The 72,089-nt window shown below is 36.1% G+C and overlaps 2 protein-coding genes and 1 long non-coding RNA gene across 4 annotated transcripts in view; 1 reads left to right on the top strand and 2 right to left on the bottom strand.

Moving 5' to 3' along the window:
• Positions 1-13,566, top strand: part of POU1F1 (POU class 1 homeobox 1) — an 18,901-nt gene extending 5,335 nt beyond the window's left edge. Inside the window, exons 3-7 of one of the 2 annotated variants that reach the window (XM_034656974.1) lie at positions 2,536-2,745; positions 7,251-7,475; positions 9,753-9,917; positions 10,640-10,700; positions 11,563-13,566. In XM_034656974.1, coding sequence (XP_034512865.1) covers positions 2,536-2,745; positions 7,251-7,475; positions 9,753-9,917; positions 10,640-10,700; positions 11,563-11,773 — 872 coding nt within the window. In that variant the 3' untranslated portion in view covers positions 11,774-13,566. The remainder of the gene's footprint in view (positions 1-2,535; positions 2,746-7,250; positions 7,476-9,752; positions 9,918-10,639; positions 10,701-11,562) is intronic. The other variant, XM_019802253.2, reaches the window with a different exon arrangement.
• Positions 13,567-15,830: 2,264 nt separating this feature from the next.
• On the bottom strand, positions 15,831-46,194 carry CHMP2B (charged multivesicular body protein 2B). The gene is made up of 6 exons (XM_002921699.4): positions 45,941-46,194; positions 30,237-30,328; positions 25,521-25,715; positions 21,172-21,274; positions 17,682-17,788; positions 15,831-17,502 (listed from the first exon to the last, which is right to left on the bottom strand). The coding sequence occupies exons 1-6, from the start codon at positions 45,972-45,974 to the stop codon at positions 17,392-17,394; spliced, it is 642 nt and encodes a 213-aa protein (XP_002921745.1). The 5' UTR covers positions 45,975-46,194; the 3' UTR covers positions 15,831-17,391.
• On the bottom strand, positions 21,283-25,175 carry LOC117801591. The gene is made up of 3 exons (XR_004624301.1): positions 24,372-25,175; positions 24,141-24,302; positions 21,283-24,052 (listed from the first exon to the last, which is right to left on the bottom strand). It is a non-coding gene; the product is annotated as an uncharacterized LOC117801591 (long non-coding RNA).
• Positions 46,195-72,089: the final 25,895 nt, after the last annotated feature.

Here is a 72,089-nt window from a genome sequence, read left to right as displayed (position 1 = left end):
ACTGCAGTTGAAAAGGAGAGGCCCCCAGAAGGGCCCTTTAAACGGATCCAAAGCCTGGGTTAGTACCATGAGGAGCAAAAATGGTTATCTTAAGATTTGAATGTATCACCATAGTCTTAAAAGTAAATATATGTTGTCACTGAAAGAAAAATTCACTATGGCAAGTGTAGAGATTATATTTGAATAGTTTTTGAGAGTGGTATGCTTTATTATTTGTTAGAATGTCACTATTTTGACATGTTTAGTGTGAGCATTTGCATCATAGCAGATTAAACCTCAGAGAATCTGAACTCTCCTGTCTTTATCCCCAGAGAAGCTACACAAATTGAGCCGTAAAACACAGGAATTCAAATATAAGAAAGCAAAGGTATAAAATACACAAGAGAAACCTGGTTAATGTCTTTAGAATTTTCTGAGAAGTCCCAAGGCGTTCACAGAGAATCACAGATCTCACACAATTCACAGAAGCATCTTATCATTTACAGCAAAGACAGGTTCATTGCCTCACATGCCATATGAAAGGAAAGCTAGAGAAAGACCTACATTTCAAAGCATATGAAATTACTTTATTTTAATGTGGTAATCTTATAACCCATACTCTGATGCTTATGTTTAGTTTGAGCATTTCATTAAATGAATAACCCAGTGGAAGGGAAGAGCTGTAGCTAACGTTTTGTTAAGGTTGATAGAGAGGACTTTGCAATTATCAGATGAATCCACTGTGCCTTATAGTCCAGGTGTGGGCACAGCAAAAAGAATGACTAATTGGGAGCAATGAATTAGCTGCACCATGAACTAATTACAAACGTTGTTCAAGTCACTTAACCTCTCTGAGTTTTGGTCTCTCTCTCTTTTTTTTTTCAGATGTACACCCTGTGCTTCACTTTCTTTTTATTTTTTATTTTTATTTTATTTTACTTTATTATTAACATATACCGTATTATTTGTTGCAGGGGTACAGGTCTGTGGCTCATCAGTCTTACACAATACACAGCGCTCACCACAGCACATACCCTCCCCAGTGTCCATCAGCCAGCCACCCTATCCCCCACACCCCTCCCCTCCAGCAACCTCTGTTTGTTTCCAGAGATTAAGAGTCTCTTATGGTTTGTCTCCCTCTCTGGTTTTGTTTTGTTTCATTTTTTCCTCTCTTCCCCTATGATCCTCAGTATTGTTTCTTAAAGTCCACATATCAGTGAGATCATATGATAATTGTCTTTCTCTGATTGAATTAATTCGCTCAGCATAATACCCTCTAGTTCCATCCACGTCGTTGTCAATGGTTTCAGTCTCTTCATATGTGAGCTGTGGTGAGTGCCACCACTCCGCTGAAGTTGAATTGTGGCAGATTTGTACCAACTCGACCCGTTTTCCTATGATCTTCTCTTTAGATACATTTGCAACTAAATGCCTTCTGTGCCTTCACTCCTGAGAATTTAGAGAATTCAACAGCCTACAGTGAATTAAAGGTGCTCTTCAAAATCTCTTCTAGATAAACACAACATAAAAGAACAACCACAACAAAAACCCCCAAAACTAATTCTTGGGTTGAAATTGTTTCTGTTCCCTGGTTTCTGAAGCTGGGTGAAGCTAGCAAGCATTCTCAGCGGGCTGTACACCCTGTCCGCCCTCCTGTGGAAACAGTGTCTCAGCCACACAGGGATGACTGTGACCCAGCCAGGTCAGAGCATATAACGGCCAAACCAAGGTGCCGTGTGGGAGTCCTTGTTCAAAAATTAATTTTAAGAGAAAAGCAAACTAGCAGAGGTTTGGGAATTAACCACGAAGATGGATGTCCATTTTTTGTTGTTTTATTTTTTAATGGGAAGTGGTTAACAAGAGAAAAGATAATTATGACTGAAAGCACCCTCTCCACTGTTCTTATGCACAAAGCAACAGAAATCAGTTTGATGGCTGACATGGAGATATAGTCAACTTTGGAGCCCATTTCTTATTCTTAAATTATTTTCTTTCTTCTTCTCCTTCTTTTTCTCTTCATTCCTGTGTTCCTCTTCCTCCTTTCTCTTCATCCTTCTTTCACTTCCTCCCTCCTTTTTCTTCTTTCTTCTTCTTTCTCCTTTTTTATCCTCCTCCTCTTCCATTTTCTTTCTCCCTAACTTGTTCTGGTTGTGTTGACTCTGAGGGAAGAAGTAATTCTGAAGATTTTTTACCTCCGAATCAGAAAAGGCAGTTCAGTAGCAGTAACATGAGGTATTTTCCCTAAGTTTTCATAGTCTCTCAACTACTCAGTTCCATCACTAGTGCAGGAAAGCAGCCATAGGCGATGTGCAAACAAAGGCGTGTGGCCGTGTCCCAAGTAAATTACACCAGGCAGAGGATCCCTGTTGTATATGGATAGGATTTACCAAGGCACAAAAGAAAAAAGATCGCAATTCACATTTATGCTTTGCTTTGCATTGTCTTGTGTGATGAAAAAGAAATAAATGGAAATATTCAGATACACATTTCTTTGCATATCTCCGGCAAGACGGCATATTTTACCGTATCCCTCTGCTTTCCCTGTGTTCTTTTAAGGCTTCACGCCTGTAACCTCAGAGATGTTGTCAGTTAGCATCGGCAGGACCGCGTGCTCCAGAAGAGCAATTTGCGCCCTACCACAGTGTTTGAGCCAACACCTCTGCCTCCCCATTGCCTGCTTTAGAAGATGTACCCCTTCTCCCACTTCCGCCACACGGAACTGTATACACAGCAATTTAGAAGGGCTTTGCTGGATTAATCTACAAGGTGAAAATATACTTCGGGCTATAAATACCATGCAGACACTTCCAGACTCTTTAGCTGTGTGCTTCTCTAGGCTCGCAGGCAATTTTGCTTTATCAATGTTTTGGAAATTGTTAATGAGACCTTGGCTGTGCAGGACTCTCTGCTTTTTTTTATCTTCTTCCTATTTTTTTCTTGTTCAATAATCCACGCTTTAGAAAGATTTTTAAAATATCTTGCCATAGAAACCATACCAGTCACTCTCCACTCTCCCCCAGACACAGGATAGCAGATACTGCCGTTTGTTTGGCTTGTCTGTGACTGTCCTCGTGAATTTCTGTTTAAGGTTAGCGCCAGGAAAACCGCGTCTGTGTGGATAACTGTGCGTGTATTCACGGAATGAAAAGTACAAACGTATCACACATCGTGTTTTCCTCTTTGCTCTGAACATGGTATTTCCTGGGCTCTTTTCATGGACTCTAGATGTTGATTTTTTTCCCCCAGAGTATTTATAATGTATAAACTACCTTTAGGGGCGCCTGGGTAGCGCAGTCCTTAAGCGTCTGCCTTAGGCTCAGGGCGTGATCCCGGCGTTCTAGGATCGAGTCCCACATCNGTATAAACTACCTTTAGGGGCGCCTGGGTAGCGCAGTCCTTAAGCGTCTGCCTTAGGCTCAGGGCGTGATCCTGGCGTTCTAGGATCGAGTCCCACATCGGGGCTCCTCCGCTGGGAGCCTGCTTCTTCCTCTCCCTCTCCCCTGCTGTGTTCCCTCTCTCGCTGGCTGTCTCTCTGTCACATAAATAAATAAAATCTTAAAAAAAAAAACTACCTTTATAATTTTCCAGAAATAAGGGTGACTATCTTCTAAGATTTTAATGATTATTNCCTGCTGTGTTCCCTCTCTCGCTGGCTGTCTCTCTGTCACATAAATAAATAAAATCTTAAAAAAAAAAAACTACCTTTATAATTTTCCAGAAATAAGGGTGACTATCTTCTAAGATTTTAATGATTATAATATCTTTGTCTGAAAGCATCTGTTTAATGTAGCCAAATGTGTTTAAACTGCAGATGTCTTTAAGGAAAGTCATCGGGTTTACCTGAGGACAGACTGCTAGAAAAATGAACGAGGTGTTTGTTTTGATGTGGTTTATTTCGGTGTTCATTGGACTTCGGTTCTGGTTTCAACTGTATAGTTGATTCATTACGGCAGCCAAGGAAGGTTATTGCCTTTTACTTAAATTTTCTAAATTTTAAATTGTGAACAAAAAAAATATTCTAGCTCACTTACATAAGGCTAAGAAGATGACAAATGTGAAATGAACACAGCACAAAGTATCACATGGAAGATTTGTAGTGGTATGTGACTGTGGTCAGCAAGAAAAATTGAAAATAATGACCAAGACTGCTAACGAATTCAGAACTTATGGCTTATCCTATAAAATACATGTAGCAAATTACTTATGGAAAATAAAAATAATTTGATATAGGTTAAACGAGTTATCTAAAGTACCTTAAAATACATTACATGTGCAAAATCGAACAGCAGTCTGCACATATATATATACAGGGAGATATTACTCAGCCTTAAATAAAGAATGAGATGGGGGCGCCTGGGNAAACGAGTTATCTAAAGTACCTTAAAATACATTACATGTGCAAAATCGAACAGCAGTCTGCACATATATATACAGGGAGATATTACTCAGCCTTAAATAAAGAATGAGATGGGGGCGCCTGGGTGGCTCAGTTGGTTAAGCATCCAACTCTTGATTTCAACTTGGTTCCTGATCTCAGGGTTGAGTTCAAGCCCCACGTCTGGCTCCATGCTGGGCATGCAGCGTGCTTAAGATTCTCTTTCTCCCTCCCCCTTTGCCCCTCCTCCCCCTCTCTAAAACAAACAGAAAAAAAAAAGAGAGAGAGAGAGAGAGAGAGATGGCTATTTGTGAAAACATGGGTGGATCTAGAGGGTATTATGCTAAGTGAAATAAGTCAGGGAAAGGTAAATACCATATGAGTTCATTTGTATGTGAGATCTAAAAAACAAAACAAATGAACAAAGTAGAAAGAGACCCATAAATATAAAGAAAAAAGTGATGGTGCCAGAGGATAGTGGGTAGAGAAATGGGCAAAATGGGTGAAGGGGAGTGGGAGATACAGGCTTCCAGTCACGGGGTAAGTCACAGGGATGACAGGTACAGCCCAGGGACCTTAGTCAGTGATGCTGTAATGGCATCATCTGGTGATGGATGGTACCCATACTGCCAGCAGGCAGAATGTAACATATCGGGTTGTTCAATCACTGGGATGGACCCCTGAAACTAATGTAAATTGTGTGTCAATTATACTTCAATTAAAAAAAATAATATAGTAAGAAAGAGAAAAAACCCAGCAGCCTAATTTTTGCTCACTGCTTTTACTCTTTTTTTTTTTTTTTAAGATTTTATTTATTTATTTGACAGAGATAGAGACAGCCAGTGAGAGAGGGAACACAAGCAGGGGGAGTGGGAGAGGAAGAAGCAGGCTCATAGCAGAGGAGCCTGATGTGGGGCTCGATCCCACAACGCCGGGATCACGCCCTGAGCCAAAGGCAGACGCTTTAACCGCTGTGCCACCCAGGCGCCCCAACACTGCTTTTACTCTTTTTCAGAGTATTTCCTCATTGTCTTGAGTGACATGTGGTATTTTTGAATGATGAAAGAAGAGAAGATGTTTCATATATCTAACATCTAACTCTGAAAGCCTAATTGAAAACAAAGTCTTGAGATAAATATCAAGTAAATGCTAAAATAAATGTGATCAGTATTCTTTTAATGTAGGTTAGTCTTTCCTTTTACTTCAACTAGAAGAAATCCAAAACTAATAGAAAGCTAAAAATAAACTCCAAAATTAACAACCATTTTCAAAAATGGAACTCTGTACTAAATTAAAAATTGACAAAACTGCTTTTAAAAATGTTATCTGGTCTGATCAATATACTACCCACTAAAGCATAAAATGGATGATTAACTGACTTTAAAAAGTAAGACAATAATTTGGTTTATAAAAGTAGCATAGATTTTTTTAGACAAGAATACTTTCTTTCAAATATTTTTCACAGCAGCTAAATTTATTTTATGCTATTTTGTTTAACCCCTCACTTGTATATTAACTTTGCTTCAAGATAAAAATATAGTCTATTGGGGGTACCCTTTATAATTACATATTGTCATATAAATAATACAAGCCAACAATTTGCTGACTTACACTATTCTTTGGTCATTACATATTGATATGTTAATGTAAGATTTATATATTCTGGAAATCTACATTACTCATGTCTTTGGTTTGTGAATGTATATAGAGAGAAATAATAGGTAGCATAAACTTGATATATTTTTCCAGTGTTCTCAAGAATGATTATTTCATATATTCTATAGCAATTTATTTTTAGCTTAAATATTTATTTATAATCATAAGAAAAATGATTAATTACCAAATATTTAATTTATATCAAAATGTCTTCATTATACAAATGTCATTTAATGTAAATCGAAGTGAAATCTCTACCAATAAAAATGTGGTGTGTTGAGGAAAACAGAAATAAAATGTCTGGAAATTTGGCTTATGCTATCCTGTCACCCACTGAGAAACTCTTCTTTCCAAGTAAAGAATGAAATCAGGAGACAATTTTTTTAAAAATAGATCTTTTAGTGGGGTTTTTTTGGTGATTTATCATTTAACCCAATCAATTGATCTAACGCTTCATCGTCTATGGGAGAATGCCCATCATATCTAGAATTGCACCCTTCCCACCACTTATTTTTCTTCTTAAATAATAATCAAGAAATGATTCCACTATATTGTATACTTTTCAAGAAATCTTGATGCTGACTTTTTAAATAGAACTTTAAAAATTACCTTTTGTCTATTCACTTCTTGAATCTATTTAACCATATTAATGTATTTTATGTTCTCATAATTTTCTTTTTACCTGCCTTTGTTAAACTTTTAAAAAGACATGATGATTTCCCCCTTGAAATTAAGCATTATCTGATAAAACAGGGGAGCTTCTTAATATTGTAAAATCAGTTTTCGAATCCTAAGAAAACTTCCCAGCATAGCACTTAACTATATGCCTTGATTCCAATAAACATCACTGATTTTTTGTGTAATGAATTAAGAAAACAGAGATCAAAATATACATCCTGGTTTCAGTGGAACCTCAGATTTGCAGGAACCATATATCTTTTAAGAGAAAAATGAAATAATGAAAACATACATCTGAGAGAATTTGCTTATTTCTATTTTAATTATTTTTCCTTTGGCATTATTTTTGTTTTCACTGCCCTGAGGAAGGTGGAAAGGAAATAATCACCTTTTTACTAAGCTACTCTGACTTCTATTTCAGACGGCTGAATGTCAGTTAACCTTTGAGAATTTTGACGGCTGCAGGGGAATAATGGGTTCTAAGTGGCAAAACTTTTGCTTGTATAGAAATGGGGGATAATTACAAATGGCCCTTTTCTTTTCTTTCTTTGTTTCTTCACAGGTAGCTTAACCCCTTGTCTTTATAAGTTTCCTGACCATACCTTGAGTCATGGCTTTCCACCCATGCACCAGCCTCTCCTGGCGGAGGACCCCACAGTCACAGATTTCAAGCAGGAGCTCAGGCGGAAAAGTAAATTAGTCGAAGAGCCAATAGACATGGATTCTCCAGAAATCCGAGAACTTGAGAAGTTTGCCAATGAATTTAAAGTGAGAAGAATTAAGTTAGGTATGCACTTTTTAAGAGTAACGGGTATACAACTTGGTCTGCAAATCCTTACGATGTTACTTTTCAGTCTCATACTCTGCTCGGAAGTGCAAGATACTTCTCATTATCTGTGCTGTGGATTTAAGTTACTTCTAATTATGAAGATCGTACAAGAAAACCCTTTATTTCCTTGTTAATTCTTAATATCCTAAATACACAGATTTTTAAACTACTGGTATTTTTTTCAACTTACCTAGCTTTGAAGTACTTGTTTTACTCCCTATTTTATTTGAACTTTTCTAGATGAGCCATTCATATGATTCAAAGGCATAAAGGGTGCAAGCGAAACGTATCTTTTATGTTTCTTTCCTGTTTATCAATGTTGTTGGTTTCTTTGCATCCTTCCAGAAATATATTTTGCACATATAAGCAAATACATATATTTCTTCATACAGATTTTTTATTTAACTATTTTATAGAGCTTTCCTTATTAATTTTTACAGAGATTTTTTTTATGGGTCTATGAAATTCCATTTCATGAATATATTATTTAACCAGTCCCCTACTGATGATAAATTTAGGTTGTCTCCAATCTTACATTGTTAAAAAACAATCCTACGATGATTCACTCCATAAATGCCATTTTGTACCTATGTAAATATATGTGTAGGACAAATGTTAAAAGCACAATTTCTTAAAGTGCACGTATATTTGTAATTCTGATAGATGTTGAGAAATTGGCCTATATAGAGGTTGTGCCAAATTTTACCACCACCCTGAGTGTCTCTTGGCAAACTCCTTAGAATGTAATTTTTATGAAAGCAGGAGTTTTTTCTTTTTTTTTTCCTTAAATTTTTATTTTTCCTTAAAGACATAGCCTCAGCACTTGGAACAGTGACTGACAGCACAGAGAATAAATAAATTATTGAAGGAAAACTATTGTTTAATCTTTGGATCTTCGCAAATCAGATAGGTCCAAGTGGCCCCATGGTAGTTTTTTTTGTGTGTTTTTTGTTTTTGTTTATTTTGTTTTGTTTTGTTTTTCTTGAGAGGGGAAGAAAGAGCACGCGAGAAAGTGATGGGAGAGAGGCATAGGGAGAGGGAGACAGAGAATCTTAAGCAGGCTCCATGACCAGCACAGAGCCCCACATGGGGCTCAATCTCATGACCCTGAGATCATGACCTTAGCCAAAATCAGGAATCCGATGCTTACCTGCCCGAGCCACCCAGGCGCGACAGTGGTTTCATTTTAAATTTATGAGTGGAGATTGAAAAGTATTATTTCATGTGTTTTACAGTCATTTGTAATTCTTTCTCTGCAAACTGTCTGTCCATAGGCTTTGCACACTCTCTATTCAGTAGTGTTTTTAAGATAAAATAACTATAATAATTAACCTTGATTTAAATTCATGAAATAGTGTATCTTTTAAATGGATTGAAAATGATAGTGCTACCTTCTGCACTTGTGGAACAAACCACAGGTAATTTTGTAATGATATTTATTGATGGGCATCATATGTAACCATTTTATGCATACAGATTTATAGCTTTAGGCCCTGAATTAATATACAGTTACTATACGGAATAAACACAGCGGTAGGCATCTTTATAACAACCATTTTCAGTTTGCTATTTATATTGTTGTGAATATTTCAAATTCCATGTTGATGGTTGATATCCACTTGTACTCTAAAAATGTTTTGAGACAACCAGTAAGGATCTTTGGCCTGAAGATAGAAACATTACCAAATGATATAATAAATGTGCTTAGAGATACAGGTAAAATATTAGGTGATCACAGTCTTGTAATAAACATGTTTTCAGGGGAAGTCAGCATAAGTCTTAGTTTTATTTGGTACCTTTTAACAATATAGTTGAATTTTGTACTCTTACTGTTGAGATAGAAATATATCATCGTATAATTTATCCATTATATTTAATATACTATATTGTTGAGCATATATCATCAGATATTTAATAATAACAGAGAGCAAGAATTTGTAAGTGTCTTATAAAAAGTGTTTATGACACATCTATCCAATTTCACTAAATACTGTGAATGGCAGGGGTTCCTGTCTGAATTCTTTTTACTTCTGGAAAAAATTAACTAGAAGTAGTTTTTAAAGTACCAGACAAGTCTCCACTGAACTTACTAAGTAATTCTAAATTGCCAATGAACATATGCTTAAAAGCAATATTTAATAGTTAAAGCAAGACACAACGATTTCTGTGTTACCCGGCCACAAAGAACACTTCTGGAAGAGCTGAAGCTGACGGGTCTTTCCTGCCCTTTCACAGGATACACCCAAACCAATGTTGGGGAAGCCCTCGCTGCTGTGCACGGCTCTGAATTCAGTCAAACCACTATCTGCCGATTCGAAAACCTGCAACTCAGCTTTAAAAATGCATGCAAGCTAAAAGCAATATTATCGAAATGGCTGGAGGAAGCTGAGCAAGTGGGAGGTACTGAAGTTACAGGCTCTGGGATGTTTTAACCTAAAAACGAGGGCTTCTGTTGCTAGGATTTATGCAAAGCGGAGAGGTTTGAGGTTTAGCTGGGTTTTTTCTCTTTCAGATGAAAAATAAGTGTGTTTCATATTCCAGAAAAGAGGAAGGCTCATGCAAGTGTAGAAGTAAATTTACTGAGAAGGTAAAATATAGTGAGAAAAGCAGCTGCGGTAAGGACAGCTTTCTGGATAATGTGGCAGAGGCATAAAGTGGTGAAATGATTTTTTTAACACATCCGGATTTTCTGGTTCTGTGCATACGGTAGTATTTGTACATGAATTTTTATAACCTGATATTTCTGTAACCAGAGCATATTTGTACACACCAGCCTTCCAAGTACGTACATAAGCAATTGCTAATGTAATAAAATGATCTACTCATACTGATGTCAAGGCTGGATAAAGAGCAAGATTTGAAAGCATGTAAAGCAAGTGTTCCAAGAAAAGTGTGGTCAGGATATCATTTATAGACCGTTGTCTTTGCAAAGTTAATATTTCTGCATTAACATTTGTATCTTGGTCTTGTACTATAAAATGATGTAGAATGCAAAAATTTAAGACAAAAATAGATAGCAACTTTGTTTCACATTGTTTTACAAAGAACATTTGAAACTCAAATCTGATAGGTTTTTTTTGAACCTTTGTTTTTTGTAATTATTTCTCTTTTCCCCATTACAGCTTTATACAATGAAAAAGTAGGAGTGAATGAAAGAAAAAGGAAGCGAAGAACAACTATAAGGTATTCTTTTGAGATATTAAAATGTATAGAGGAGATGGAATATATACAATATATACACATATAAATATAAAGAGAAGAATGAGGATAATATAGGTGCAACATAATATAAGTATATGGTGTCTAGAGTCAACAGAAAAAACAAGACTGGTGAAAAAGCATAATTTAATAATTTGGTAGTGAGAAATGGAGAGCTAGTAATTCTAAACATTTGATGGAAAGAACACTTGCTCCACAAGTTTTGGATAAAATGGAAATTTAAAAAATCACTTCTACAAAGAGTGATATTTCTGCTGTCATTTTAGATACATCTGACTCTGGCAACTTGGTATCTATGCTATTAAAAATAGCAAAACTAGTCATCAGTGTTTCAGTCTCTTAAAGTCCAACATGATAACTTGCATTTCAAACCGAAAGATTGTTGGTTGATCTTTCGGTAATTTGCGTGAAAATTACAGAGGAAATGCTAAAATACAGGTTTTGTTTTGGTCGATGAGTTCACTAAACATTTCGTCTATTGTAAATCACAAATGATTTCTGAGGGACATTTAGAAATGCCTACACAAGTGTTCCTCTCCTTTTCAGGAAGTCAGTGCCCTCTAGTGGCACAGAGTGGGATACGCATAGAAAGCCCAGAATACCTTACTTCTTTCCTCCTGTGACTTGGCTCAGGATACCCTAAGACAAGCATCTAAATATTCTAGAGACTGCACCTTTAGCTTTGTTGAAGCTTTGGAAGTGTTTTCAGAGTCTTTAAACAATATTTTAATGTTGATATTTATGATATTCAACATTACATAATTTTGATCTGCCAAACCATCATAAAAACACCACAATCTCATCCTTCTCCACCCCCTCCCCTCAGTATTGCTGCTAAAGATGCCCTGGAGAGACACTTTGGAGAACAGAATAAGCCTTCCTCTCAAGAGATCATGCGAATGGCTGAAGAACTGAACCTTGAGAAAGAAGTAGTAAGAGTTTGGTTTTGCAATCGAAGGCAGAGAGAAAAACGGGTGAAAACAAGTCTGAATCAGAGTTTATTTACTATTTCTAAGGAGCACCTTGAATGCAGATAAAATTTGTTGTGTGATAGCCAATTTTTTTCTATTTTTCATTCCTTTCTCTTCTCCAACAAAAATAGAAATTAGTTATTTGGTTGGCTTCAAAAATCAGTTTATATCAATAACTTTTGCAGAAGCTTTTCTACTTTTTTAAAAAAAGAATACAATTTGAATGTTGACATTATTTTCTTTAAAATAATTATTCTCAGAAGCCAAGCTGTACATTTTTAAGCCAAAGATAGCAATAGGAATAAACAGTGATTCTCTCTCAATCTTTCTCTCTCTCCCTCTTGCTCTCTCTACAAACACACACAGTGTGCACGTGGATCTTTAAGATTCTTTTCTCAAAGGCTGTTTATTAGCTTTTTAACATTTCAGTCATAATGCCATATAAAGAATATCACAATAGAAGACAATTAGAAAATTGATTAATGTCCTGCTTACCCTCAGTTCTAATATTTTGTTTGAACTAAATAGTTGGTTTGCACATAAGAGCTAGAGGTGCCTTTGAATTTTATTAGTGCATTTAGAAATAATCGTAATCAGAAGCGACACTTTTTTATCTTTTTATTCTTCCCAGCGATTTCGCTTTCCTGATGTTTATTTATAGAAAATATGCTTTAGGGTTCGAGAAGCCCACACCGCTCCTCGGTAAGCTACAACAGCGCAGCGATGGCGTCTGGCGTGTCTGCCGTTGCTCCTCCGGCTCCTGGGCAAGTGTTTGCGCGTAGCGGGCACGTGGTATTTGTTAAAGGAACAAAGGAGTGTGCTGTTAATGACTGCTACAAACTTGAAGGTGCCTAACTTTAACATAAGTCTCACGACCTAGAAAATCATCTGGGATGCTACCAGAAAAGACTATCACTTTGGTTTAATTGGTTAAAGTATGATTTATTATTAATGAAAAAGTTGGACATATTGAGTTTTTAAATTTGGGGAATTATATCCAAGGAATATATTTATTTAATTTATAAGAATGCACTTCTTTGAAACTTGCAAGTAGAAGCCAACTGTAAGGTAGTATCAATCTGACCTTTTTTTGCATTTAAAATATAAATCTGCTGGCAACGTTTATCTAACTTATTTTATGTAACAAAATGGAAACAGACCAAATTTTATTACTGATTTAGAATGCTTACTAAGTTATACTGTCCAGTCTCATGGTTTTTATGATCTTAATAAAGACCAAACATTACACAGGTCATAATCTCTATAGATCATATGTGTTTTATGCATGCATAATCACCATTAATTGGATGGCGAGAAACTTTGATATATTATTAACAAAAAGAGATCTTTTTCAGTGGCTTAATCATCGATGCTTAAGTACACATCTAGCACCCAGGAGATGTTGAACAAAATATATGTACAAAGACTTTCATTACTCAAGAGTAAATTCCAAATTATTCAGCCATGTAGATATGTAAGTAAGTTCCTTCTCTGTATAATTCAACCAGCTCACCACACACACTAATTGGGAAGGGATTCTGTAGTTTGCAAAAGGCAGGGTAGGATGTATCTACGTATATATATATACATTCTATATACATACACAAAAATGCACATATACATGTCTGAAAGCTGCAGATAGAAACAAAATGTAATGCAAAATAAATCTAGATTAGTGACTTTTTTGCACTTTAAATGTGAATCTGCTGGGAACGTTTAATCTGACTTTCTACAACAAAAATAAGCATGTATATATGCTTCTATCATCACCACATCTATATGATCATAATCTTATCAGACATTCACTCATAAGGTCATTCCAGCTTAGATACAGCTAGCATTGAGAAGTAATTTTTCTCCCTAAAAGGAATTATTTTGAATCAATACTTAATATTGAAATAGCAAATCTTTAGTTATTCACAAGCTAGTTGTAAATGCACTGGTATTTACTATTCACTTATTTGTATTAATGAGTTTTTTGAGAATATTTATTCTTACTACATTGAGATATTTTGATACAGAGTGATCTTTTTATAAAAATAGAAAATAGTTCTTTAGAACCCTAAACTGCAATTAAACAAATGGCAAATGTAATTTCCTATGCAAATTTGGGAATATTATTTGAGAATAAATGGCACAGCTGACTTTAGCCAGTCTCTCCATCCTGTGCTGTTGTGAACTCTTCAGTGGTAAATCTTCGGGAATTCAGTACAGTCCATTAAAGCGGAAAGATCTATTTGTCAATTATACCAGTTGGTACGTTCAGTTTTATCTGGTAGAAGTGGTTGACACTCATACATTTACCTTTCCATCCCTAATGGTGCAAAGATTGGTCTAGTAAAAAAATATTTTCTGTGCTCAGGGAAGGGAGCGGTGTGTGTGTGTGTGCACCTGCACTCAAAGGTCTGGGGAGGATGGCAGGATGGAGTAAGGGGAGTATCCATTGTGCGGTATTCCAACAATTAGTGCCTTAAATCAAACTTCACAATCCCCAGGCTTCCTCTAAGGTGAGTTCAATCCAATTGACTTTTAAAGGAACCAAGGGTAGAAGAATGGCCTTAAGTCCCTTGATGGGACTCAATTTCTACGAGAGGAAATTGGAAAGTCGATCCGTTCTTTTGCTGCCCCAAAAACCTATTCTTGCAGAAAAATGGCATCAAGGAGAAAGTCATCACAGTCTCTGGACACACACCCTGTTTTTACAAGGGCGTATCTATCTAAAATAGGAGCACATATTTAAATTAGGCCCACAGGGATCAGGCTAAAAGTGTGGCTTCTGGGCTAGTAAAGAATGTACTTGTGGCTAAGGGGACAGTGCAGTTTTCTCCCAAAGGCACTCAAATGCAAAAAATAAAATATAGATCACTGTGCAGGTTGAATAAAATAAAGCCCAAAGCTACCGGATTCCCTCTGGTCTTACAGGGTCACAATCTTGAGCCCCTTTCCACTGGGCCTGCCAGAGCCAGGTTCTCCTCTTAGAGCACGGAATGTAGTCCGTACAACATAATCATCTGACAGATGGTCATTTTATGTTTTCTAAGACTAGCTGTTATCATCATCAGTACTGACACTTTCAGACCACATTCCACTTCTCTGATATCCTGAAATCCCCACCCATGACTTTTATACCCAGTAATGAATGTGACACTGGGCTACATCTTGTTAACAGAGGTATTGCTATACTCTCTCACTCTGTTGGCAATCTTGTTTGACTACAATTGTTAAAGTAATCCTTTTGCCAAAAAAGGGAAGTTAGGGAAAGCAAGGCAAAAAAAAAAAAAAAAAGTGCCGTTGACCATTGAACAATATGGGTTTAAACTTTGCAGGTCCACTTATATGCAGTTTTTTTTAATACAGTACCATAAATGTATTTTCTCTTATGATTTTAACATTTTCTTTTCTCTATCTTTATTGTACAATATATAATACATATAACGTGTTAATCAACTCGTCATGTTGTTGGTAAGGCTTCTGGTCTACAGTAGGCTATGATAGTTAAGCTTTTGGGAAGTCAAAAGTTCTATGTGGACTTGTGACTGCATGGCGGGAGTGCCCCTAACATCCACGTTGTTGAAGGGTCAACTATATTTTCATTGAACTCAATGTATAAGAATCCTTGTTTCCTAATCTTAAGGATTGAAAATAAGTTTTATTTTTAGTAAAGGATAGTGTAACAGTATAAATTTATAATGATTGTGAAAATTGCCACAGGAGCATTTTATAAATACAGCCAAATCAGAATGGCTCCACTCTCTCCATTGAGTCCCAGAGACACCTTTTGTAGTATCCATGTTTGACTGAAAATCAAGGAAATCACTAAGACTTAACTGTTTAAAAATAATATTTAAAAATGTTTATCCCCTGGAAGTTCTAGAAAAGGACTCATCAGATCAATTTCATGTGAAACCACCAATTCTTAGGCTTACTCCATTCACAAACATCAGTCCTGTATCAACTGCTAATTCTTAGAACAGACATTTGTTAAAATGTAAGGAGCAGAGTTACCTAATTTTCTTTCCAGGAAAATAATAAAAATCATTCTTTTGAAAAATTACCAGATATGCATAAAAATGTTAACTTTAGCAGAAGCCAAAAAGAGAGTAAAAGATAAGGAAAAAAAAGTGTAACAGCAATAAATCTTTATTGGAATTTTTTTTAACAAAATAGTTTTTAAAAACAAAAGCCCCTGCATGTAAACAAGAAAGTAAATAAAGTTAGTTGGCATCATTATGTACATCCAAAAATCAAAACAAGTTCTGGGTTAACATTCCATAATCCAGTAAAATGTTTTGATCCATCAATGGTCAAGGAAACTAATACTATCAATAATGCAACCTGAACTTTGAACATCATACAATGGTTTATGAATTATAAATGATATAGTTGAACTTTTCATTCTTCCCACCAATCCATCTGCCACATGTAGACTAGTCCTAAAATGGATTTGCATTGTCGGTATTAGACCAAAATGTCCATCCTCGTAAGTTGACCAGGTTACACCTATCTGATCTCCTCTACAGTTTTTACGGTGGGATATGCTAGAACCCATATATTACAACATAACTTTTTAAAACTAACCTAATCCTAAATTCTATCTCTAATCTGCCATTTCATTTTTTCTCACTTCCTATACATAAATACCATAGCAACTTCACCTTAAAAAATACTGCTAATACATTAATACACATTTAGGCAATAATTTCTGACAAAGTTGTAGTTTATTTAGCAAGAAAAAAATGCTATTTTTATTTTAAAATTTAGGTCAAGTATTATCAAGTAGCGTTAAATTAAGAAGGATGGCTTCCATTTAGAGGGTTCAATATACACATTAATGAAGATCAAAATTAAACATATCAAATTATATCTCACATGGGAAAAATTTTCTCAGTTCTTGGAAGAAAGACCAAAATACAGTTTTATTACTTATAAAATGTTACTAATTCAGTGTCTGTTTTTGCTGATTACATTCAATTCACTTTTATAAGCTTTACAAAAGAGAGCCAGGATAATTTTTCTAAGAGGTCTTAATTTTGGTTTAAAATGTAAGTCTTTTCTGTCAGTTAAAATAATTTAAAGATGTGCACAATATGTGCTGTTTAAGGCAGGTGCCAAGCACATTTTGAAAGGTAATAAACTTACCAACTAGAATGTTCTCCCAAAGGAAAAAAAAGAAAAGAAAAGCTCATGACAGTTTTTAAGACAGATATTTAAATAGCACTCTTCTTTTGGATCATTTAAAAATAATTTGGCAGCTGAACCGCCTATGGTCATACCACACATCACTAACAAAGGACAAGCAACAGATACAGAATTAATGATATGTTTTATATTTTTACAAGTCTCTTTAGTTGGTGCCTAGTGGCATTTCACAAGATTTTTGTATTCAGTGTAAAAAGAACATAAACACTAAGTAATGAATATAATTTCTCTATGCCATGCAGAAAAGAAGTCAAACATTTTACACATCACTTTACCTAAATAGTTCTAATTAAAATCCAAACTGTTCCCATTTTTGCATCCTTGTCATTCTTTGGTAAAAGATTCAAAATAGTCACGGGTTAGGAAACAACTGTTTGCTCGTGGTCTTCATTTTTGCAAGTAAATGTGTTTTGTAAAAGGAATCGGCACTGTGCCTGGTTTATACTAAATAATTATAAGTAAGCAAAATATTACTGTTTTTCTGACTAATCTACTCCTAAAGCTTTGAGTTGCCGCTCAATCTCTTCATCGGAGATTGTAGCCTTTGAAGTGGAGGCAGATGGTAAGCTTCGGGCAGCTGACGGAGCTTTGGCCATCTGTATTAAAGGAAGAGGGAAAAAACGTGCATTATCAAACATTTGGGCAAGGACACAAAGGATATGCTACGAAGATGTTTACCATTCAAATATAAAAAGATTCATCTAAGAGCAAAGCTAACTTAAAGTGACAAAAGTGGTAGAAACTATTTCCAACCGAGGATAGAAGATATTCATACCTTTCCAGAGATTTCAATTCCGATTTCATCAAGAACTTGATTTACAATATCTTGGCTTTCTTCTTCATCATCAGAGCCATCAAAAATGTCATCAAGTGTGTCATTGACTTGGGGGGAGGGGAGAAACAAAATTACAGTTACTATCAAACAGATTTCACGTTAGATTTACATTTTTAGAAGGTGGCCCAACTGTGTGTCGTGTATTACTCAACGGCCAACTTAGCTGAACCACAAACTACAGAAGTCATTTTCAAATGTTAGTGAAGATCACTTATACATTTTTGAGTTACTAAATCTGGAGTACTTTTCATTGCAAACAAATTATCCTATAATAAAACAAGTCTACTCTCATTTTTACAAATGTGTCTTTAATGAACAATAAAAGAAATTCACAGCTAAAGGCTTAGTTTTTAAATGTGATTCCACAAACTGTATTCACTGAGTTAGTTAGTAGCTGTTAAATCTGACCATGGAATAATAGGCAAGAATCAAATATCCTGTAAATATTAGGGAAACAATTTATTCTTTTTATAATACCTATAATTATATTTTCAACTTAAATTTACAATCAACATGTAGGTAGAATATTCTAACAAAGTCTAAGGTTCAATATTTTATTAAACTTGTCTAAAGAATGACATCCAATTTAAATTTGCAAAGATTATTACTGTTATTATCCCTCTCTTCCTCCCTTCCCTTCCCAAAATATTTATGGAAAAGCTTCTGTATGGAAGGTATCACGTTAGGATTAGGATTATGTCTTGTTTATTTCTGAAACAAAGTGCCTAGCATGTAGTACAAAGACAATTAATGGATAGAGAAAAATGAAGACCTCAGGTAGTTTACATTTAAGTAGAAAAGAAATTAATATTCAGATTGTGATAAATAAGATATTAAAGGGAAGAGATCAGATCCAACTGGGAGGAAGTACATGTGAGGTGGTCCTTGAATGATGCCCAGGATTTGACCAAACAGAGACAGAGGGAATAGAATGAGCAAAGACTTGGTGGAAGACAACATGGATACACTCAAGGTAGAGTAAGTTCTTGTTATTATTTAAGGTGCATGAATGGAAAAGGTGTATATTCTGGGTCAAAGAGCTTATGTCTGATATGGGAAGAAAGATCTGGGGAATCATTTGGGATGTCCTACCCCTCCCCCCATTTCACATGTACATCTTAATTGCTTGTGTCCTTGCTGTAGTTAATAAAGCTTGATACTGGTTAAGATCTCTGGCTGGTATGAGCATGATTTGACAATTTGATTTTTTGTGTTAGCTCAATAGCATAAACTACATTTGGAAAAAGCTATGTTATGTTCAAGAACAAAAAAAACCCCAGAGTATCATTTCTGAAGAAATAAAGCAAATGTTAAGCCTTCAATTAGAGTCTCAATTTTTCCATTTAGTACATATTCAACTTTTGGAGAAAGTCATTTTACCTCTCTGGACCTCAGTATGCTCACTGGTAAAATAAAGGGGCCTGACTTGAAAATTGTTTTTGATTTACATCTGGGGATTTTTATTTTGTAGTCAGCAAGAAGCCACTAAAGGAATCTCAATGGCATCCTCAGAGGTAAGTTTCTGAAAAAATAATTTAGATGCTAGTGAAGTAATAATGAGGGTAGTGAGTCTAGGTCAAAGTTTATAAGGGACTCTATGAAGATGTAGCAGCAGAAAAAAATGAAAGAAGGGGACAGATGAGAAAGAACAGAGAGGTATAATCAGGGATTAACAAAGAAGGATGTTTTCAGAAAAGGTGTAACAAAATTAACCTTGTGTGTGTGTGTATGTATGTATGTATATACATATATATGTATATATACACACACGCACAATGTACATTTCAACTGGAAAAAGATACATCCATTTAAATCTTGAATTTATCTTTGGATGAACATACTAATGTTAATGTACTTTACTAGGTCATAGAAGAAATGAGTAATCACCAACAATTACTATCCTTTAAGACCCATTTGCAAAATACTAAAATACAAATGAGAACTATGATAGATATGAGTTGTGTGAGCCTATTGATTCTCTTCATTATAGCTTAATGGAAAAGTTAATTCCGCTAAGATCTGCTCACACCTGTGCCATCACTGGAAATCACATAAACATGTTAGATACTGTGATCATTATATAAATGACAATTCTCACAGTCATTAAAAATTCACTAATGATGTTTCAAAAAAGTCTTATTTTTCAAAGTAAAGATTCAGAGTCAAGGCTAAAGAATTTTTGATCAAAGATACAATTTCATTAATTCCTAAAAGGAAAATAGATATTCTGAAATTGAATACTTGAACAGTGGTGAGTTTAGTATTCCTGGTAATTTAATTAGAGACTATTTTATACAGTAAATGCCATTATATTAAAATGCTGGCAGCTAAGCAGAGCTAAAGTGGCATATCGCTATATAGTTGTAAAACAATTAGAAAATATCTTTGTGAAATAACGATGTCACTTTTGACATACCATGGTAAGTAATGACTCAATGTTGACCAGGATGCTGCAAAGGGTCACTTATTTATTAGCGACAAATAAAGACTGGGATAGTCTTTCTGGGAAGAATCTGGTAGAACCAAAAGCCTTAGAAAACTTAATACTCTAAGAAGATTTAAGAAATTTAGTCAAAAATAATGTAGAAACATTTATCAAAGGATTAGCAAATACACAACAAATTTTAAGACACTCTTACCAATGTAAGAATGGTTCAATAAAGTAAAATGGATATTTAATACTGATGTTATGCAATATTAACGCTATTAAAAAAAGACTTCAGAGAAAGTTTAGGTCATAAGTACATGTGTAATATCATACTATTATATTTTTTAAAAGCAGGGTAAGGTTCAAAATTGCACATGTAATATGATTTAACTACTATAAAATACAGGAAAATATAGGAAAGACGCATATAACAGTAACTATGTCTGGGTGGTGTGATAATAGATTTTTTAAATAAATTTTGTTCCTTTGTGTTCTCCATATTTCCTCTATAAAATGCAATTAGTTTATATTCAAAAAAGAAAACTAAACATTAAATAACTTTGGGAAGGAAAAGGAAAAAATAACAAAAGACCTCCATTATCTCTATCTCCAATAAAAACAGACATGATCTCTAGTATGAAAGAATCAACACAACCCTGAAACCACCAAATTCATACCAGGAAGAGTTATTTTATTCACAAGTTGGTTTTGGTCCCCTCATCAATGAAGTACAACTGCTGAGGCCAATATGGCATAAAAATATGGCATATCATATTTTATATTTTTCCTTCCAGTAAAGTTTGATAAGATTTGAGCCTTATAGTTTGCCAATTTAAAAATACACTGAAGCTATAATATAGACATCTATTCAGAAGGTGCTGTATCACTGCTTTTTTCAACATTTGTGCTTTTATGGATTAGAATATGAGGCTGCTAGTACATAAACTTAGCTGATTCAAAGATGAAAAAACTGTAAATTTCATTACGAGTTATTAAACTTACTCATTTCTTCAGTCATTTCCATTTTCATGTTTTCCTTCTGGAAATTCTGCATTGTTTGTAATGTCTTTTGTGGATCCATCTTCTTGTTAACTGCTTGCATTGTCTTTAAATATATGAAAAGATTCATTTTGGCTACATAAATGTGACATTTTTACTATGAAATAAGTCCAAAGAGAACATATCAAATTAGATATAGCCTTTCTAAAGATATACATACTGCCATAATCAAACATAAGAGTGTTAAGTATTCTAGAAAAAAATGAAATACTCACTTGGAAACCATCTGCTTAACATTTATGTAATAAAGACCAGGGTGCAAAAACTCATATGAACAGTAGGCAAAAAAAAAAAAGTAATTAAAAAACATTGTCAACAAAAAATCCATTGCTATTCAAATGGGAAAACTACATTTGCCTACATTGTGGCAAGCAGGTAATGTCTAAATTGAAAAGAATTACAATTTAAATTTTATAAAATTTTTCATTAAGCTTTTGAGGTCTAAATTAAAAAGGATACAAAGCATACACATTTAATCCATTAACATATTTTAAACCATGGTTAAAAGAAATGAACAGAACAAAGTTTTGCAAAAATATGTGAAAAGAATTCTTACATTTTATATTCACAAGTTATTTCATTAAGAGAAATGCTATCTAGTATGGCCAAAATATTTTATACATATTATATATAAAATTTATGTATTATATACAGTTCAGTATTAAAAGACGCCATACAATATAAAACACATCAGTTTCAAAGATACCAAGCAGTCTTTTCTCATTCTGTATACAATGCTACAGCCAAAATAGCCTTTAGGTATAACACTAGATTTCCCCCACCCCCTCCAGCCCACATATACCTCTGAAGTGACTTTCCATTGTTCTTAGTATCAAAAGCCAAAATCCATACTTCACTATGAGACTAAACACCAATGAACTCTGCCTAACAAGCTAGTCATGGTGCACCACTTCCCTCCAGCCACACTGATCTTTCACTTCCTTAAATGTGCCATACTTTCTCTTGCCACAGGACCTTTGCATATGCTGTTTCAAACTTGGACTGCTCCTCTCCATTTGTTTTCACTATCAACACTTCAGATTTCACCATTTTCCTAGGGAAGTCATCCCCGACACCCTGATTAGAATAGATACCCCTGTTAAATCCTACTCACTATAGATGAAATTCCTTATTTATTGATGTAAATTATATTACTTCACTTGCAACTTACAGTATTGATGCAATAAATACTAATAACAATGATAATAATGATAATAATAAAGCAGTAAATGCCTATATAGTCTTATGTGCCACTGTTCTAAGCACTTTACATGTAATAACATTTAAAGTTAAAAGACATTTACTTAAACCTGACAAATCTTTCACGTGCTAGGTGCCACCATTTTCCCTATATTAAAAATGGAGAATGAAGGCACAGAAGGGCAAAATAACTCACCAAAAGTCACAAAGCTAATGAATAGAAGTGAGATTTGAACTCAAGTAATCTGGTCCAGAACGTATGTTCCTAATCACCACACTAAATTACCTCTCAAATGGGCTGTTTTTGAAATAGACCATATGGGGCGCCTGGGTGGTTCAGCTGGTTAAGCATCCAACTCTCAATTTTAAGTCAGGTCATGATCTCATCAGGGTCCTGGGACTGAGCCCCGCATTGGACTCCAAGCTCAGCATGGAGTCTCCTTGTCCTTTTCCCTCTGCTCCTCCTCCCACTCTCTCTCTCTCTCTCAAACAAATAAATAAAATCTGAAACAGACTATACAGTTTAAACCCTTGCCTGGTTTTGCTTTCCACTTCATCCCCTCATTTGCTATACTTCCTACCTACAGGGTCTAAACAAATATTTGCTGAATTAATACATTTCTAAAAAGATTAAGTGAAAATCCCAGGTCACGTATCTCTATATGGCAGGCCCATATTCGGTACCTTTTCCTGCCTACCACCTGCAAAAAAAATTGCAAAATAAGTAATTGTCCCCTTCACATCACTGAAAGGTTACCATCTCAAGTATGTGATCATCACATATGATCTTTTCCTAAATTAGATGTTTAGTTCTGTCCATTTGTGAAAGAAAAAAGGAAAACAAAAGTTTTTGCCCTTACCTGTGTATTTTTCACTGTAAAATAACAACGATCCATCAAGAGTAAGTTAACTGACAGAACAAAACTAATATTGAAACTTCCTCTACTTTTTTGAAACTTCCTCTATTTTTTTTTAAAGAACATAATGTGTCACTGCACTTATCACATCTATGATGGATAAATTCTATTTCCATGTGCTCTGTAATCTAAAACACAACTATAGTTGTTCCTCATTATTTCTAGATTCCATATTTGTGGATGTGCCTACTCACTAAAATGTATTTGTAACCTCAAACCAATACTCACAGAGCTTTTGTGTTCCTCTGTGGACCCGCAGAGGAGAGCAAAAAATGTGAGTTGCCCAACATGCTTGTTTCCAGCTGGTGTCAAACAAGATGACATTCTGGCCTTCTTGTTTCAACTCATACTGTAAACAAGTGTCCTTATTGTGGTCAACTTAGTGCCACATTTTTGTACCCTTTGTTGGTGATTTTGCCATTATTAAGATGGCCCCAACCATAGTACTGAAGTGTTGGGTAGTGTTCCTAAGTGCACAAAACTATGATGTGTTCATGGAGAAAATACATGTTAGCTTTGATTAGGCATGAGTTCAATGTTAATGAATCAACACTTATTAACTATGGTGTCTTTCAACAGAAACACATAAAACAACATTAGATAAAAGCTGGTTGACAAAAAAGTTGTGACCGAAGGCTCACAGGAACCTAACCCTGTACTTCCCCTAGGAGCAATGGTGCGATATTCACTAATGGAGTGTTCCCAACCTANAGGCTCACAGGAACCTAACCCTGTACTTCCCCTAGGAGCAATGGTGCGATATTCACTAATGGAGTGTTCCCAGCCTANCCCAACCTAACATAACATTAACTACTTCAAATAATGAGAATCAATTGTATATACCATTTTTCCAATATGAACCTCCTCCTACTTTCTCTTCTCTGTGGCTTTTTCTTTTGGTTTTCATATTCATACTCCTCCTTCCTTATCTTTAATACCTAATGGTATTTTTAAGACCTAGGTCTTCTGCAAAGTCTTTCAGATCATTCAGTTCAAAGATCTGTGCAGTTCACAGNTTTTTAAGACCTAGGTCTTCTGCAAAGTCTTTCAGATCATTCAATTCAAAGATCTGTGCAGTTCACAAAAACTTAGCACAAACTGATGTATGTAGTAGGTAGTTTCCCTGTCAGATATAGCTTAACCTCCCTGCTCTCTACCCCCACTCCATCCCGAACTGAACTAAAAAATCTGTGAGAGTAGGGCCTTTGTCTTAAATGTCTTCTTATTCCTTATAGTACTTCATATACAATAATTGAGGGACTCATTATTTATTAAAAAATCAGAAAGCCTGGGTGGCTCAGTTGGTTAAGCATCCAGCCCTTGATTTCAGCTGGGGTGATGATCTCAGGGTCGTGAGGTCAAGCCCCACGTCGGGCTCCATGCTGAGTGTGGAGCCTGCTTAAGATTCTCTCTCTCCTTCTCCTTCTCCCTCTCCCCTCCGTCCCACCCATGAGCTCTCTCTCTAAAAAAAGCTCAGTCTTTTAAACTCTATAGTAAAAACATTTATTTTATATAAAGACTATAAGTTAAACATAATTAACTGATAAATCCTTCTGACAGAAATCATGTGTCCTTCTGACACATACATGAAAATGAATCAAGAGCAAATTATTACTCAGAAGTAATTAAAACTTATAGCTTAATGAAATAAGACCAAAAATCTTTTGAAAATTTAAGGGGAAAAAAGCAAACAACACTTAAGTCAATTTAAAAAATTTAGAAGTTACACATGACCTTGGAAAATCAAAATGTCCTGAAACAAGAAATGTTATAGTGAAACAAATCAATAAAGAATCTATGTACATCTGAAACTAATATAATACTGTAAGGTAACTATAGTTCAATTAAAAAATCCAGAAGTAGTTACCTGGNTTCCCTCTCTCGCTGGCTGTCTCTATCTCTGTCAAATAAATAAATAAAATCTTTAAAAAAAAAAAATCAATAAAGAATCTATGTACATCTGAAACTAATATAATACTGTAAGGTAACTACAGTTCAATTAAAAAATCCAGAAGTAGTTACCTGGGTTATCTAGTATTATAACTCCTTTTACTAAATATTACAGATTCTGCACCATATATACATCAGGAGGTACTTTTAAATCTGATTTGAATACTGATACTTAAATGTCTTAGATAAAACTATAAATGTACGGATATAAAGGCTCCCACTTACTTTTGCTGTAGTAGACATAGCTCCCGCCATCTTCATCTGGGAATTCATCACTTTCGTTTGTGTTGACATAGAAGTGACTTTTGAACTTACAGCAAAAGTTCTTGTTTTCTGTTTCCGTAGATGTACAAGCTGCTTGGCTAAAACTCTGCAAGCTTCTTTATTACCAATCTTAGCCATTTTCTTAATTTCTAATTCCTAAGAAAGGAAATAAAAAGAAGGGAATACAATCATTGATAGGTAGTCCCTAATGATTTACTTCAGGAAAAAAATCAAACACACATCATATACCCTTTCTCCCTGATCATGAAGAGAGGAAGAAGCAATCATAAAGTCACAGGAAAAAAAAAAAGTTAATTTGAGAGGGCAATTTATTCCACATGTTTACACAGGAAAGACAGAATTTGTACATTCATCCACAAATACAAAGTAAGTCTATAGTATTTACAAAGAGTCCAAAAGAAAACGAAAAACCTCAACCCAAAAGTCAGTAGGAAAAAGGGAAAAAAAAAAAAAGAGTTGGTGGGATAGAGCAAAAAGAGCGCAGTGGTAGGTTATATAGAGAACACTACAGACAATCACATTAAGTGAGAAGGTTCACCTAACACCTCAGTAAAAGACAGGATGTCATTTTAGGTAAGAACATAAACTGTACCATATGCTATGTCAAGAAACCAACTTTAATTAGAAAAACTAAGCTAAGGGGCGCCTGGGTGGCTCAGTTGTTAAGCGTCTGCCTTAGGCTCAGGGCGCNTTAAGTGAGAAGGTTCACCTAACACCTCAGTAAAAGACAGGATGTCATTTTAGGTAAGAACATAAACTGTACTATATGCTATGTCAAGAAACCAACTTTAATTAGAAAAACTAAGCTAAGGGGTGCCTGGGTGGCTCAGTTGTTAAGCGTCTGCCTTAGGCTCAGGGCGTGATCCTGGCTTCATGGGATCGAGCCCCACGTCAGGCTCTTCAGCTGGGAGCCTGCTTCTTCCTCTCCCACTCCCTCTGCTTGTGTTCCCTCTCTCACTGGCTGTCTCTATCTCTGTCAAATAAATAAATAAAATCTTAAAAAAAAAAAGAAAAACTAAGCTAAGTAAAAGGATAGAAAATATATCCCATATAATTGCTTAGCTAAAATCTGAAAATCTGGAGTATGTCCATTAACATCAGATAAAACAAAAAACAAAAAACCCTTTGAGAACAAGGAATACTACCAGAAATAAAAAGGGGCATTTCATAATGACAAAGAAATCAATATATAATGATGTTAAAACAATCCTATACGTGCATGCACCTAAGAACAGTGCTTCAAAATATGTGAAGCACAACTGACAGAACTGAAAGGAGACACAAAAACACAATTAGCATGAGGGATATCAACAACTCCTCTCTCCAGTACATTGCTATAATTGTTACAGCAAGTAGACAGAGAATCTGTAATGATACAGATGTATAAAAAATACTATCAACTTCACCTAACCAACATTTATAAAAACTCCATCACCAACAGAAGAATACTTGTTTTTTATAGATACACACTGTTTAAGAAGAAAATCACCAAAACATATCATATTTTGCTCAGAAAACAAGACTCAATAAATTAAAGAGGACTGAAATCATACAAAGTATGTTCTCTAACCACAGTGAAATTAAACTGGAAATCAGTAAGGAAAAGGAAGGAATATCATAAATAAGGAGAAATTAAACAACATGGTTCTAAATAAGTCATGGGTTGGAAAAATCTCAGGAAAAATAAGATATTTTGACTCAAGAAAATGAAAATGCAACATATCAAAATGTATGTGTTACAGTTAAAACAGTTCTTAGAGGGAAATTTATAGCATTAAAGCTTGTATTAGAAAAGGATAAATATCTCACAAGCTTCACAATTATCATATGGTTTCACTTACACGTGGAACATAAGGAAGGGCACAGAGGACATTAGGAGAAGGAAGGGAAAAATGAAGAGGGGGAATCAGAGGGGGAGACGAACCATAAGAGACTTTGGACTCCTGGAAACAAACCGACGGTTTCAGAGGGGAGGTGGGTGGAGGATGGGTTAGTCCGGTGATGGGTATTAAGGAAGGCACGTATTGCATGGAGCACTGGGTGTCATACACAAACAATGAATCATGGAACGCTACATCAAAAACTAATGATGTACTGTATGGTGACTAACATAATATAATTAAAAAAACAAAAAGAAAAAAGGAAAAGAAATATCTCGCAAGCTTCAAAATTGAGAGAGTAGAAAAAAGAAGAGTAAGTAAAACAGTAAATACAAGGAAAAAATAATATAAACAATAAAAGAAATCTATATAGTGGGAAAGAAAAAAACAGAAAATTAATGAAATCCAAAGCCTTTTTTCATAAGAGATTGCTCAAATTGATAGGCCATTAGCCAGATAGATTGGGGGAGGGGGAATGAGACAAAAAGAATACACAAATTACAAAGATTAGGAATGCAAAGGAAGGATCACTTCATATGCTAAAGATGTTAAAGGATAATATGGGAATATTATGAATAATAGGTCATTACATTTTAAAATTTAGTAGACATGGACAAATCACTTGACAGATGTTAACTACCAAAGCTCATTTAAAAAGACAGGTATCCTGATCCATTCTGTATCTGTTGTTTTTTCTAAAAATTGAATCTGTAGTTTAAAAACCTATCCACAAAGAAAAGTTCCCTCCCAATGGCTTTACTGATGAATCCTATCAGACATTTAAGGAAGAAATACACAAACTCTTCCAGTAAAGTAAGAGTAACAGAAACCAACTCATGCTTCAAAGTCAACATCACTCAGATGTCAAAACCAAATAAAGACACTGCATGAAAAGATAACTACGAATCAGTATCTTTCACAAACACCAAATATTCTTAACAAAATTTCAGCATACTGAAAAAAATATTTCAAAAAAAACCATGTTATTACCAATGGAGCAAAAGCTTGATTCAACTTTAATAAATCAATAAATGTAATTCACTACATTAACAGACTAAAGAAGAAAAACTACATGATCATCATCTCAACAGATGCAAAAGTGAACCTCTACCCTCACCTGATAACACAGTAAAATTTAATTCAGTATGGTTCACAGTCCTAAATGTAAGAACTGAAACTGTAATTCTTCTAGAAGAACACATAAGAGAAAATATTAGCGACTTTGGGTTAGGGAAAGATTTCTTGGAACACTGAACGTACTAAACATAGAAGAAAAGAATAAATTGCACTTGATTAAAATAAAAATTTTCTGTTCCACAAAAGACACTAACAGGAAAATAAAAGACAAGACCAGTAACTGAAGAAAATATCTGCAAAACATATATTTAATAATGAACTTGTATTTGAAACATACAAAAAACTTAGAAATAAATAAAAGAAAACATTGATAAAAATGGGTAAAATGTTTCAATAGACACTCTGGCAAAAAGACACGTAAATGGCAAACAGGTACATGAACAGACGCCGAACATCACTGGCAATTAGCAAAATACAATTTAAAATGACAATCCAGTATACACCACCAGAATGATTAAAAGTAAAAAGACTGCCAACTATTGGCCAGGATGTGGAACAACTTTACTTTCATATATAGCTGGTGGGAACAGAAAACATTACAGCCAATTTGCAAAACTGTCTAGCAGTTTCTTACATAGTTAAACATATATTTACCCTATGATCCAGCAATCCCACTCCTAGGAATATACCCAAGAGAAACGAAAACATATGTTCACACAAAGACTCCAATTGCATCTTTATAGCAACTTTATTCAAAATAGCCCAAACCTGCAAATAACCCAAATGTCCACTAGCTGGTGAACAGATAAATGAACTGTGAAACAGCCATACAATGAAGTAAATAAAAAAAAATTAATACTGATTATATAACAACATTGATTAATCTCAATATAATTATGAGTGAAGGAAGCCATATTTAAAAAAAGACTTAATATGATTCCATTTATATAAAGTCTAGAAAATATAAATTAATCTACAGTGACAGATAAGTGTTTGCTGGGGAGGAAGGAGTCAGGGAAGGATAGGTCAAAGACATTAAAAAGGGAAAAAGGAAACTATTCAGGAAGATGGATATGTCCATTACCCTGATGGTAATAATGGTTTCATGAGTTTATATATGCCAAAATGTATCAAATTGTATGCTTCAAATATGTAGTTTACTGCGTGTCAATAATACCTCAATCATGATGTTTAAAAGATTTTAAGCAACATACATTTAAAAACATAACATAAAAATATTTAAAGATGGGCAAGATAATCTATTTTTAAAAAGTACATTCATTATCACAGACACAATGATCACTAAAATATCAAGTAAGATACCTATGAGTTAACATAATTATTTCTTGTAACCCTTTCTTGTTATTCAGGACTATTTTATCTTTGTTGTTAACTGAGAATGAAGTAGCTGTGTTTTGAGCAATATTTCCTATTTCCACTCTATGTGTTTCTATTCATGACTTCTACAAACTGAAGAATAATTTGACTTTATAATCAGAAGAATAACACAGAATCCTGATAAAAGTAAGCAGAATGACACAAACAAAGGTAAGCAGAAAATGCAGGAAGACATTAAATGCCATTTCTTAGTAAATCACTTACCACCTGCCATGTGTCTTTTTCTTAGTTAGCTAATTATTCCAACACTAATTTCCAAATTTGCTTGAAAAGTTAAACTGAAATTTAATGTTCTACTTACCAGCTGTTTTTCTTGTTTCTCTAAAGCTGCTCGATCTCTGATTATAGCCCTCTGTGTACCTCGTAATTCTCGATTCTGTTCTTTTATTACATCTAAGAGAACCACAAAAGAAACCTAAATGTACGAATTCCAAAATCTTTTTCAATACCATTTGAAATATTAGACTTGGAGATCTTAATAAAAAAAAAAAGAAACNTGGAGATCTTAAAAAAAAAAAAAGAAACCTTGATTTATTAGATGTTAAAATTTTTTCATTCACTATATTAAAAAATTAGTCAAATATTAATACTTGGATTATAAATATTAATTATACAAATTACAAAAGATTAAGTGCAGATATGCTATAGTCAGAGGTTTAACCAAAAGTATATATAAATCACAATAAAATATTCCCTTAGAGAACTGATAGTATGCAATGCTTTACGTGGTACATATATATGTCTGCCTGTCTCTCTCTCTTTCACACACACACACACACACACACACACACACACTTTTCATCTCTTCTTACTCCAGTACTGTATGAAATTCCAGGAAGGAAGACAGATCATGTGTTTATTAAATCCTTTTTTCTACACTAAGTCATCATAACAGAGTAAAGCAGCAGAACTTCCAATGAGGCAGACCTGGATTTGAATCCTCCCTCTGCCACTGGATCATTATATGATGATATCTTGGCAAAATCAGTATTCTAAATTTCAGGTTTCTTATTCATAAAATAAGGATAGTTGCTAAGGTGTAAATAACATACATAACTGCCCTGATATACTATTAAATTTCCACTCAATGTTTTTCTAACTTAATTCATTTGGATTCATTAGTTCCCATCTTTTGAAGAATTAAAGTATTAGTCTAGGCCCGATGGACCATAATTTGAGTTAGTTGTTACTAAATAGTAATTTCTTCAAAAAATCACATATATTGATGGTAACTCTTGCCAAAACTGATGTCTCATTAACAGGAATCTTGCTCAGTGCTGTACATATATAATATCCACACTAATGCTATGGAGTTGATTTTTCTATTATTTTATATTTAAAGAAAATTGAGTGTTAGGAAGTTTAAATAACTTGCCCAAGGTCACAAGGAAGTAAGCAGTAATGCCAGATTTGGATCCAAGTATTCTGTCTTCTGAATCAGTAATCTTAATCACTTCATTAGAGTACCTTTCTAGTCAAGAGGTAGATTTAAAAACAATAGTAATAACAACAGAAAGAACAGTCTCTTCATCAAATGGCATTGGGACAACAGGATGTCCACATGAAAAAAATGGACCCCTACATCACAGTGTATATAAAAATTAACTAGGGGCATCTGGGTGGCTCCGTCAGTTAGGGTCCAACTCTTAATTTGAGCTCAGGTCATGATCTCGAGGTCATGACATTGAGCCCGCACCAGACTCCATGCTTAGAGTGAAGTAAGCTTGAGATTCTCTCCCTCTCCTTCTGTCCCTCCCACTGTTCGCATGCCCATGCACTCTAAATAAATAAATAAATAAATAAATAAATAAATAAATAAATTTTAAAAGATTAACTAAAAAAAGATTAATGACCCAAATATAAAAACTGAAATCAAGCAATTCTTAGGAAGAATACATAGGAGTAAATCTGCATGATCTGGGATTTGGCAATAGATTCTTAGATATGACTCTAAAAGCCTAAGCAACAAAAGAAAAAAGTAGACAAAATGGACTTCATGAAACTTAAAGGCTGTACACCAAAGGACATCATCAAGTGGAAAGATATTCCACAAAAGGGAGAAAATATATACAAACTATATATATGGTAAGAGTCTAGTATCTAGAATATATAAAGAACTCCTAAAACTCAAAAACAAGACAATCTAATTAAAATGGTTGAAGGACCTGAATAGACACTTATGCGAGGAGATACAGAAATGGCCAATAAACACAAAAAGATGCTCAACATCATTAGTCATAAGGGAAATGAGAGATACTTCACACCCACCAGAACGGCTATAATCAAAAACAAAAATGGAAAACAACAAGTGTTAATAAGGATGTGAAGACTGGTACCCTTATATACTGCTGGTAGGAATGTAAATTGTTTCAGACACCGTGGATAACAATTTGGTGGTTCCTCAAAGATAAACATAAAATTACCATATGACTCAGCAATTCCACTTCTAGGCATAAGAGAGATGTAATATAAAAACGAAGTACTCATACATACTACAACATGAATAAAACTCAAACATACTATACTTAGTGAAAGAAGCCAGATATAAATGGTCACATTTTATGATTATGTTCATATGAAATATCAGAATAGATAAATCCATAAAGACAGAAAGCAGATTGGCAGTTGCCAGGGGTTGGGGAGAGAGAGAGTGCTGAGCACTGCTTTACCTGTACAGGATTTCATTGTGAGGTGATGATGTTTTGGAACTAGAGGTGGTGGTTATACACCAATGTGAAAATACTAAATGCCACTGAACTGTTGTTCGCTTTAAAATGGTTAATGTTATGTGAATTTCACCTCAAATAATACAACAACAGAGCCAACGCCCATTATCCTTTTACTGATGGAACATCACAACCTTGTTTTTACACATTCCTGTGTATAACATATAACTTTACTCAGAATAAAGATAACTAATTATATTGAGGAATAGGCAGTACACTAAGAGGTTCACAACAACCACAAAAGTAAGTACTATTATCTCTCTTATCTCAGAGAAGGGAATTGACATTCTGCGAGGTAATCTGCCCAAGAAAGAAACAGTGCTAGGATTCATATACAGATGGTCTGATTCCAGGGCCTCTGATTTTAACTACCGTATTATTCCGTGAAGCCTTTTAGGCAAACAAGAAATAAAGTTATCAGAGACATAATCCTTATAAATACAGATCTGCATCAGCAAAAATATACAATATTTAAAACAGAAGGAAAAACATTTCAAGTCATTATATAAAATATAACTAATCAACTACAATGACTTTCTGAATAAAAGTTAAGATGCCAGAATTCCTCCTGACAAGACATCTATTTCCCCTCCTTTGACTCTGTTTCTCAATGAAGTTACACTGGTGGACAGCTCATGCTCAGGACTTCCTAGAGATGTACTCTATACNCAAATGGCATTGGGACAACAGGATGTCCACATGAAAAAAATGGACCCCTACATCACAGTGTATATAAAAATTAACTAGGGGCATCTGGGTGGCTCCGTCAGTTAGGGTCCAACTCTTAATTTGAGCTCAGGTCATGATCTCGAGGTCATGACATTGAGCCCGCACCAGACTCCATGCTTAGAGTGAAGTAAGCTTGAGATTCTCTCCCTCTCCTTCTGTCCCTCCCACTGTTCGCATGCCCATGCACTCTAAATAAATAAATAAATAAATAAATAAATAAATAAATAAATAAATTTTAAAAGATTAACTAAAAAAAGATTAATGACCCAAATATAAAAACTGAAATCAAGCAATTCTTAGGAAGAATACATAGGAGTAAATCTGCATGATCTGGGATTTGGCAATAGATTCTTAGATATGACTCTAAAAGCCTAAGCAACAAAAGAAAAAAGTAGACAAAATGGACTTCATGAAACTTAAAGGCTGTACACCAAAGGACATCATCAAGTGGAAAGATATTCCACAAAAGGGAGAAAATATATACAAACTATATATATGGTAAGAGTCTAGTATCTAGAATATATAAAGAACTCCTAAAACTCAAAAACAAGACAATCTAATTAAAATGGTTGAAGGACCTGAATAGACACTTATGCGAGGAGATACAGAAATGGCCAATAAACACAAAAAGATGCTCAACATCATTAGTCATAAGGGAAATGAGAGATACTTCACACCCACCAGAACGGCTATAATCAAAAACAAAAATGGAAAACAGCAAGTGTTAATAAGGATGTGAAGACTGGTACCCTTATATACTGCTGGTAGGAATGTAAATTGTTTCAGACACCGTGGATAACAATTTGGTGGTTCCTCAAAGATAAACATAAAATTACCATATGACTCAGCAATTCCACTTCTAGGCATAAGAGAGATGGAATATAAAAACGAAGTACTCATACATACTACAACATGAATAAAACTCAAACATACTATACTTAGTGAAAGAAGCCAGATATAAATGGTCACATTTTATGATTATGTTCATATGAAATATCAGAATAGATAAATCCATAAAGACAGAAAGCAGATTGGCAGTTGCCAGGGGTTGGGGAGAGAGAGAATGCTGAGCACTGCTTTACCTGTACAGGATTTCATTGTGAGGTGATGATGTTTTGGAACTAGAGGTGGTGGTTATACACCAATGTGAAAATACTAAATGCCACTGAACTGTTGTTCGCTTTAAAATGGTTAATGTTATGTGAATTTCACCTCAAATAATACAACAACAGAGCCAACGCCCATTATCCTTTTACTGATGGAACATCACAACCTTGTTTTTACACATTCCTGTGTATAACATATAACTTTACTCAGAATAAAGATAACTAATTATATTGAGGAATAGGCAGTACACTAAGAGGTTCACAACAACCACAAAAGTAAGTACTATTATCTCTCTTATCTCAGAGAAGGGAATTGACATTCTGCGAGGTAATCTGCCCAAGAAAGAAACAGTGCTAGGATTCATATACAGATGGTCTGATTCCAGGGCCTCTGATTTTAACTACCGTATTATTCCGTGAAGCCTTTTAGGCAAACAAGAAATAAAGTTATCAGAGACATAATCCTTTATAAATACAGATCTGCATCAGCAAAAATATACAATATTTAAAACAGAAGGAAAAACATTTCAAGTCATTATATAAAATATAACTAATCAACTACAATGACTTTCTGAATAAAAGTTAAGATGCCAGAATTCCTCCTGACAAGACATCTATTTCCCCTCCTTTGACTCTGTTTCTCAATGAAGTTACACTGGTGGACAGCTCATGCTCAGGACTTCCTAGAGATGTACTCTATACGTTCTTTAAATACAGGAATAGGAAACCATATCATATATATAAGAGCAATGGGGGGGTGTCTTCCCCCCCCCCTTACTTTCTTCTGGATGGGTAACACATTTCGCTTATAAAGACAAAAGAAATGTTCCAGAGACAAATATATTTAGGAAATGTTAAAGTTGAAAAAAACTGAACAGATTTGTTTCAAGGCCTCTAAGACTCTTTAATATGTGAATATGTACTGTCAATCCTTAAGGGGGGAATACATTATAGATTATTTCCCAAATTAATTACTTATCTTATTTTTAAAAGATGTATTTATTTATTTATTTGAGAGTGAGGGAGTGTGCGAGAGAGCACGTGTAAACACACATAAACAGAAGGAGGGACACAGGGAGAGGGAGACAAGCAGACTCCCTGCTGAGTTGGGAGCCCAACGTGGGTCTTGACCCCAGAACATTGAGATCATGACCTGAGCCAAAATCAAGAGTCAGACGCTTAACTAACTGAGCCACTCAAGTGCCCTTTATTTCCCAAATTTATTAAGTCAAGGGTCCTTTTTAAGAAATCTCTATTAACATTCCATGGAGCACTGGCTGGCATTCTATTGTCACAATTTATTAGTTTCCTAGGGCTGCTATAACAAATACCATAGACTCGATAGTTTAAACAATAGAAACTAATTTTCTCACAGATCTGGAAGCTCAAAAGTCCAATATGAAGGTGCTGGCAGGTTTGGTTTTTCCTGCGGCCTCTCACTTTAGCCTGTAGAGGGCTGCCTTCTTGCTGTGTCTTCACATGGCCTTTTCTCTGAGTGTGCCCATCCCTGCTGCCTTCCTTTTCTTATAAGGTCACCCTCCTATTGGATAAGGGCTATACCCTCATAACCTCATTTAACCTCAACTACCTCTTTACATACCCTCTCCAAACATAGTCACATTAGGGTTTAGGACTTTAACGTATGAATTTTGTGGGCATACAATTCAGTCCACACAGTGCACAGTATCTTTCCTCTGACATCTGTAGACACCGAACAGCAGAGCTCTCATTTCCCTAGGCTTAAAAGCAATCATCAGCCTTTTCATCCTCAACATTCCCAATTTTCTTCTTCTGAACTTAGCACACTATCTTGCCAAAGCCAATGAATTGGTACGAAAACAATGACCACTTACCCTACTGTTTCAACAGAAAATATGTTATATATTTAAAACTATGAAATTACAAATGAACTTTTAGAGTATAACATCTTTGTGTACTGACTTCCTAAACTCAACTAGTATGAAATGAAATCGTAATAATGAGATAGTGATGAGGGTCTTTTAAAGCCTTAGGAGTACAGAAGTGAAGCCACCATACTGACAAGTTAAATTGTGATCAGATAATTGACACAGATGGAAAGCAATTGCAGAAAGCCTTGACTGCTAAGATATAAAATTCCATCAATATATACTTATTCATTATCAGAATGGTATAATATATAATAAGAAGTATATATTTGATCTTTGTCTTGAGTTCCTGGCACAGAGCTCCTAAAACCCTTGGAATTTCTTTAGTCGTAGGAATATCTTTTAACTCAAGAAGGGGGACCCCTAGATAGTTTCTGGAGGGGGCTGGTGACCAGAAAGACCAAATGCTTGAATAGAGGGTAGGAAGTTCAACCCCACCCCCTGGCCTCAGAAGAAGCGAGTGGAACTGAAGACTGGGTTGTAAAAACTCCTGAATAAAGAGATGAGGAGAGCTTCTGGGCTGGTGAACATACTGATGTGCTGCATGCCTGAAAAGAGCAGGAAAGCTCTGGGCCACTTAGAGCCGCTAAAACCTCGCTTCCATTTGGCTATTCCTGAGTTCTACGGGTTGTCCTAGCAAATTATCAAACTGTGGAGGAGGTTATGGGGACTCTAGAATTCACAGTTGGTTAGTCAGAAGTACTGGTGGCCAACTGGGACTTGTGACTGGCATCTAGCATGAGGACAGTCTTGTAGGCCTGAGCCCTGGACCTGTGGAGCCTGTGCTAACTCCACAGTGTTAGGACTGACTTTTTAGACACACCAGTTGATGTCTGAGAATCATAGAAAATAGATACAGCCATCTTTGTTGGGAAAACACATATCATGACATGAAATTTTACCAAAACATGTACCTTAATCAAAATAGTTTTACTTCCCTTTTCTTAATTTTATGTAACTATATGTACCATAACTGTCACTGTATATTAGAGAAAGAAAAATAAAGAAAATTAACTACTGCATATTCCATAGCCCCATAGTTAATAGACCTATTAATATTTATTAATATTTAAACAGTTCTAAGCTATAAACTGAGAGCATCTAATGTTGCATACTAAAATATAGACATAACACTTTAAAACATATTATGGTAAGTAAGAAAAGACAGTAAAACATTTTCTTCATATAAGATAGGCATATCCTATGAAACAAATTACTCTAACTTAAAAAAAAAATCCCTATGTTAAATCCACATTTAATGATTTGGTCTTCTAGATAATTCAGAGGGACTAATATGAGAATGGTTCTGAGACACTTTTAATGTTTTTAGGCCAAGTTTATTTTCCATTATATTTATTTTTTGGCAGGTTTGATTTCCTCCCAAGATTACAAGCTCTTTAAGAGCAAGGAGCACATGTATTTTATTTATTTGTATTCCCACCACACTTCATGCCAACTACTACCTCAAAATAGTATACTTAGCAGTGATCTACGGGAGTACAAACATATTGAAATGTAAAAGAATGTGCCTTACAGGCATAGTTAATACATTTCTTTAAAATGTATAATAAACTCTATTGGTTACCAAGAAAGATGGTTGATAACTAAACCATGAACTTTAACTTTGATAGATCTCTTTATACAGTGGAAAAATGGAGTACTAAAATAACCAGATATGTCCCTTACAATTTTCTGCTTTCCCTTTTCTTCATTCTGAGTCAAGACAAGGACAGAAACATGTACTGGGCACTGCTGACATCTAGGAGATACAGCGCTTGGCTCCTGTCCATCCCTGCTTTCTTCTCTAGGCAAAAGAACATGCTCAAATTTTTATATTCCAGCACTTCATCTACCTTTTGGGGTTACTGTGAAGCGCTTCAAAATAGGTAGTAATAAAGACTTTTCACATCGTGAAAATGGCAATGGTACACGGCTGTGACTCTGGTATGTTCTCTTTGCTACTGTTCTGTGAGGTAAAAAAGGGTCTGGAGGCCACCCCAACCACCACCCTCTTCTCACCCATACCCAGCACAACACTTAGAGAAGGCCACCTAAGCCAGCTCCACTGTAGGCATTAAAAGCCTATCTCAAGGGGCGCCTGGGTGGCTCAGTCATTAAGCGTCTGCCTTCAGCTCAGGTCATGATCCCAGGGTCCTGGGATCCAGCCCCACATCGAGCCCTGCCCCGCATGGGGCTCCCTGCTCAGCGGGAAGCCTGCTTCTCCCTCTCCCACTCCCCCTGCTTGTGTTCCCTCTCTCACTATCAAATAAATAAAATCTTTAAAAAAAAAAAAGGCTATCTCAAGCCTTCCAGGCTCTTTTTACTGAATGAAACATACATGTATGCACTAGAGTGATCACAAACTTAAATTTTGGACTTAAGACGATACAGACAGAAAAGGTCATTCTGCTCTCCTTAGTTCTGAATCAATAAGGTCTATCTGCTTACAGAAAAAAAAAGTCAAAAAATAAAAATAAAAACAAAAGGGGCCTCCATGTGGTCCAGCCTAGTTTACTAGAACTCTCTTCCGGGGTTTGAGGCTAGGCCCCAACTTGAATTATGGCTGTCCTTCCAGACCCTGCTTATTTATATACAATTTGCACATTGAAGGATTAAAGCAAAAACTAATTATCAACTCTAAAAAGAGGCATTCATTAATTTGTTGAGTTATATTTTAAATATGTTTAAAGTGCCTTTCGTTTGGGGAAAAGGAGGTGGTCTGTCTCAAGCTTACAGGGTAGTTCAGGTTATTGCCCCAGGAGCCCTGAGGCACTGGTCTACTAGACAGCATCCACTCTACCATATACTGGGTTTTGTGCTTTACTGTAAGGTCTTGTTTACTATAGGTCAAGACAGAAATTTTAGTCTAATATATATTTTCTGCTTCTAAATGTGTTTCTTTAAAGAAAAAAAAATCATTTTGATCCATGCATTTTTATTGCCTACCAGTTGTCCTAAATCTAGTGATTACATGGATTGAAACAGGAGCACAGAGTAAATAAGGCACATCATGCTTTACCATTTTTCATGGTAGCTTTGGAGATCGAGACCTGAGGAGACAGGGAGCTTCTCCTTTAGATATCACTTGCAATCTCTGCAGCAGCCGGGAATGGAAGTGGTGGGTGTGCAGCCCTGGGATGGCAGGATAACAGGTATTACCTACATCCTGATCCTTACTCAACAGAAGAACCACCTGTTGAAGGGGGTGTAGCAGAGCTCACCAAACAGTAAAGAGGAAAGGAGTCCTGGCTAGGTGGGGACGTATCACCTTCTTGGGTGGATGGGGAGAAAAAAACTGCAAATGGTACAAACTCAAAAGTTAAGGGATAAGAAAGAAACATTTAAGGTCAGTTCCTAGAAAATGCTGGCTCTGGGAACCAAAGGTACTGAGAGGCAGAGGTAAATGACAATGAGAGAATGGGTGCGGGAGGAATCAGAATTTGATATGCGAGCAAATCTGTTTCTCAGGGTTTGAAAACTGTGTAGCAAAAAATCAGGGAGAAATGGCATCAGCTTAATTAGCCCATTTTGATACATGGTAAAGAAAAAATAAGAACAAAAAACAACTATGGGAAACAGGACTGTGGAGGATTGTGCCAACAGATTTCTTCTACATACGGTCCTGGGAGCCAACCATCCATTTAAAAACTAGGTTGCAGTTGAAAAACTCAGCAGGACTTTCTTGGAAGGAGGAGGTGGAATACTAAAGAGAAAATAGGAGTCTAGCCGTATGGTAGCATAAAAGGAATGCTACCCTTTGCCCCCCAGTAAAATCTCAAGTCACTCGAATACTGAGAAATTCATTCAGATTAATTTATTTTTAGTAAAATATCAGTGTTTTCAAGAGCTGAAGGAAGGTCTTCATAGGGGCTATGCATCAGTAGATCTTTAGGTCTCATTTGTTCCTCAAAGACACAGGCTTTGGTACCATCATCAATAACAGCTTCAGTTCAGAAAATTGTGAAAGAGCATTTTCTCACTTAAGTAAAAACAAGAGGGAAAGATCCTATGAAAGGAAAGTGTCACAGACCTACAGACTTGAAGGCAGAAAACAGTAGCATGAAAAGAAATACCAGTCTCTGGGGTCATGCTAGGGATGCAGAAATACAAAGGGGAGACATTTTCCTACAGAAATATCCATGGATGGTATCCATCCATCTCTATACCAAAAAGCATGGAGAACTTTAACTCAGAAAAATGCTCAGAAGAGAGCTCTGTGCTTCTGAATCCCATATTCAATGACTTTTCTTTGGTGTGCCAAATGTAGGGGCCAAAGAATGTAGGGGCCAAACAGCAAGTAAAATTTGAGTTTTTAAATATTCAGAATAAGCAGCACTAAGGGAACACACAGCAACCTAGGAAAGATATAGGTATTATAGGTAGCACCAGACAGTTCTATCTTATTTGGTAGAAAGCAGAAAAGTTCTGGAGGAGATTCAGTTTATATAGATGGTAGGTTTTACTCTCTCTTAAGATATCACAGATGTGTCAACCTACCCTTTGACAGGAGCTTTATCCCAAGTTAGTCAAAACTTCAGATTCTGAACTCTGGAGTACTCGTACATGGATACAATCCCACAAATGCAAAACCAAGAAGCTTGCTCCTCTTCTGTCAGTAGGATTCCTCAAATTATGTCTAAACTTGCAGGTTGGTGGCAATGATATATGGATGTAGACTATAAGCTCTGGATCCTGGAAACACTACTTTTGGTTAGTAAATACTGTTATTTTGAATTTTTATCTCTCAATTATAAACTGCTGCAGAGATACATTCATGTATGCTGAAGAGACTCCCACCTTGCATTAATGCAACGTAGGAAAAACTCTGAATAAACATAATCCAACTTTGGAAGTGCACAAGGATCTACTTTAGTTCCAGTGAATGCAAGTCAGGAAGTAGAAGCTAAAAAATAAGAATACAGGCATGAGATACTTAGCACAGTTTGAGGAGGCATCAGAGAAGAGTTCTCAGAGAAGAAAAACTCCTGACATAGTGCAAGTTATCCAGAGGAAGAGAAAAGAGGGTTCTATGCATAAGGAAATCATAAGCAAAAATATGTCAGAGAGAGAAAGAGTGTGGTATGGTATGTACTGATGAATATGAGAACAATACTGCTGGACAGTAAAATGTTCAGGGACATGACAAGAAAGACAAGGACCAGATCAGGGAGGGCCGTATGTGCCTTATTAAAGAGCTCTCATTGATCCTGTTGGTACCAACGAATATAATAAAGGGGTTTTCACTGAGAAGTAGCATAGTCTGATTTGGGTTTCAGGTAGATCAAATCACAAAGCAACTCTGTAGATGAATAATTTAAGGGCTATGACGCTACAGGAAAGAAAAGCAGAAAGGTGATGTAATCAAGTGCAAGAAAAATGGGATCTGAATTACAGCAGGAGTTGCAGTGGAAAATCATGTGTGTCAAATACTTAAGAGGTAACAGGAACAAAACTTGGTAATTAATTAAAGGTAGGAGGCAAAATCAAGACCTGCCAACATTGGAAGAGCAGACTCAGGAAAGGAACTGACTTAAAAGGAGATGGTGATGAATTCTTTTTGGAATCTTCAATTTGAAGTACTTTGGGAACTCTAGGTGGAGATACTCAGCAAATCGCTGGTCTGAAACTCAGAAAAATATAACTAGAAATACAAATTTGGGATCCATCAGCATGTAGGTAATAAGTAAAATAATAAGACTTTGGATAAGATCATGGAGGGAAAGAGTGTACACTTTGAAAAGTGCAGCCCAAGATGGAACCAAGAAGAACACTAACATTTAGGGAGCAGGGTTAAAAAAAAAAAAAAAAAAAGGAAGGAAGGAAGGAAGGAAAGAAGGAAGGAAGGAAGGAAAAGATGAAGGAAAAAAAGAAAAGAAAAACCTGAAAGGAGAAAGAAAAAGAGTGGTTAGAGGAATTTGAGGAAAATATTAAAGCTTCATGGAAGCCAAAAGAGAACTTCAATAAAGAAATTATTAGGATCAGGGCCGCGTGGGTGGCTCAGTCGCTAAGCGTCTGCCTTCGGCTCAGGGCGTGATCCCGGCGTTCCGGGATCGAGCCCCACGGCGGGCTCCTCTGTTGGGAGACTGCCTCTTCCTCTCCCACTCCCCGTTTGTGTTCCCTCTCTTGCTGGCTGTCTCTCTCTCTGTCAAATAAATAAATAAAATCTTTAAAAAAATTATTAGGATCAAATGCAAAACACAAGCCCAAGAGGTGATCACTATAAAAATGGCCATTTTGCCAATCTAGGAGTCATTGATGATCTCAGTAAGATCTCATTGCTTAAGATGTACAGCAAACGTGCTGTAGAATTGGGGGTGGTCTGAGAAATAAGGGGATAGAGATGGGAGACATTACTCCCTCAAGAAGTTTACATGAAGAACAAAGAGACTGGACAATACTTGCTAAGAAACCTGGGTCAAGGGAGAACCAGGGAAAGGAGGGTTTTTTCCAGTACTACTATTCAAAATCAAAGTTCTACCACTGATTCCAAGGGAAAAAGAGCCCAGTTCACAGATAAATGGTTACCATTACATAGCATCTACCAAAAGTTGAGAATTCCATATACTAGAAAGAAAGGCAAAATTAAACTGTGCCATTGGATCTCTAATAAGAAAATATTATCAATGATAATACTCAAGGGATGAGGTCCTAGTTTTGCCACTAAGTTGTGTGACCTTGGGCAAATTACTTAGTCCTTCATATCTCAATTTCCTCACCTACAGAGTGAGGATGATAACAGTACCTATCTTCTAATTTTGTGAGAATTAAATAAGATGATGCATACAAATGCTACCACAGTGCTGGCTTACAGCAGGACCTCAAATTTGCCTTTATTGAGGATAACAGACAAAAATTATACAGTGCTTAAAATTTTTCACTTTTAAAAGACATATTTAGTTATGAATTCATGACAAAACCTCATGGCATCCTGATTTACAGGTTCATAGTTTCAATAAATAGGTCACCATTAGTCCACTTAGGGAAAAAAACCCAAAGCAATGTAAACACATTACCCTATGTGTATGTGTATACCTTATAAATCAGTAAAAGGAAAACCAAATACTCAATTGTAATTTTAAATTCAAAGGAATCTTTTTCTTCTATGGCATTGAGGTACAATTCTCATTAATTTCTGTAACAAAGTATACACTGCAGAGACTTGTTCATCTTTGTGTCAAAATGAATTAAACATAACTCTGAATAGTAATAAGTGCTGTAATGTTGTCTCCCTTTTTAATTTACAAGTGCAGTAGTCTTTAATGATATAGTATGCAACTCTTCTAGCCAATCCAAAGAGACAAAAAGATTCAATTATTCTCCACATCTATGTGCAGTTACATATTTCCCTTATATATCAGAATTTCATTACTGCTGAAACAGATAAAAAGAAGGCATATAGCAAAAGATCTTATGATCAATAATCAACGAGTCTGAGGATCTGGGAGAAATACATAAAAATACATTTCATAATATATAGCCTCATTACTGCTAAGAAGAATGCTGTCACCTTCTAAACAAAACACCTTCTTTACAAGGAGTAAAAACATCAATAAAGCTCTGTATCAGAATAATGAAAGTACAAATCTAGAATTAAAATGTCATCAAGTGATCTGAATTGACATAATAATGTAAAAAAAATAAAGTATGCAGTTTGGTAGTTATAGTAAATATACATGGTAGCCAAATTTACATTCAGAAATTTCACACATAGATCTTTAAATCAGTAGTATAGCTCCTAGCTAAAGTCCTTAAGACTTTCTTTTCACAAATAATCTATTTAGCAAAAAAACATCATTTCTTGGATGAATTAACGCAACTGCAAATGAGTATACAAATACCCTCACTGCACATCCTCACTTTTTCTCTTTTTTATTCTGTTCTATACTTCAAGTACAATAGTCACTAGGCTGCCAAAAGCACCAAGAAGCACAGTGATGAGAATATAGAACTGATATTTATGTCTTTGAAAATATTTGACAGATATTAAGCAATTAAAGCTGTTTGGCCTTTAATGTTAAGATGTTTTTTAAAATATAATTTGTAACATCATAGTAACAAAGGTACAACTCTTTTCCTCTGTTTAGTAAATTCTCACTATTTAAAAATGAAGCAAAAAAATAAACCTTCCCCCCCGAAGTACTATACAATAACTGGAAACCACAATATTGGCACTGAAACAGTGAAGAAAGTGCCACATTAAAGATTAGACAGCATTCTCACATAAAATTCATCTCACATAATTCTACTATATCCTATACCAACTTGAAAGGTATTCTAGGTACTGTAAATGGTACTTCTTAGTTAATATAAAGTCCATAAATCAAAAACAAATTTTTTTTCCACCAACTCAGGGTAGGCAAAAATGTATTCTGTGTACTAAATTAGGCCTAACATTACACTATGTGTTGAAGTGAAGGGTAGAGGGGCAAAATAAAAGTGATGTCTTTGTTATCCTCCCCAAAATAATGTTGCTGGCACTGGAACAGTCAATACAAAGGAATGAAGGAGTTACCCCAGGTCTGGACTCAGCACCCTGTTTGTACCAATCACTGTCTAGCTACCACTGCTCCTTTTGTGGCAGGGTTAGACCCTTACAAAGAAGTGATTCTTTGGTTGAACCAACAGCAACCTAGACTCAACATGTAATAGGAAACACAATTTTTAATTAACTTGAATGAATTCGATTCCTGGTGGCAGTCAATGAAAATATCAAGAGTAATTAATCAGTGTTATATACACATTACAGTAATTGCTTATAAACACCAATTTGTGTATTTCTATACACTCCTCTTTTTCCCCTTAAGGTGACATTGAGCTACATGTTTGAAACAATGCAAGTTATTGTAAAAAATGTAAACTTCTATGCAGATAATACATAATACATCTCTTACTTCAGATAGCAAAAGATAATCACAGGGAAGGAAAAATACATTATGAAAACTAAACCCAAGGCACTTCCCTTAGGTTTCTTATATATTTTTCCTGGAGTCAGTAAAGCAGCAGTTGTTTCACATCTCTATTGACAGGATATTCTTAAGGGAAAGCCGACCAAGACCCAGGTTCATTTTGTAACTGGAGCCTGTTATCCCCTCCTCCAGCTGAATACAGTTTTCCTGTTTGTACGCCTTAAGTAGTACAGCTCCGAACTAAGGGAACAACAAACCAACAGACGAAACCAACAAGAAATTCATCAAATCACCGTCTAATGACACTCAAGGGTCAGCCGCATCCTGTCTCCTCGAAATGCTCAAGGTCTCGCTAAAGGAAAAACGTGGCGGGGGCGGGGGTGAAGAGGGCCGGTAAAGGTGGTGTATGTGTGTTAAACCGAGAGAAGCAGCCAAATTACTCAGGTGAGGTTGAGGTGTGGCGAGTCAGCAGAGATGGGGAAGCAGAGAAGTGACGCACGAGAGCGGTCACCTGTGGGGCCACTTGATCCAGCCCTGCCCCCAGGGACAGCTGAAAGAATCGTGGCCGGAAGCCCCCAAAACACGCCAGGGAAACGCAGAGCTGGGCCCCTTTGGCCCGGCCTGAACTCACCATCCACCGTTTTCTTCTTGAAGAGAGACGCCATGGTCAGGGACCGCGCCTGGGCTGCCCGACTCGGCCGGGTCCGACCCGCGACTGGGAAAGGACGGGAGGGAAAGGACAGGCCCTTACAGGGTTTGGTGTGGCGGAGCGACAGGCAAGAGAAGAGGGCGGGGTCTTCAGGCAGGACCCGCGGAAAGCGGGTATCCGCGAAGCCTACCGCAGCCGAGTCGCCCCGAGCTCAGGTGACCGAGAAGTAAGACACTTTTTGGAGAAGTCACTTCTGGGCGGCGCCTGCGCATTAGGCGCGCGCGCCTGCGCACTGCGGCGCCTGAAGCTGCCGCCTCTGCCCTCGGCTCGGCTGCTGCCCGTTCTTCCCGCTTGCGGGGTCGTGGCGTGGCGTGTCAGGAGGGGGCTTGCGGTGGTAGCAGAGCGTGGAGACCGTCGGCGGTATCGGGAAGCTTCTCTGTGCGAGTTCCGTGGGGACATGCTAACAGAGATGAGCTTTGGTTAGCTCTTTCTTCCTTGTTTGGGGGAAGCTGGAAGTGGGGGTCTCCAGCGTCTTAGGACAAGTGTGGGTCGTCCCGGAACCAGTTGGTTTAGAACCATCCCGTTGCTGTCAGTATTAGTTCTTTCATAAGAGCAGGAGTTGGTTGCAGGGCTGTGGTCCGTGCTCCGGCGGTGTTTGTCTCCGAAGTTCACGTTCTTTTCCGCCCTGACTCGTCAGCGATCTCCGGGGCACTCGCCTGCGCAGGCCCCTGTAGGTCCCGAGGCGTTCACCTGCCTCGCTGGGCCCAGGTCTCTGACCACCCAGCGTGTCTGGAAATCCTGTTGCTAGGCTTGAGAATGGCGGGGAAGGAAGGGAATAGGTAACAACTTTCTTAATTCAACACTATTTTCTATTCTTGGCTGGAAACATTAAAAAAAAAAATCCACACATATTTGTATACTGGTTTAAACGTCTCCAATTCTGTTTCTTAAAATCTCGATTTCTTGTAATTGCTCGAGAAAAATTCATGACTATACTGTGAACCTATTAGAATGCTATATAGCTGGGTCTTCATGCTTAATGTGGGGGGAGGAGCCCCTAAAGGAAAAGCATGATAAATTATTTAAAGAATACTTGTGCATATAAGCATAAATATGGAGAACACAATCTTTGGATCAAGACCTTAAGTTCATTGTTTTACTTCATTGTGTGTGTGTGCGTACACACGTATCTCAGTTTGATATATTATCTTGCTATTTAGAATCTTAATTTTGCTGTGAACTTTTTTCCTTCCAATCTATTAGAGCTTTAAGAAACACTGTCTTCCACAGGATAAAAATAGTAGTAGCCATTGTTTCATGTCATTTCTGCCAGGGAAAAGACTCCGGTAATAATGTCAATACTATTAGTCACCTCTGGCTTTATGAATCATGTCTCAAAGATCGGTAAGTGTGGGAGTCAGACTTTGCTTCCCCATTTTTTCTCTCTCATATCAAAGTCCTCCGTGCCACTGATAATCCTACTTTTGTTGCTAAAATTTAGCTAAGAAACTGCTCATGAAAACTTTCTCAGAATGACATTGTCTTATTCATCCTCAAATTATTCTATATACTATGGGACAATCAAGAAGTACGAAAATGGGAAAAAATGTAAACAAGAACACTTAGACCCTGCATGCAAGGCCTGGGCTTTCTGGTGTAAACTCTATGGCAAAAGGCAGTTTACCCTGCTGCCTGTGGTAATGAATGGCATTGAGCTGTGCTTGAATGCATGAGAGGCAATAAGCCGTTATGTGCGTAGTAATCGTACTCCTCCCTGCTGCAGTCACCCTTGTTTTATTGCTCCTATACAATCCCCCCCACTGACCCAATTGTAACAGTTGGGAAAATGCCAAAATACTTAGCAGCAACCATATGGAAGACCCTCCAAAAGTGCACAGCAGGAGCCAAAGACAGGGCTTGTTCATTACAATAAAGACAAAATAAAAATATGTAGTATTTAAACTCAGCACTCTAATAGCTTGACTCTCCCATAGTTTGAAGCAGGCAGATATGAGCTGATAATGCACCAGACTGCCGGCATCCATTTTGATTAGTTGGTGACCAAACTGTACCAGTTCATATTTTGTATCTCCTTATTTAAAGGGCATGTACACTTAAATATAGCTGAGAAGCTGAGACTTAGGACACCACGGGGCTAGAAACTAGAATACGTGGGTATTTATCATTTCTTTAAAACCATCCTCAAAAACGAAACAAAACACAAAAAAACCCACCATCATCACAAACAAACTCACCAAATCAAGACACCTATATAAGCATGGTGGGTAGAGAAAAATTGTATTCTTTTTAAATCTCATTAAGAAATGATGAACTAATATCCCATGGTCACATCATTATGACAGAATGCTCTTCTTCCAAATTGCTCAGATAGCAAAAAAATATTACATACCTAATGACACATATCATGTTATGGACGGGGGACATACCAGTGAAGAAACAAATACAGGTCCTCCCCAGTCTTCTCTTACCTGCCTTCCTACCAGGTTTTCCATCTTTTCTCATCTACTTGTTACAATTCTGACACCAATTCCAGTATGTGTGTATTTTTTCCCCACACCAAGCAATTCTCAGACACCATCTAAGTGTTATAATTCAACTCAATTCTGACACTCTCTACTTGGGACATTCCACAGGTGAAAGGTTCAGTCTTATGGATTGCCCCCCTTTCAGATGTCAATCACAAGTCCAGGCTGCTACTTGTGCTTCTGACTGACTAGCTAACAATCAGAAATTTCCATACCCTCCTCTCCCACCCTCCTCCCCCTCGCCTTGGGTTTAATTAATTTGTTAGGTGGGCTCAGGAACCCTGTTTATTCACTAGATTGCTGGTTTATTCCAAAATATATAAAGGATACAAATGAACAGCCAGAAGAGATACCCCAGGGCAAGGTTCTGAATGAAGGCGTTTTCATTCCCTTGGAGTTCAAGGCCCCAACACAGTTGCATTTAGAGGCGTTCTGATTTCACCAAACTGGAAGCCCCCTCAACCCTGTCCTTTTGGATTTTCACAGATGCTTCGTTACACTGAATGATTGATTAAACCACCAGCCAGTGATGACTGAACTCCATCTCCAACTCATCCCTATTCCCCAGACATTGCAGGGCTGGGACTAAAATTTCCAACCCTCTAATCATATTATTGGTTCCCCTAGTGACCTGCCTCCATCCTTAAGTGCTTTCCAAAAGTCACCACATTAACATAAAGTCAAGTGTGTTTGCAGAGGATTTGTCATGGATATCAAGATACCTTATCACTCTTATCACTTAGGAAATTCCAAGGATTTTAGGAGCTCTGTGCCACAACAGGACAATGATCAAATATTTATTTCTTATTATAAAATACAATATCACACTTGTCCATCACACTTGTCCATCACATAGAAGCAAGTTTTGGCTCATGGTAAGGAAAAGAGCTCTTAAAACCAGAGCTATTCTAAAATGGGATGAGTGTTGTGCTTTATTAAGTTCCTTGTCAAGGAATTGTTCAATGAGGAGCAGGTTGTTGTAGACGGGATTCCTTCAAGGAATCAAAGGCTTGATTAGAAAGTTTCTAAGGTTTCTTTAAAATCTGGAATTTTATTTGGATAACAAAGAGTTCAGGCCAAATACCTTGGCATATGGTGTTTCACACCCTACAGATAATACTACCAAATCCTGTTGGCTTCACCTTTAAAGTTATGATAAAGCCAAAAAGATACAGTATTTCATTATTTTGAATCATCCTGATTCAAGGAATCTTTATCTCTCATCTGGATCATTATCACCTTGTTATTTCCTTGATTCTATTCTTACCTCATTCCACTTTTGTCTCAACATAGTGCTGCAGGATTTCTTTTCCTTCTTCCTTCGGTGTCCGAGGTTCTTAGTCATGCCACTTTGAAGAATGAAGAAGTAGACCAGACAGAATGCTGGGCAGCAAAGCAAAGTTTATTCAGTAAAACAAAGTTTATTGAGTGACAGTAGAAAGTTCCCAAAGAGGGAGGGGACCCAAGAGGTTGCCACCAGAGTTTCTAAATCTAGGGATTTTTATGGGATTGTTGGAGGGCTGTATAATCTGATTAACGCTTCCTGTGCCTGTCATCCAATTGGGTTTTTGTCATCTACCTATCATGTGGGAAAGGGTGGAGGGCTCCTTCCAGGGTGGTGTAAAATCCTTTCAAGGGTGGTTTCCTCTTAGGGCAGGGGTCCCCTTGTCCTTGCCCGCCTTTCTTCCAACTGTCCTTCAAGAGAAGACAGAGTGGTCCTGTTAAAATACGGATAAGATCACGCTATTTTGTTTCTCCAAAAGAGATCAACGTATTTCCAATACTTACATCTGGAGCACACAAATGTGTGCAAGTGCACATACCACACACACACACACACATCTGTTCTTCAGACCACACTTCTGTTGTTTAANACGTATTTCCAATACTTACATCTGGAGCACACAAATGTGTGCAAGTGCACATACCACACACACACACACACATCTGTTCTTCAGACCACACTTCTGTTGTTTAATCATTAAATGTCCAAATTGTTACCATCCAGGTTGCCCTCCTAATTATTTTCCTTCATTATGTGTCACTCAGGTGGAATATAACTATTTAGATGCAATCTTAGAATTATACCATCCATTACTGCCCTTGTTCTGTTGACTGTATTTCTGACAGCACTCCCTTCGAGTGCATTAGCGTTTTTGACTACCATTCATTGAATCATATCAAACTTTTAGTCAAGTAAAACTTCAGCACTTTTAAAAAAATACAAACTCTTGCTTAGTTCTCCCCATCCTCTATCTGACTGATGGATAATTTTTTTTTAAGATTTTTTATTTATTTATTGGACAGAGAGAGACACAGCCAGTGAGAGAGGGAACACAAGAAGGGGGAGTGGGAGAGGAAGAAGGCAGGCTCCCAGCGGAGGAGCCTGATGTGGGGCTCAATCCCATAATGCTGGGATCACGCCCTGAGCCGAAGGCAGACGCTTAACGACTGAGCCACCCAGGCGCCCCATGACTGATGGATAATTTTAACCTAAAAACCTAAAAACAAAACTTCTCGTGCATCACTAGAGACATCTATTCATCTTTATATTTATTCGTACATAAGCACTTTTGAGGCATTGTAGTTATCTCCGAAACCATTTATTCTAAATCATCAAGGTTTTATTTAGCTTTCAGTTTTGAGACCATTTTGAAGATTCTTGTAATTTTTAATAAGACAGAAAGACATTTCTGCTAAAATTAAGGTACATTATGCCTATGTTTTATTCACACTTTATCAGTTAGAGCAAATATAAAGATAAAAGAGATGAGTTGAGTTTGGCATAATTTATACCTGAGGAAAAAATATTCACTCCATATGATCAATGGTTTCTTTTCCAAGTATTAATTAAAACATAATTTAATGATCTGTTTAAAATTGTTTTCTAGAGCATTTCATAAAATAGTTTCCTCTTCTTTGAAAACTGGATATTTGCCATTCACTGGCTTTTAGTATCTTGGGTTAAAATTTGAATGGATGCCCTCTTCTGCTCTGTTGGCTCTTGAGGTGTCAAGGTTGAGATTGCTGACTCTGGACACAAACTGCCTGGGTCCATAACCAACTCTGCCACTTTTCAGCTAATTAGACCTGGGGCAAGTCACTGAACCTCTCCATATCCATTTCATCTATATAAAATCACCTTCACATGGCCGTTGAGAGAATTAAATAAGCTAATATATATAAAAGTCCCAGAATAGGCCTGACACATAATAAGCACTAACAAGGTATCGCCTATCTGTATTACTGTTCCCAGCTTGCTCCCATGTTCTCTCAAGAGTAATCTCTTTACTTTGAAATTCACTCAGTCCTAGATACCTTCACTCTATCAGCTACTCCTCCCCCGTGAGTCTATTTCTTTCTCCTTAGTTTAAAAAAGAAATCTGTTTTTCTTGTCCTTGATTCTATTATTTTTATAGGAGTTGACTTCTATGTCTAACATTGGTTTTTATTGTATGTATGTATTTATTTATTTGAGGGGGAAGGGGCAAGGCAGAGGCAGAGGGAAAGGGAGAGAGAGAATCTTAAGTCACACCCAGCATGAGAGCCCAACATGGGGCTGCATCTCAGAACCCTGAGATCATGACTTGAGCCGAAATCAAGATTCTGGTGCTTAACCAACTGAGCCACCCAGGCACCCCTTGGTTTTCATTATCTTTAGAAGATTCATTACAGGTTTCTTTGTATTGGTTTTTCTTCCTGGCATCAGCTCCTAAGCTCCTTGTGTTCAGAAAGGATGTGTTGTCATACTCTTCAATCATTTCCCTATTGAAAGATACATATATTTTTTAAACTTAACAATGCAGTAACATCTTTATATATCTGTGTTTTAATATTTTTAATGCAAAAATGACATATATATCTACTATATTTATATTGACTTGACATACTCAATTTCAAGCCTCCCTATTTGTGAAGGGCATCCAACATTATCCATCATAAACAACACAGGTCGAGAAAGCCTGGTTCAAAATCAATAAATAATTCTGTCTTAGCTCTAGGTAAGGATTTTGTGTGGCTATCCCCTTTTTTATTTCCTATTACACTTTGGTTTAAATATGGGCATACTGTAAGATATTTTACTATTTCATTCGCTACCTTACACTATATTTTGTTTTAATTCAATAATGCTACAGTACAAAGTATGACTTTATAAACAAAGTTAAGACCAACATGTCAACTTATATAGCATTAAAAAAATTTAGAGACACAGCGTAGGACAGAAAGGGTCATTGGCAAAGTCTAAAAATCTCTGATTTCTTATAAAAGGTAAAAAAACAACGGAGAAATGAAATGGCTTTTCAAAGTCCTACAGATAGTAAGAAATCGAGTCAGAATATGTGAGGACATATTCTTTTAGTGTGTTTATACTTCATAGCCAACCATGTAGAGTCTGTCAATTCCCTTGTGACTGTGACTACACAGGTTGTATGTGCTCAGGGGGCAGGACAGCCAAGAATGTGGGTGGACTAATTGTTACTTCCAACATTCACTCAACAGAGGCATACAAGGTTTGATTTCAGGGAAGGGTAAGCTACAGAAGGATCCCCTGTTATACCACCCCTCCTGGCTCCCATCACTTCTCAGGGCTCAACATCCCTTTGTGGATCCCCCTCTCTCAACTTCTCCAAATTCAGAGCAGCTAGGCAGCACTTATTCTACTTGACTACAGAACAACACTCAAAAGAGATTAGCTCAAACATACGGATAATTTTTGTACATTTAAAGCCAAGTAATGTGTGCACCATTGTCCTATGTTTCAGCACGTTCACTGTGTTTTAACGTTAACATGTGGAATTTTTTTCTATAATTTCTGAATCCATGCTTTATAGTTCCAGAAATTTACCTCATTTCTCTCTTTGTCAAATCTTGCTTTTAAAAATATATGCCATAAAGAATAAGTCAGACTAGTCAGACATTTAGCCAATGCAAAAGCTAAATGAGTACCCTAAATGTGTGTGGCTGCACATCACTGGTTTTATAGTCTAAGAGAGTTCATGTGTTATTTGGAATATGTAACAACATGATCCTTTTTGAAAAATAAAATAAACTTTGCCCTGGATTCCTCACAGTGTTAATAGTAGTTGCACATGAGTAAATCAAGACAGAATTTGTGCCCCCTGGCACTAAAGAACATATGTATATATTTGCTCTTCAATCCAGTAAGGACCCTAGAGTGCAGAACTACTACTACACAAAATAGAAATGAACTTCAATATAGGGGTAATGGATTTGAATCGTCAATAAAATAAACCTTAATAGCTATCGCACTTTCTATTTCAAATGAATAGAAATTAAGAGAGGTTCTGGATGTTAGAGCTTGGTAAATTAGTAAGTATAAATAATTTGCTAAAACAAAGGCATTGCGTTTTCTGTACAAGTAAGGTGGCCTTTAATAAGGCCCATTTCAAGTGACATTTAAGTGGTCTTCTCTTCCTTGTTCAGTCTTGGAACAAACACAGAGCAGTTACAATATAAAATCTGTAATGCTTGTTAGTAACTCTGAGGGATGTAAAAAGGAAGTAGATATGAATTCTGTTCTAAAGAAGTTAAAAGTTCAATGAAGATGTTAAAGGAACATCAAGAATTAGATGACAAGGGGAAATGCCTGACTGGCTCAGTCCATTAACTATTTGCCTTTGGCTCAGGTCATGATCCCAGAGTCCTGGGACTAGTCCCATCGGCCTCCTGGGATCACTCCCTGCTCAGTGGGGAGCCTGCTTCTCTCTCTGCCTGCCACTCCCCCTGCTTGTGTGTGCTCTCTCTCTCTGATAAATAAATTCAAAAATCTTAAAAAAAAATTAGGTGACAAGGAAAAATATGTGGCTATAAAACTTGGGGCCACTAACAAAACTATGTAATTAATTTAATTTATAACTATAAATTTTATATTCAGAAATCTTTCAGATAGCTGCCCTATAATTAATGTGTTGAATTTAGAAATTTATCTTCATTTTAAAAATATGTTAAGTATATATCTCCTTTTACATTTATTTCTCTTACATTCGAGGAAGTTATTTAGAAGTTCAAAGATGCCTAAGAGCAGATGAAACATTAAAAACAATTTTGAAAATAATTTTAGACATTTTTGATGCAACGAAATATAAGAATGTCCAAAGGGCAAAAGTCTGAACTTATTGATAGACACAATAGTAATAATAAATAATACGTGATTGTATATAATGTTCAGACTCCTAGAAATTACTATATTGTATTTACTTGGTTTAATAGGAGGACTGCTTATCTTTGCCTTCTCTACTTCTACTCTAATTGTGAGAATTACAATTTATGCTACAAGCCACCATTTCAAAACATAAAATTAAAATTTTAATATTACACTTACATTATAAAATGTTAAGATGATCATTCATAAACAAAGACCTGGATGTTGTTTGTTGGAATCTTCTTGTCAATGTTTTTACACCAGTTTGGGGATTACTCTCTACCTGGGACTAACTTTGACAAGGTCCTTATGATAACACAATCAATATAAAATATAAAGAAGTATTAAGATGGGGCTCTGCCTAATTAAGAATAATCTATTTTGAACGATGATAACAAACCCTACAAACAAAATTACTTGTAGTAAGAGGGCTAAATTTGTAGTTAACAATACCAAGTTGATTTGTCTCATCAGAACAGACTTTATAGGTTACCACAGTTTTTATGACAATAGTTGTTGCCTCTGGAGATGTAGAGAGTCTCAAGTACAATTTGGAGATCAGTTGGTACAGGCTATTGGTTTGTAAGGGAGCCTGATTAGAAGCTATTTTCTCCTGATCTCTCTGTGGAATGTCTACCTTTTGTTTTACTACCCAGAAGGATACTGTATGAGTTTGCTACTGTTGCTGTCACAAATTAGCACAAACTTAGTGGCTTAAAACAACTCAAGTGTGTTATTTTATAGTAATGGAGGCAAGGAGTCCAAAATTATCTCACTGGACTGAAATCAAAGTTTGATCAGGGCTGTGTTCCTTCTGGAAGCTCCAGGGGCAAATCTGCTTCCTGCCGTTTCAATTTTTTAGAGGCTGCCTGAATTCTTTGGCTCCTTGCACCTTCCCCCACCTTCAAATCCAGCAGTGTCGCATCTTTAAATCTGTCTCTGACTCTGACTTTTCTGCCCTTCTTCCACATTTAAGGTCACTTGTAATTACATCGAGCCTCCCAGGTATTCCAGGATTGCCTCCTTATTTTAAAGTCAGCTGATTAGCAACCATAACTCCATCTGCAATTTTAATTCCTCTTTGCCGTTTAACGTAACATTATCACAGGTTCCAGTCATTAAGATGTGGATATCATGCAGGGACAGCATGCTACCTGCCACAGGTGAGACTAATTTTTAAATAAAGCATGAATCATTGGTTCCACATAATATTCTTTTTTTTTTTTTTTTAAAGATTGTACTTATTTGACCGAGAGAGACAGTGAGAGAGGGAGCACAAGCAAGGGGAGTGGGAGAGGGAGAAGCAGGCTTCCCACCAAGCAGGGAGCCCTATGCGGGCTCGATCCCAGGACCCTAGGATCGTGACCTGAGCCGAAGGCTGATGTTTAATGGCTGAGCCAACGAGGTACCCCTCCACATAACATTCTTTGACCTATTCTAGTTGTAGACTGTTTTTTTCAATGGTACTTAATACCTCCCATATGATTATAAAGAGCACTGTCGACCTTACTGACATGCATATGCTATTCTTTGCTATTACTGTGCCATGGTTAGATGTGTACAAAATGGTCATGTAGCCTTTATTTGGCAGGAGTATTTTTGATGCCTTCTCATATCAGCCCTAACAGATTTCTAGAAATGGGAGTAAAAGATATTTGGAGAAACCCGACATGAAATTTTTTACTGAAACAGACTTGGTTTTATACTTTGTTCTCAATTCTCTGCCCTAGGGATATAGTACTTTAGTATTTAATCAAACTTTTACTTAATTGATATTTAATTTTGGATTTGAGCCGCATCCATAATATTAACCACCAACATATTTAAAATTTAAATAATGGACTGCCTTTTTTTTAATCCTTCACACATGTTTAGCACATCAGGGTCCAATAAGTATCTGTTATATTTAGTGAAAAATATTCAATCAAAATTTAGCTTACAATGAAATACATTTCAAAAATGCATATTTAAATAAATCGCTCAATTTTATTGAAAGACAAACTAGGTAATCTAGATCAAAATGCTCAATAACTTTATTCAGTCATCCATTTCTTCACTTGTTCATTCACTTATGCTAAAATTTGAGAAGTGAAAGAGATCTTAAAGGTCATCTATTATAAACTCTTTATTTTGCAAATAAATATATCAAGGACCCATAGCAAAGAATTGCTGAACCTCACTGTTGGCCAGTGAAAGGTCTACATCTAGAAACTCAGATGACCCAACTCCCAAGCCAATGCTTGACCTGTCTCATAGATCTGTCTTGATAAGAAAGCAGAGAATACACAAGAAAAGATCTGGGAGGCAGTTGGAGAAATCTTCAGTCATTGTTGATACATTCAAACATCTTAACTTATGAAGAAATGACAGGATGTTCCCACTACCTTCAGTGCCCAGGATATAATTCATGTAGTTCATTGAAGCTGGTTGTGTAGACATGAGGCGCCAGACCTTTGGATAAACTTCTCATTCTCTTAGGTACATTCAAGCTAGGAATTTTTTTCTTTCAACAAATAATTTCTGCCATTCAATGTGGAGATTCAGGAGAATACTCATTAATATTTTTATGAAGATAGTCTAATTTTAATGAAGACAAAATTATTCTAGGTCAGAAGCATAAATGGGCAGAAATAAGATAAGTCCCTAAAAGGAATGATGCAGAAATGGGATTGGGATTATAGAGATGGGATTTTTTTGAAGATTTTTATCCACAATCTGGTAAGGAAATGAGAAAGTGATGAAAGCAATTCCCAAGTCAGGATGTACACATGCACCCAGATCACTATTTAATTTCTAAGCCATCAGAGACCATTCTTAATTCTCACAGTTTTCTCAAACCCGGCCTAAGGTTATCCTGGTTGGGGTGGCAGGGTAAGGACTGAAAGTACTAGTATTTCCATGGGACGTATATTCTGCATCTGCATTGCAGAAGCCAAAAGCACAAAAATAAAAAGGGATGACATTTTAACCCAAAATTACAAAGATTCAGCATATTCTATGTTTTTACACTGAAAAATAAATTACAACAGGTTTTATATCAAGAGAATGCGTAATGACAAGCTAGACTTTTCCAAAATAGAATCAGATATTTTGGTCAGTTACATTATATGGGTACAAATATAAATTATGGTTAATGTTAGTTATTTAGTAATATCTGACGTTACAAGAGAGGGCAGTTTCTTTTTCTACATTCTGCCCATAACCCATTACACAGTAAAGCAGATCTAAGCACAGGGTTGTGTTACCAAAGGAGGTTGGAGACTCTCTCCTTGGGGGTCATAAATATAGTTTTCCATCTGCTGGAGACTGTTTAGGTGAAACACGCCTGAAGTCAGGGGCTGGATCAGATGATCTCTGGGGGTCTCTTCCAGCCTTTTGAGTCTTTGAGAGAAATTTCTAATCAGCATGTTAATGAGTACTTTAAATTTGTATTCTGCTTTCCTTGAAGATAATTACCAGAAACACTAAGCAGAGAACAGCATTTCTAAATACCCATTTAAAAGGAGAAGATAAGAAAGAAAGCAAGAAAGAAAGGAAGAAAGACCCACGGTATTCTGTTTAAAAAGAAAAAAAAAAAGAGGTAATACAATGTGACCCACTTGATATCAAAGAAGGCAATTACCTGAGAAGGTAGTATGTTTCAGTGGTCTCGGTAACATCTGAAAAAGTCCAAGGCTACTGGATCTTTTCCCAGTTCTCATGATGTCTTGCTGTGTGACCCAGGGCAAGTCACTTGACCTTAGTTTCCTCATCTGAAAACACAAGACCCCAGGAGTTGTGCTTGATTACCTGACTAATATCAAGCTACAGGAATTAAATGAAGAATGGAATTTCATTTTGGGCTTCATCACTGCTGTGGCGATGACAAATGGGAATCGTATGGATGGGGTTAGCCCCTGCGCTTCATTACCTGATGGGGAAAAAGTCCGAATGACATGGATGGTAAACTAAACTTTGAAAACCCTGGAAGAGATCTTAATTTAGGTATTATATAGATAAGACGTGCGGCAAAGACTTATTTTTATTTTGGTATTATGGAAAATCAATTGTGATATGACCCTGTGTTTCATTAATCTAGTTAACTCCAGAATTGGCCCTGGGAAAAACATATACTAGCTTAGGCCAATATCTCTTCTTCCTGTACTTAGTTTTCAGAGAGGAAACAACCTTTTTATAGCTTTTTTGTAAATAAGAACAAAAGTATATCAGTCCAAATTACTTTTCTCCCTGTGTCCTTTCTTTACCTACAGTAAAATAAGTTTAATCTGAATTTTTGTAGTTCTTGTCACAAAATATGATTTTCTCGGGGTGACTAAGCTGGCATTTTCTAAACCTGGCACCTAGGGTTAAATGCTTAGCCCCATGCTATTTTCAACACCACATTTTTTTTTCTACCAGAGATCATCACTTATTTTAATAAACATACCCTAAACAAGACATCACATGAGGTAGGAATTAAACAAACTTATGTTTTGACACACTCTTTAGAGAAGACAAATAACAAATTAAAAAAAATTAAGATGATATAAAGATGAATTGATGTTATGTTTGTGACCAAGTTTAGAAAACTGTAACATCTCTACCAGATTAGAGACACCTGAATTCTACTAATAACCATTATCTATATTTCAATACAGTATATATTTCCATTAAAGTGAAAGAGCCAAATCCATCCTAAAAAAGTAGTTGGCATTCTGTTAGAGATTGCAATTATATCCAGCCTTTTATTCACAGACACTAAAGAGAGGGCAGGGTTATCACTGGAAATACTGCTCTACCTAAAGGTTTGGGGAATCATAAATTCTGGTTCCGACTCTGCTATTCAGCTTTTAGATGGCATTATACCATACTCCCACCATCTGTACAGTATGAATAATCATATTTTGCTAACTCACAGGTGTGTTGTAAAGAACAGACAATAAAAAGTAACTCTGAACATACAACCATTCTCAGAGTCCTGATAATAAGGAAAACAAATGGTTAAGAGATACAAAAGAAATGGGTTGAACTTTATAATAAAATTCTGAGAATCACATTTAAGTTCATTAAAATTTTTTTCTTTTTTTTAAAATATTTTCTTATTATATTTTGTTAGTCACCATACAGTACATCCCTAGTTTTTGATGTAAAGTTCCATGATTCATTACTTGTGTATAACACCCACTGCACCATGCAATACGTGCCCTCCTTAATACCCATCACCAGCCTATCCCATTCCCCCACCCCCTCCCTTCTGAAGCCCTCAGTTTGTTTCCCAGAGTCCACAGTCTCTCATTGTTCGTTCCCTCCTCTGTTTACCTCCCTTTCTTCTTCCCTTTCTTTTCCTACCAATCTTCCTACTTCTTTTGTTCCATAAATGAGTGAAGCCATATGATAATTATCTTTCTCTGCTTGACTTATTTCACTTAGCATTATCTCCTCCAGTCCCGTCCATGTTGCAGCAAATGTTGAGAAAACGTTCTTTTTGATGGCTGAGTAATATTTCATTGTATATATGGACACAAAAACAGACACATAGACCAATGGAACAGAATAGAGAACCCAGAAATGGACCCTTGGCTCTTTGGGAAACTAATCTTTGACAAAGCAGGAAAAAACATCCAGTGGAAAAAAGACAGTCTCTTCAATAANGTGAAGCCATATGATAATTATCTTTCTCTGCTTGACTTATTTCACTTAGCATTATCTCCTCCAGTCCCGTCCATGTTGCAGCAAATGTTGAGAAAACGTTCTTTTTGATGGCTGAGTAATATTTCATTGTATATATGGCACAGCTTCTTAATCCAGTCATCTGTTGAAGGGCATCTCGGCTCCTTCCATGATTTGGCTATTGTGGACAATGCAGCTATGAACATTGGGGTGCATATGGCCCTTCTCTTTACTACGTCTGTATCTTTGGGGTAAACACCCAGTAGTGCAATGGCTGGGTCATAGGGTAGTTCAATTTTTAACTTTTTAAGGGACCTCCACACTGTTTTCCAGAGTGGCTGTACCAACTTGCATTCCCACCAACAATGTAGGAGGGATCCCCTTTCTCCACATCCTCTCCAACAATTGTTGTTTCTTGCCTTGTCTATCTTTGCCATTCTAACTGGCGTAAGGTGGTATCTCAGTGTGGTTTTGATTTGAATTTCCCTGATGGCTAATGATTTTGAACATTTTTTCATGTGTCTGTTAGCCATTTGTATGTCTTCATTGGAAAAGTGTCTGTTCATATCTTCTGCCCATTTTNTTTTTTTCTAACAATGTTTACCTACCAAAATTTTCATATAACTTAACTTTATTCACAAACTGTATATCATTTGGACTTTGGCATGAAATTCCAAATGAAATGAAGTTCCAATGTCCAGATCAGGTACATTTTGTGAATAAAATTTCATTCCAAAGTCTTTAAGGGACAACAAAGGTGAAAACATATCCTGAACCTGCAGAGTTTTCGTATCTCTCTGTGGAGGGATCAGGGAGATTCTCGCTGGAAGTCTATGCAGTATTTAATATTAAATTACGCCTTTAAATGAAGGATTGGACAATATATTTCATCAGAAGAGCAGGGACTACACCAACTGATAAGAATTGAAGGAACACATTTTTGCTCCAGATGTTGACATTTATTAACATGCACAGGTAAAATGCCCAGTAAGCCTTTGTGTCTCTGCCTTCTGAAGTCTGAATTCTGAGGATACTAAATCTATATGCCCAATATGGTCAGATGTCTAACTCCAGATATTCAGAGTACATACATGGTCACTAAGCTCCCACTTTTGCTTATTAATGGTCTATTCCCAAATATAGGAAAAATTGCTGTGAACCGAGAAATCACCCCAGGTGGTGACTTTTAAAAAGCATGTTACTCAAACTGATGGCTACCAGAGGTGAGGTGTGGGGTGGGGGGGATGAGTGAAATAGGTGATGGAAATTAAGGAGAGCACTTGTGATGATCACCAGGCATTGCATGTTAAGTACTGAATCACTAAATTGTACACCTGAAACTAATATTACACAGTATGTTAACTAACTGGAATTTAAATAAAAGCCTAAAAAAAAATAAAAGCATGTTACTGAATGTTTGTAATCTTTTGCTATATGGGAGAAAGACAGTAACTCCCACTTACTTCTCTTCCTGCTTGGGAGAACATTTCCTACCATTTACAACCCAATAAACACCTGTTTGTCTTGACCCCTTTACCTCTGTGGAAGAAAATCAGGATTGAGACAGGCAGANTGGAAGAAAATCAGGATTGAGACAGGCAGAGACGGAAGTTGCAAGTTTCTAAATTCCTTTCTTTTTATGACTTTCTGGGAGGATTTTGCCTTCAACATAACCCTTTCTTTACCAACGTCTCTTAGCTTCCTCCTTTTGTGAAATTTGAGCTTCTTAAGATAAAAATGAGATAAGTAACACAAATAAATATGTTGAAGAACTCTGCTTCAAGTGTTAGAAAAGTAAGAAGGAAAGAGAATGTCAAATGTGGGTAGTCAAAATTGTGAAAATCATGCATAGCGAATGAAAAGCACCACTCAGAGAAAAAGTCATTTTGTGGTTATCATTGGTGAATTGTGGTTTCATTAGTGCCGTGCAGAAGATCAAAATACTTTGGGGGTAAAGAGCAAGTGATGGTGAGAGAAAGCAAAGTTAGCAGTATAAAATACACTTCAAAATTTTGAGAGTTCTCTAATGTAGGAAGTGAAGTCATCTATTGAAGAAGAAGTAAATGAGTAGAATTGTGAGTAGAGAACAAACAAGGTTTGGAAGAGTCACTGTGCTGAATTGCCTTGGAATCAACAATATTTTGTTGTTTATAAGGAACAATTTTTTCCCCTAACATTTTAACAGCTAATGGCAACTTAAAATCATTGCTGGCTGTCTTGATGTAACTGCTATTTCCAGCACATATGGGAACTCAATCATGGCTATTCATATTGTCACTTAAATTGAGTTATGTGCATTGCTGAAAATGTCATCAAAAAGATTACTTACTGTGTGATTCAGTATTGAAATAGTAAGTTATTTTATACTCAGAAAGGCATGTACCCAGAGCAGTAGGGCATGAATTAGATATTAATGAAGCAAATATTCATGGGGGTGAATGAACACAATTCTATAAATTTCTTGTAAAGAACAACCGAAAGCTTTAATGAGATCTGAGAATATAAGAAACATATATTTATTACAGAGTTGTTTGTAAAAAAGAGTGGCTATCACACACCAAGCAATGTAATTGAAGGAAAGGAAAATTGCCATATACCTCAGAACAGATGAGTGAACTTTGAAATCAATGAGAATTTGGTGTGACCAACTGAATTATAACACAAGACTATCTTTAACGTGTTTGACATCCATTGGTCAGAAACTTCCAGCTAATTGAATAGTAGCACGTTCACTTCCAGCAGCTGAAGCACCTTCGCTTCTTTCGGTTGAAGAAAACTGAATAAATATATTTTTTTTGTGGAATAAATATATGTTTAATCAAATAGGATAAGCTGATGAATCATAGAGCTCTTTGGCATGCTGTAATATCATAATGTTAATACCAAAGCACTAAATGAAGATCACGAGCATGGATGAAGAAGGGCAGTGCGTCACCATGACACTGTGCATAACTGCCAATGGCCAAATGTCTCCTCCATGTTAAATTTTAACCTCAAACTATTTCTAAAGAATATCTCAGAATATCTCCTCAAAAATGTTACTCTGTATTTGCACACACATGCATGGTTACACACAAGGTGCGCGACACACACACACGCACACACACACACACACAGAGATGGTTGGTGAATGGCTAAGCTGATAAACGAGATAAATGTTTTCTGAAAGAGATAACTAGGGAACTTTCTTCACAAGTGTTAAGATTTTACTTCTTGATTTTAGTTTGTTAGTGGACATGCACCAGGCTAGTTTAAAAATAAGCTTACCCAAACTATAATGACTTAGTCATTATTGCTGCCAGTGTAAGTGAACAACTTCAACCTCATGATTTTCGATCACCATCTGTAGAAGGGCATTGGTCCTTGTTTTTGAAAGAAAACTATCTACTGACACATTGTAGTAAAATTGATAAAGTGTCAGATAATCAAAAACTGCCAAATGGAAGTCAAGAGTCTAGATGAAAATTTTGAAGAAAATGGTAAAGATGTAAGAAATAATGATGCATCAGGGCACCTGGGGGCTCAGCTGGTTAAGCGTCCCCCTGGATTTTGGCTCAGGTCATAATCTCAGGGTTGTGAGATGGAGCCCTGTGTCAGGCTCTGCACTCACCAGGGAGTCTGCTTGGGATTCTCTCTCTCCCTTTCCCTCTGCCTCTCCCCCCATGTGTTCTCTCTCTCTCTCCCAAATAAATTAATAAAATCTTAAAAAAAAAAAAAGAAAGAACAAAAGAACCATGCATCCACAACACAGCACCACGGAGAATGACAACTGGCGTGAAAACATGCTCATTGATGTGTGAAGTCAAAAAGAGTCTCAGGTGAGTGGGCTCTGAAAGTGAGTATATTTTAAGAATTCCATAAGCAACTGGGATTGAGACTTAGAAAACTTGCATAACCTGCCCAAACTAATACAGTTTGCTTATAAATTACATTTAAAAACTTTTCGATGTCCAACTAGGTCTAAAAGAACTATTTCAATAACAATACAATTTTTGAAAATGTAAGTTTTAAGTTTTAAGAAAGTTTATGTTATGTTATAGTTTAGTTGGCAGCGTTGTTTCCTTCTCAATCACAAATAAAATAGCAGCACTTCTAAGAATTGATGGCATCTTAAATAAAGTACTGTAATAGGAATTTTTGTGACGTTATTTGACACTTTTCTATGTTCTCTCATTCATTGATCTGTGCAGCCCATAATAAGTAGCAACTTTGTGCTAGGAATTCCACCAAAAACTAAGGATAAAAAGGCTAATGAGGCATAGTCTTGTGATTAATGTGTTCACAGTCTAGCTGGGGAGAAAAATAGAAATAAACAATTATCCTATGAGGGGATAAGTTCTGTAGTAAAGATGTATACAATAATGGTATTATTGGAGTGCCTATGAAAGAGTCACTATCTCTCTGTCTTGGAGATTTTGAGGAAATGTAACAGAAGAGAGACTAGAGATTAAGTCATGAGCAAGAGTTCATTAGACAAGAAAAGAACATATTTTAAGCAGAGAGAATAATATATGCAAAGGCCCGGTGGTAGTGAAGGGTCCTGGAATATTCAACAAATATGGTGAAGATAAGAATCACAGAAACACTAGCAGCAGAGGAACTTACAGGGGTAAACTGGAACCAGGTTTTGAAATATCCTCTTTGCAGTAATGGGAAACACTAGAGAATTTTTCCCAACATTTGATTTTTAAATTTCTTTTTATTGTGGTAAAAAATACATGACAAAAATTATATTGTTTTAACCATTTTTAAGTATGCAGTTCAGTGCTGTTAGGTACATTTTACATGGTGGTGCTGACATTTGATTTTTAGAGATAATTTTGTGGTGAATAAACTGGAATGCAAAGCCACTAGATAAAAGATGAATTGAACATTTCAACTGAGATATGATAGGACCAAAGTTAGAATTGAGACTACTAGAGGAAGACAATTAAAGTTTGTAGGAAGAGGATTATTTGAGGGGAATACAAATGAGTTCCATTGTAGACATGTTATTTTGATATGTATATGAGACATCTGTGGGAAGCCCTTCAGTACACATCGGAAATATAGTTTCAGAGCTCAGGGAAGATGTGGAACTAGAGTCATTAGTCCTGTTGAAGTGAATTATCTTAAGGAACCTGCAAGAAAGTGAAGGAAATAAAATCAAGGATGGGACTTTGATGAGACTCAGAATTTAAGAGCTCACTAAGAATAAGGAGTCAACAAAGGACACCATTGTAGGAATAGCAAAGCACTATGAAAGACATCAGAAACATCAAAAGAGGAGGGCTGCCTGGGTGGCTCAGCCAGTTAAGCGGCTGACTCTTGATTTCAGCTCAGGTCATGATTTCAGGGTCATAATCTCAAGGTCATGAGTTTTAGCTCCACATCAGGCTCTGTGCTCAGTGGGGACTCTGCTTGAGGATTCTCTTTCGCCCTCTCCCTCTGCCCCTCCCCCTGCTCACACACTCACTCTCTCAAATAAATAAATATATAAATAAATATTTTTTAAAAATCAAATGAAGTATTTCAAGTGGTAAAAGCATCTAACAAATATCAAATATTAATATTCAAAGAGAATAAAGCTTTTAAAATAGTTCATTGGATTTGCTAATTAAGAGGTCATTGACTCTAACAAGGGCAATTCCATAGGCTTGCTGGGGATGAGGTTATGGGCAGAAGTGGATTATAGTGGGTTGAAGAACAAGAGCAGAAATAATTGGAATAAAAATATGAAAGAATAAGAATAGTGGTAGATAATATCTATGGAACACTTACACAGTGCCAGGCATTGCGCAAATGTTATATAACATTATGCCATTTAATTCCCGTACCAACTTTTTCACAATAGTATCAAAATTGTATAAGCTTAGAAGAGTTATATAACTTGCCCAAAGACATGTGGCTTTCTATAGCCTTCTACAAATACTAAAGCCAGTTTTACACTAGTCTTATATACCACTGACAGAGAGTAAATGGAAACGTAGGATATTTACAAAAGTAAGTACAAAGTATTCTTTCAAGATATTTCACCACAAATGGAGGGAAGGAGATAAATCAGTAACTACTGAAGGAGGCAGTAATATTGCAGCAGGTTTGGGGGGCTTTATTTGTTTTTTTTCTTTTGGAGGGACGGTAGGAAGCAGTGTCGTTTTTAGAGTGAAACAGACAAACTATTTTAGTTAGATAAGTAAAAAGAGTTTCAATAATGCAAAAGAGAAAGAGAATAATTAGTGGAATGAGAGCCCAAAGAAGGAAAGAAAATAAAATTTTCAGTTCCTGCATCAAAGGCTTACTCTCTTTCTCAGAGATAGAGGAATGTGTGGCATTATATATAGATAAATGAATATGGTAGAGAAGTTATGGAGTTTTTTCCTGATATTCACTTTTTCTGACCATGGAATATGATTGGAGATTTAAAGACCATAGTAAATATTTACAGAGAATAGTAAAGCGTATAGTAAATATTTATAATGACTCTCTCAAAGAACTGGAAAAGAATTTCTTTGAACTCTTTGAATATTATAATTTTATTGAATTATAACAGTAAGTGTGTTAATGGTACAGTTTAAAGTAGAAACCATTAATTTCTGTGAATACCAATAGATACTGTTACGGAATTCACCTTTCCCAGTGTATGAGGCATTGATAATAAAAGAGAATAGAAGGTGGTGCTCCTATTGATCCATAGACAGTGATTGGCTCTGAGGGTTTACTAGAAAAGCTGAGAAAGGGAAAGATTCAGGAAAGTGGTGAAAATATCATTATGGGGAAAATGAGTACAGGACTGCTAAGCAGGGTGGGATTAATTACACAATTTCCGGTTGGGATCAAAGAAGAAATGTGGTGTAGAGAAAGAGATTCAGAGATATGAAGTAAGCGGTGGTTGTTTGAGAATACGAGAATTTCAGAATTGAAGCTTTCAGAAGTACTCCTGAGAGTTGACTAGTTCGAGGGTTCCATCTTGAAAGGATTTTGCTAAAGAAGGAGGAATGGGAGATCCCCAAATTAAAATCATGTCTGAAAAAAGTAATTTAAAAGTAAATAGGCGTTTTACATAATTTGAAATTTTACTCCCGGTTGAGTAATTCTTTCAGCATATTATTCAGCATAGCTTTGACAGAGGAAAGTAATTCTCAAGAGTACAATTCCAATAAAAACAAAGAAATTCCTAGGCCTCACGTCTGATTTTGTGAAAATCAATCCTTTTTCTCACACCTCTCTGAAACAGACCCTCTGCTCGTACACAGAGCAGTTCCTTTTTGACCCCAAGTTCTGGTAAATGTGGCTACTACTGCTACTCTATTTCTAGAAGCCAGCATTTCCCTCAAGGTTAAGCTTACACCTGTGAAAACATAACCATTACTATTCCTCAAGGGTTAGTTTTTGTTATTTGTAATCAGTCACTGATGACTGGCAATCATTTTTGAGGACGTTTACTCATGTTTTCACATCTCTTTATCACTAAGACTGTTCTCAAGTACTTGCATAGTATCAATTTGCATAATGTACTCCATCAGCATTTATGTGACATTTTATTATTTCATCTTTTCTATTGCCTTTTTACCTCTGCCTTTAACATGATTAAGAAGAAAAAAAAGAAAGCTTTCAATGACAAAGGCACCCGAAGATGGAGCATAAACAAATAATCCATGTCTACTATTTTATTATTTTACTATTTAGATAATTTTTAATAGTTAATAAGCAAAGGATTTTTTTAATGAGTTGCATTTTGCCTATGATTTGCTTGTTTTTATCAAGAATATAGAAACTACTGAAAACTATAATCTAGATACAACCAGCTAACCTGTATTTACACATTTTCTTTAAAGCTAACTTACTTTATAATAATTAGTATGTGGCAGAATGGGCTCTCACCATGCTACCTGGTCCTGTCCAAATGCTATTTGTCATAAAATCTTTCCCGATTTCTCCAGACACAGTTAAATACTTCCTTATCTGTGTTCTCAAGGAACTCTGCTCATGTATGTCATTTATCACTTATCACATTGCATTGTGCAATCTGTTTGCAGATCTGAATCTTTCTTTAGACTTTGACCCATTTAGGGTTGAGGCTGTTTTATCCTGGAATTCACAAAAGCAATAAAAGCATGACATGAATTCTTTGTAATTCAAAACAAATTTTTAAAAACATTTTTGTTGCAATATGAACTATAGAAGAAAATTATACAAATCCTAAATGCATAACTCGAATCATATAGTGTATTCAACTTTGGTTATGAGATGACCCCCCCCCCCACTCTCAGTCACTCCTCAGAGGGACTTCTCAAACCTACCCTTATTGACCCCTCAGTATCACTATCCTTTCCCCTTGTCCAAAAGTAACCACAACCAAACTTCTGACATCATAGATTAGTTTTACAGCTAGTAGCAAAAAAGTGCTTTACATAGTTTTTGAGATCCTATGTGATTTTTGGGTAAATGAATTTGTACTTTTTCTTTTTATCTCTTTATGTACATATGAATAAAACACAAACTGATGGTAAGTTCTAAATTCAGAATAATTCAAATTTAACTATACCAGTAAAAGTGTTAGGTGGTGTTAATAATGTTCATCTAATTTGAGCATAATGAATATGTATATGATATACTAAACAGTAACAATCATTTCTCTGATTTCCCAGGAAGAGAGAAACAGATAATTTTCCGTTCTTATCTCAACCACCATATCATTTCTAAACTAGAAATTTAAATGTTGTTATGGACTGAATGTTTGTGTTCTCCTAAAATTTGTGTATCGAAGTTCTACTCCAAATACCTCCTGGTATTTGGAGGTGGGGCCTTCAGGAGGTAGTAAGGTTCAGATGAGATCTTAAGGACTTCATCCTCATATGGGATCAGTGCCCTTACAGGAAGAGACAGGGAGCTTGGTTTCTCTTTGGCCTTGAACACACAAAGAAGTCATGTGAGCACACAGTGAGAAGGTAGCCATCTACAAGCCCGGAAAAGAGCTCTCAGTAGAACCTATCATGTTGGCATGCTGCTCTCAGACTTAACAGCCTCCAGAACTTTGAGAAATTAATCTCTGTTGTTTAAGCCACCCAGTCTATGGTATTTTGTTATGGGAGCCCAAGCAGACTAAGACAGTGGTATTTTTACATTTTGGTATTTGGTATTTGGACCACAAATTTCTCGTGTATTTGTAATACTATTATTTCATTTTCCCGGGGCATGTATAGGAAATGTAGGTGAAGCCCAGCTCTGTCTTACTGCAGCTAGTATGTGTATTAGTTTCTTAAAACAAACTGAATTTTGCAATTGAGAATTTGATGATAGCTCCTTTTATAATGTTAATGTTGTAATTAAACATTGTCGAGTTTAGATTAGGTCTTCCATTTAGAGCAGTGGTTCTCAGTGTGGGTGATTTGCCTTTTAGGAGAACTTATTTGGTTGTCACAATTCATGGTGTGCAGGTGGGGTGGGGAGTTGCTAATAAAACCTAAAGTGTAGAAGCCAAAGATAATGCTAAGTATCCTATGATCAGGGAACAGTTTGCCACAACAAAGCATTGTGCAGCTCTAAATGTCAATGATGCCAAGATTGAAAACAACTGAATTAAAAGAAATTTCCATAGATTCCTGTTATTTGTTAGGTATTTTGATGCCTAAGCTTTAACAAATTTTGAGTTACATACTTATGTCATTTTTGTTTTGCTTTGCATTTTTAATTTCAAGGGGGTTAATATCAATTTAAGGGATATTGAATTAGAAATGCTTGGAGAAATACAGGAACTAAAAATGTATCAAACATGACTTCCGGTACATTCATTCTGTCTTATAAGTTTCAAGAAAAGAAAAGGCTGCCTTGGTTTAAATGTGCTTTGGACCATACTCGGTTCCTGGCAGACATCATTATTTACAAGAATAATTACAGATATTCTGAATCATCCAGATTTATTCTTTGCCTCTCCTTAACACTACTACATTTTTTCCATGAATTATTAGATACTAATTCTAAATAATTATTTTCTTAAGCTTCAGCTTGACTAAATTTGCATTCCCTGTTTGCGTAAATTAGCAACACGTGAACACTTTTCTAGTGCAAATAATACTAGATATGGTTTACTTTCTAGAGCATGGGTCATGGAATATTTCTATACTCGAATGTTGTGTTTGGCTTTTTAAAAATGGTTACGTTCAAGCAGCGATTCTTTACATGACTTTGCCGAAGGTAAAACTCCAACTAATGGTGTCATTTTAGTAGAAAAATGCTGTTTACTTCTTACCATGCTTTATAATAAGGCATGTATATTAGTAAAGAAGGAGAGGAGGAAAGGGGCAAAGAAAGAGCAGCAGAGGAGACAGATTACAGGGGGCTGTATATATTATCACCCTGAAGTCAGTAGGGAAGGCTGCTAAATGCTCTTACAACTGTAATAGCCTATCTCATGTTAATTCTAGCCTGAAGCTTCCTGACACTTCTTGTTCAGAGATAATGGGGACAAAACTACTCTTTTTTTTTCTGAACAGAATTTTTTTTCCCAAGGACGTCAAATAAATTAAGCAGTCTTTGCAAACAGCAATACAAAAGCCTTTTTGCTTTGTAGGAATTGCCAGTAATAACATGCAAGAGTTATTACCCTTGATACTTAGTAGATTTTTTAATGGCTAGCAATAATCGTTTTGATTGAATATTGGCTTATAATAGGCTTGTAAAGGAATTCAAACACCCTTAACTGCTTTCAACCTTAGCTTCATGTGCCTCGGGAAAATCTTTCAAACAATAGATCTTGGAGTCATTAACATGGACATATTTTATAAAAATGAAAGTTAATACCTATTAACCTCAAAATTGAAGCCAATTAAAATTGACTCTTTATATTAATTTTTAATACTTCAATGTATTATTGATTGTCTTCTTTGAAAGAGGAAATTATTTTATGGCAACTTGCAGTTTAATTTCCTTGGACATTCAGCTTTCTTTAAGCAAAGAAATTTCATAGTTTTCATAATTCCAGGTGTAAAAATCAACTGGGACTTTATGAATTGAATGCCTCATCTAAATACTCCAGATATCTTCAACCGGCTGGGAAAAAAGATTAGGATTTTTTTGTTTGTTATAAGAAATATAAGAAAGTATGTTTTTGAAATATTGGAAATCAAGGTTGTTTTAATATTTTTTTTTTATATTTATGCTTCCTCAGTGAGAGTGCTTCTAGGCTATACTGTTTTACTAGACTTTGAGAATAAGAAAGAAATACTCTGGAGACTAATCTACTGAAAAATATGTGAAGTGATTCCACTCGGAGGCTGTAAAGTCCACTAAAAACTCAGCTAGAAGAGCATGAAGGACTGCGAGAGATGCAGGTTTGAAGCTAAATTGGACTCTGAAGAATTATGAAAAATGATTTCTTACTTGTTGTTTTATCACTTCTTATCTATCAGGACAGGGTAGTAACAGTAATTGAAAAACACACTAGCTGAGACCCTGGAGTGTTTCTGCCCAAAGGACACCACAGCATAGGACTATGGGGAAGATAGTTATAAGTGGAAAGGTCGGTATCTGCTACTCTTTTTCTTCTTTGAAGCCACTGAGGGTAAAAATGACAGAGTCTCTTAGATTGCCAAGGAATTTCCATTATTATCAGCTTTTTTTTTAAGCCACTCAATAATGCACTTCTGGAATACTCTTGCTATTTTCCCTTGTAGATTTTAATATTTCTTTAGCTTTCATTGGTTGATGATTTTGATTCTATTTTGTATGTGGAGTATTGAAATGTTTATTACGCCTTTACAACACAGAAAAAATCCACTGCCTTCTTGATCATACA

This window comes from Ailuropoda melanoleuca, chromosome 1 (assembly GCF_002007445.2).
Source record: "Ailuropoda melanoleuca isolate Jingjing chromosome 1, ASM200744v2, whole genome shotgun sequence".
Classification (NCBI taxonomy): Eukaryota; Metazoa; Chordata; class Mammalia; order Carnivora; family Ursidae; genus Ailuropoda; species Ailuropoda melanoleuca.
This window is presented reverse-complemented; position numbering and strand designations above follow the sequence as displayed.

Coding starts and splice junctions, on each gene's coding strand:
- CHMP2B (XM_002921699.4), bottom strand. CDS start 45,974: ATGGCGTCTCTCTTCAAGAAGAAAACGGTGGATG. Junction 21,275..25,520: donor CTATGTCTACTACAGCAAAA/GTAAGTGGGAGC, acceptor ATATATTTAAAG/ACAATGCAAGCAGTTAACAA. Junction 17,789..21,171: donor GGAAATGACTGAAGAAATGA/GTAAGTTTAATA, acceptor CCTCCCCCCAAG/TCAATGACACACTTGATGAC.